A 72,089-nucleotide genomic window follows, 5' to 3' on the forward strand; every position below is an offset into this window, starting at 1 on the left:
AAGGATCCACATGTGACCTCCTCCATGGGGGAGGGACGGCGGAGAAGGGGTGGAAGGGAGACTCCGGATAGGCCAAGATATGACAAAATAACGATGTATAAATTACCAAGGGCACATGAGGGAGGGGGGAGCGGGGAAGGAGGGGCAAAAAAAAGAGGACCTGATGCAAAGGGCTTAAGTGGAGAGCAAATGCTTTGAGAATGATTGGGGCAGGGACTGTATGGATGTTCTTTATACAATTGATGTATGTATATGTATGGATTGTGATAAGAGTTGTATGAGTTCCTAATAAAATGTAAAAAAGGAAGAGGAGGAAAAAAAAGAAAATGATTAGGGCAAAGAATGTACAGATGTGCTTTATACAATTGATGTATGTATATGTATGGACTGTGATAAGAGTTGTATGAGCCCCTAATAAATTGTCTAAAAACAAAAAAAATCAACCTAATACATGTAGTATCTTATGTAATACATTATTTATTATTAAATAATCGTAATAATATATAATAATAGTATTATTATTTATGAAGTACATTGTTTAAATTGCTAATATTATCTCTCTCCTTCAAAACATGCATTAAAATTTTAATATCATTAATAATAAAAATTATTATTAAAATAATGTTTCTGTGAAAAAGAACATTATGTTTTCATATGGATAATCTTTATAGCTCTTGTTCTTACATTTAGGTCTTTGATTTGTCTTGAGTTGGCTTTTGTACATGGGGTGAGGTCTGACTTCATTCTTCTTCAGTTGGAAATCCAATTTGCCAGCACTATTTGTTGACGATACGCTCTCCTTCCCATAGTATGTTTTCTGACCCTTTGTCAAATATCAACATCTCTAGGTTGCGGACTTTATTTCTGGGTGCTGTATTCTGTTCCACTGGTCTATGTTTCTATCATTTTATGAGTATCAGTTTGTTTTAACGACTGTAGCTCTGCAGTAGGTTTTGAGATCAGGAAGTGACAGACCTCCTATTTTTGTTCTTTTTGAGAAATTCTTTGCTTATTCTGAGTTTCTTCTATCTCCAAAGAAAATAAGTAATTAGAATGAATAAATAAAGAAATTGAGATACATATCAGAATTGTATTGTATTTTTATATGTATTTCTAAATACTGTTGTGTTTTATCTGTCAAACCTGTCATTCTTTTATAATTTCAATAGAATAATAAATATTCCAATATGTTTTCTGGTTTAATCCCATAGAATTAGTAAATTTTAAACTAAATGTATAGTAACCACATTACACAATATGGTTTATTCAATTTTAAATTTAATTGTTACAACCTCAGAATCTGTAGTCTAGAAGAGGTGGGGAACTTATTAATTTTTTTCAAACCATTTAATTAAGGTCTAATCTAAATCATTCAGTAGTTCAGTCATTCCAAGCAGTGCTGTGCAAGCGCTGCTGCAATCATTTTCAAAGCACTTTCTAACTTCTTGTCCTTCCTGAAATCAGCTCCCTGTCCCCGCTGCCCCCGCCGTGCTCCCCAGGAACTCTAGTATATTTATTGTCTGCATAGATTCACCCATCCTGGGTTTCCTATACTAAAACACATACCAACAATAACAAAATACAATATACTCCTCAACTGGAAAAAAACAAATCAGAAAATATTAAAAATCATATCATGCTCAAGGTGTATAAAAAGGGAGATCAAAGGTAAGGTTTTAACCATTCCAGTCGGATTTATCAATTCAATCTACTATAATTGCCTGTCCAATATTCTCTGTCTAACGACCAGGTCATTCCCATTCATCACTCATGGTCAGAGGTAAATAACCAGAGGTTTGTTCCATATGTAGATCCCGTAACTGTATTTTGGGTTTCCACTGTCATCCATAGCCTCTGCAAACCAGAATATCAAAATTTAAGCTCTTATCACACCCCTTCTTTGGATATGGACTATATAATTTCCAGTCATTGGATCATGGGTGTTGGTGTGATTGTTCCACTCGGGTTTGTTGACATGTCACCTAGCTGGTTGCTCATTTGAAAACACACCTTTAACACCCCAGACACTATTCTTTCTGATCGCCGGGCACCATCGCGTTTCCTCTCTACACTGTGCTGTAGCACATATCTCCCAAGCTTACTTTGTGTGAGTACAAATGGAGCAGGGTCACATCACAAGAACGAATTGTTCTTAGATTGGAGTTTGGATTAAGTGAAAGCTTGGTTTTCTATCTCCCTCTGGTTCACTTTAGAGCCATCTTAGTTTATATTTGATGGAAGAGAATCTTATTGGTCATCTGCTGAAGCATTAGATCCTTCAGTTTATAGCGTCACTGATTTAGCCCACAGTGTGGTAGCTAAAATGAGCCCTAATGGTGTAGTGGTATGTGTTTGGCTGCAATCCACATGGTCGGCAGTTTGAAACCCCCAGCAGCTCTGCTGAGGAACAACTGGCCTTTCTACTCCTGTCGACAGTTACCATCTTGGAAACCCACAAAGAGAGTTGCTATGAGTTAGCATTGACTTAGTGGCAGTGAGTGTGTTTTCTTTTTGGTAATTTATTTAAAATCCTCCTGAGACAAGGAGATTAATCAAGTGTAGGCTAACGATACATCAAAATACATTGATTATATATTTGTACAGATTAAGTCCTTATGTGACTGGACACTATTTACACAAGCAATGGACATAGATGGTCAAGCAAATCAAAGTAATATTCACTGCTGTCATGCACAGCTCTGCCAGACTAATTCATATCTTCATCAATCAAGTGGGACATTGGAGTAGGATGTAAGGCAATGTTAGTTGCCTGCTGACAGATCAATACTCATGGTACAGCTCTTCTGTGCTTTTTCACACGCCACGTCATTTTGCAGTGTGTGTGAGGTAGAGCCACTTCAGGAGTTTTCCATCTCGCACCCCTCTGACAGGGTCTTCGCAGAGTGTTGTTGCCACGAAGATCCAGGTGCCAGGTTCCAGTATTCTATGGCTTCTTGCATGGGTTCCCAGAGGCTTCATGAAAACGCAGACACAGATGCTTTAGTCCCAGGCATATGATCCCCTTGGAGGTCTGTAAAAGTATTGTTCATCCTCCTCCCCACCTCCCCCCGCCTAGGAGATTGGTGCTCCTCTGTTTTCTACCAACAGAAATGTCCTTGTCTTCTCCGGGGTGATTATGCTCCCTTCCGCTTCTTGACTTGATTTACCCCTCAGCATTGCTTATCACTCCAGTAGAAGTGCCTGCGGGTGTGGGAGGAACCTCAGCATATCTTTCATGGCGGCCACTTTTCCCCACTCGTGAACATCTGAATGTGGGTAGGGACTCATTACATAATACAAACTAAGAAGCATACTTAGCTTTGTCTATTCTGCTCATATTTCGTGCATAACTTTGTCAAAACAGTAGTCAAATTACTGTTTTTAGTTACATTATTAAAAATTTACCCCAGCTTTATACCAGGTCTCTTTAAAAACTACATCATGATTTTGGTAATAATTATGTAACTCAAGAAAGGTATGATTAATAGCATCCTTATTATTTCTGAATTACATTAAAACATGAATATTTTTGCTACTTCAGTTGGTATGTGTTTGGGTATATAAGCAGGACAAGTTGACACTTTTGCTGCTCTTCTAAGGGCAATGCATCTATAAAATTTATATCAACAGGTATGACATGGCTGAAGGAATATAACCAAAATCCACTTGTGCTGCAGTTTACATGCCTATTGTCATTTATTCAGAGAACACCAATTAATCCTAGTTAAATTGTTTAATACACAAGGAATTTAAAACTTGGAATATAGCAATCGAATAACCTCATTTCCCAGGAGCATCATTTAGATATAAATAATCTCAACTGTTAAATAAATCTAAACTCATACATAGTCCAAGTTCATAATGGTTATAACACAGATAAGACCAATTTAATAGTTTGTTATTAAAGTAAGTAGCCAGATAGGGTTCATCCATATTTTGTGTTTTGCTCTGGTTTTCACTAACTTCATATTGAGCTGCATTACAAATGTGTTTTTGACCAACACAAAACTGTAAGAATTTCATTCCACGTGGGTGGGCCATGGATGTTGCGAAAGAGGAAAGTTTATCACAAACGAGGAGGATTTGCCTTACTTGGTGTGTACGGATTCCTGTTCTGCCGACTCCGTGAGCTTTGCAAGGATAGCAAGCTGGAGCCTGACAGTGTTCCTGAGCCCACGTTTCCCCAAATACCACTGGAACACTGTCATCGGGAACACTGAAAATAAGCTCTTGTTGCTCCAGTCATTGTCAGCTCATGATCAGGAATTTTATTATTCACATGAATTATGCTTCATAATTTTGTTCCTACTTTTCTCAATCCTGTACTGATACAGAAGATACATTTACATATGAGGGGTTATTTTGGATCTTGATCTATAGGACCATGACATGTACATGGGCAATAGTCCACATACACGCCTATGTGTTCATTGTATCGAGGAAGCAGTTCCCATGCATTCCATACTATTTTCTTATACATTGAAACCAACGATAGCCGGAACTCAATAGGACTCACTTATTTTCCCAGTTCTCCCAAGTTTTCCATCTCTGACAAGGTGCTATCTCACCAGTTTTCCATTGTTCTTCTTAATAAAAAACTTTTCATTTACCTCACTGTTTCAGCAACCCTATAAGCAAAAAGCTTAAGCAGTTTCTGGCTTTCCAGGTTTTCCTGAATATTTCTTTAAAAATGGTTTAAAATTTGCATAGTCCATTGATTAAAATAAGAACTTTTAGTGATAAAATGGGATGTGTGTGTTTGTTTGATTTTAGACAACTGCCATACCATATATTAAATTTTTGCCTATTATGTTTTAATTAAATCTTCTATAAACATAGATTAAAGTCTTAATCTCTGCTTTCTGTAAACATGACACTGTTTCTAAATATAAGCCAATCCAGATTCAGTGCCATTGGGTTCATTTCAACTTGCTAGCATGGAGTAGAAGTGGGGCAGAAATCTTTATTAGATCAGACAGTGTTACCTAATTAACCCCGTGAGCTCTCTGTGGCCATCGCAATGAGTTATTGAACCTAGCCCTCAAGTGGAGTTGGTGGAAAGTAGAGTATTGTGAGAGGAAAGGTTGGTGTCATGTGAAGGTTAAGAAGTAGGTTGTGCAGAGACCTGTTTGACCCCTGCCTTGAGGCAATTGGCCTCGCTGACCCAACATGGCCACCTCATGTGTTACATTAAAATTGCCTTACGGTCTTACCTGAAACGCTTGGTGGCACTGGTTGAATTTTACAAATGGACCACCTTGTCTACATCTATATTCATTATACAACTAATAATCTACGATGAGAGGTATTTCAGGGATTGGACTAAAATAAACCTACACCAGGTGGAAGGCAACTATAGATATATCAGTCTGCATCTTACCCACCAGCAAAGGGGAGAAGAAGGATCAAATCTCTAAAATGTTTGCAAAGCTTCTCTATGAGAGTTGCTCCCTCCATTCATTGCATCCTCAGCAACTTCATAGGTAACTCGTGAGTATGGCAGATCTAATGAGTAGGTGATTTAAAAGGACTGATTAATTATGTTCGGAGTCATGACTGGATAAAGGCCAGCACCCAGAGATTCCTGACAGATAAGGGAGACGCATGGTGGTGTTTTGTAGCATATATTGTCTTTGCACTGTTCTGTGGTGCCCTGTCCAAGGAGTTCTGCAGGGACCATGGGGACCTTGACTGCGGGCAGAATGGTCAGGAATTGCAGCCCACCAGCTGAATAACAAAGGGCAATTCTTTCACCTAAGGTCTGCCTAGCAAGTAGGAGATTAAGTGATTAAATCCCACATCTGACAAATCAGGAAGCTCAGTTTATTGACATATTCTATGTTCACCTGCTTTAAGCAGACTTCAAATAATGGTGAATTGTGCAGAAAAGGAAGAGGAGGAGGAGGAAGAGGAAGACAAGGCACCTTGTTGTCATATTGGGTTGTGAGTTGGGAGCCCACTGTCCACTCATCAGGAGGAATATGACATGTCTGCTCCAGTCAAGATCCACAGCTTACAATACTCAGAGGGGCAATTCAACTCTGTAATATTGGGTTGCTTTGAGTTGCATTCATTACATGCAAGCTGGTTTGGCTTAACCAAAAAATAACTCAACTTCTTTCATATGTAATGAACACAAAAGGAGATCAATGCAGAATCTTAACTTTTATTGAGGGGGATAGGGAGGCAAGAGGAGATGAGATATTTCTGTCTTAAGGAAGAGTTTGTTCTTGTAGGAAAATAAGGACTTGCCAGTCATCCTCCAGGAGATGAGAGAACAAGTGGGTAAAATGGAGAGGGATTTAATCAATATGGTGATTGGAAGATGAGGAAGATTAATTAGCATTTTTAAATTTTAGAAAATACTATTGAAACAAGGTTGTTAGTATAGTAGGTATAGCTATCTATATCTATCTGTCTATATCTATCTATCTATCTATATTACACAGTAACATAGCAAGGCTATATGCTAGAGAGGATACTAGAAAATTAAGGAACACATACCTGAATTGTGTGTGCATGCATCTTCAAAGGTTTTCAAATCATGCAGAGGTTAAGTTTTATGAATAAAAATATCATCATGGTGCATTGGCCATTACAGTGGGCCCTAAATGTTTAATTATTCTTCCCTCTGCACGTCTGTGAGCTCACCGGAGGTAATGATCCCCCCAATTCTCTATCCTAAGCAAGCGCCAAAGATACTGCCTATGAAAATTTGTATTGAATAAATGATGTACTCATTAAAATAATGAATAAATGTTGTAATAATTAAAAGTCTCTGATCATCACATTTTCTCATGTCTATATATTGTGTCTGAAGATAAATCTCTGTTTAATAGGCCTTCTCTATGCGCTTCACTAAAATAAACACATCCCATCGTCCCTGACACTCTGAGAAAATGAAAATTATATTTTAGATGCAACCTGCAATTTTGGTTTAGATTCAGCACTAATTCATTTCTGACCCAGACCACCGTCCTTTACATATAAAAACGAGCTCTGGGCTTCAGCATTTCTTCTCTAGGTCACTCTCTTTCCCTGGACCCTGGACCCCAAATAGAGCATTTCCCTCCACCCCGTCTCGCTTCCTCTGCAATCTGTCTTATTCAGGTGTTTTGCTTATCCTGGAAAGAGAAAATATTTTAAAAAACACAGTCTAAGAATGCTACTAAACGTCCATAAAACCTTTTTCAAAATAGAATCGTTATATTGATTATTTTAGGGCCAGAGATGTGCCATGGTTTGGATCTCGGCCCCTTTGGAAGTTGCATTTACTCTTTTAGGCTGTTAAGGCCCTAGTCAAGAATCAGTGGAGTCACTTAGTCAATAACCGAATGCTTGACTTCTAAAACAGTTAATAGACCTTTCCAGGGGCACTTCCTTATAAAAAAGGCACAGTTTAAGCACTTGGCAACTCAGACCTAATAGTACTTAAAAATGAACATCTTTCAAAAGGACGGGCCCCGTGCTCCTCCAGGGAGACCCGACTTCTTTGTGTATCATCTCACACTCAGGCCCAGAAGAAGCAGCCTCTCTTTTGAAATGTCAATGGAATGAAACGCTGTCATAGAATAATGATCTCTTGTTTTCATTTAAATGCCCAGGGAAAATGAAGATGTTCATTTTCAAAGCAGAAAACATTGATCCACTGGGTATGTCCCATTAAAATGACTTTATTTTATTGCATCAAAGAGCTGATACAAATTCAGTCATTTAGTCGGATAGATGTGGGTCCCAGAGAATGGCATTTGTATATTTCAATGCTGCTAAACAGATAAACATCATTGCATTTGCTATGTTTTATTTGCGAGCAAAAGAGAATTAAGTTTCTTTATTAATATTCTGAGGTTGATATTGACAATTTAGGAATGACATTTACTAATTTCCCCCCCTTGATTTCTTTCAGGTAAACCTTTCATATGTTCTAATCATCATTCAGTTAGATAATGAAAGATTATATGCACAGTATAGAGAATATACATTTCCATACACTAAGAAATAGACTATGACAAAATATCTGAAGATTTCTGACCTATCATTGTTTAAACAAAGCAAACAATCAAACAGCCTCGGTGCATGTCCAAGAACATAATTCTTTATTGGAAAAAAATACACCTTTGTCTTTGTCCCTCAGAGCAACTTGTAGTTTGGGACTGCTGCCCTCGAGGTTAGCCGACCCAGGGAGAGTTCACTACGCCACTTTTAGCTCAGTGAGAAAAAATGGTGGGGAATATGCCTGTTTTTTGATAGTTAATATTATAAACTGAACAACAAAATAAAAAGATGGTCGAAGTTCCTGAGTGAAGTGGGAAAACAGAGCAACTTAAATATTCAGATTTTGTGCGTGTACATACATACTAATCTGATCACAGATGATGTGCAGATGGCCATGATTTGCATTGTGAAGAGTCACAAATTCCTCAGAACAGGTTTGGTATTTGCCCTGTGGTGTATACAGTGCTTCACACTTTTGTTTCTTAGCAGCTCACTTGTGATGCCAGTGAACAAACTTCAAGTAAGCTTCCGTATCATTATTTCCTTCCTTCAGGATCTGACTTTCATGTGTAATGCCATTTGTATGGCTAGGAAATAAAAGTGTTGTTTTTTTTCAATTAGACTATAGAAATAAAAGTAGAGTCAAGTAAAATCCTTTGTTTATGTTTTTAAACATTTGGCACGATTCTTTTCAAAATGAAATCATCAATATACAATATTTCTAAAATAAAATCTTCAAACAATAGTAAGACTTGGTGAGAGAAGAGTTGTAAATAGATCACAGGGTTTGCCCCCTTTGCTTGTTAAGTGTTTAGCCTGAGTTTTCCATTACTTGCCAGTCTATTTTAAGATGGAATTATACTCCATTCTAATTATGTAGAGGCCCTCACGTTATGCTTCCATATCAATTTATCTAATTTACACTCTAGTATTTCTGGTCCTTTCTACTGATTTTGCTTTTTTGTTCAGGCAGTGACTTTACACGGAACCCAAAACTCTAGGAAGCCTAATGTTGCTTAACCTAAAGTGGCATGTGCAGGAACCATGTAGTGGGGAAGTTACTCAGGGGTTGAATTAGTGGACTGCACTGGCAAGACAGGCATTGTCATACAAATATAAAATAGAATGTCCTCAAATGGACACTCGTTATAAGATAGTAAGTAAATCAAGAAGGTGGGTAGAGTAGTTGGGATAGAATGCAAAGTAAGGCTTACTAGACATGGAGCCAGAGTTCAAGTGGCCTCAGATTAAGACTCACTTTCTACGGACAAGCTGGGAGCATGCAATGGGCAACCTTCTAGAGTCTGTCGCCTGTACATGCAGTGTGAATGAAAGGACCCTACCTCGACAAAGGTCCTCCTTCTGTACAGTTCAGCCTTTCATGGCTTCCGTAGATGGTTTCCCTCTCTTTCCTCGAGCATTCTTACAAACAACAACTAGACATTTACTTATTATTCACCTCACTTCATTGGTTAGACACAGCGCTATGTCCCATCAACATACATCTTCAATAGGCTTGCACATTTGTGAACGTGTATGAGTGTCCACAGATGCATACATATAGTATATGAGAGTCTGTTTATGACACATTTGCCCTTTTATTCACACGGTGAAAAAAATCAATTCATAGCCAAGGCTATTATCTCCCCCAATCTTTGAGCAAAGGATGACTTGCTCTCTCATTTTCTACTCACCTAACCTTTTGAGACAATGTACCATTTTCCAAGTATAATTTTACATCTTTTAAAGTACACATGGCAACAACCACAATAAAAATATCTTGTGCTTATCCCCGGTGTGCTGTGCTGAGGCCCCTTAATTAATTTGACCTTCTGTTTCTCCTCTGGCCTGATCTGCCATCGCTTTCACTGCCCCACCTCATCATCTCTTGCATTTGTGCCAGCTTACACTTGGTAAAGGGAACTTGACATTGAGAGCTTGTCTTTATATATTATTGAATATGTTATTTTAGAAAAAAATATCTATTTTAAACACAATACAATTTTATTTAGAATCACTTTTAAAGTCACAATCAGTATAGAAAATACATTTTATTGCACTATTTGACCAAGACCAATTAATAAAACATTTCATTCCTTTTCCACCTGTTTTTATGCATTCCACCAAGTGCTATTTTCTCCAATCTACTCGGTTATCTTGGATACATAAGAGCAAAAATCTACCTTGATTGACTCATTGGCTTCATGAGAAAAACAAATCAATTTGGACATACTTAAACACTCTAATTTGTAACAAAAGTTACAATCAGTACTGCTAATATTTTCTTGATTATATTTCTAAATGAAAAGTAAAATGAAGATATATATTGGCACTTTTAGCTAAATAAATCAATACAATTCTAAATCATTCTGCTTTATTTTAAAGTGCCTTAAAAACAAAACATCGTGACTAATTTATGAACTCTTAGTTCCATTTAATATTATTATTTAACCTTTGAAATGTTTTATAACTTCAAAAAGCAAAAAGAATTCTATAATCTCAGAATAACTGTCTTTTCACATAGTGAAATATATCCAGAAGAGTCTAAATTCTTCTTAATTTACTGAACACACTTCCTCATATGACCCTTTCTACTTGTCCATTACTTTTGCTATTTTAAGTCAAAAAGTCTATTTCGCTTCGAAATACTGAGACCAACAAAGCAACAAAGGATTTGTTAGTAGTTTGTATGCGTAGTGTAAAGGAAAACGTGCATTCCCAGGACACAGGGATATTTTAAAGATAAGCCACACAGACAGGAACCAATTGCCAACCATGTGATTCTTCATCTAGTAACCTTACTTTACGGAGACCGTATGAGAATCAACAAAGGTCTGTGCTTCAAGATTTACCTGGCTACTTTACCTCAAACCACCAGCTTACTCTATAGTCCTGCTGCTAAGTAAAAGGCTGGAGGTTCGAGTCCATCCAAAAGCACTGCAGAAGAAAGGTCTGACACTCTCCTTCCAAAACCTCGAGGAGCCACTTCATTAGATATTAATTAGATGTGTTGAGAAAGGACATTGTTGTATTATTCTTGGTGTTTGGGAGACAGTGATAAATCTTTCGTAATTGAGTTCCTTTACTAACACTAAGCATAATGTTAGCTGCCAGAACTTCATAGACACAATCAGTTTGAGGAAGTTTTATCTAGTTCAATTTGTTGAGTAACGTCTCCTACCCCAATGCAGTATTGTTCAAACTTCCTCTTTGTGCTTTTTCTATCAAATGATTATATTTCTACGTATTTTACTCACTGTAAAATGATAAAATATATGCAATTTATTTTTAACTAAAGGAAGAGTGAAAGTATATAACAATACTATATGTAATCATACTAGTGCTCTTTATATTTTTGTGTGTTTGAATTATACTCTGGTGTCACATGGTGTCAAGGAATGAAGAAAGAACTTCATTTAATATTTCTTTTTTTTTTTAGCTTTTTTTTAATGTGCAATTAATTCCTTTTTTTAAGCACTTTATTGGGGCTCATACAATTCTTATCACAATTCATACATATACATACATCAATTGTATAAAGCACATCTGTACAGTCTTTGCCCTAATCATTTTTTTCTCTTTTCTTTTTTTACATTTTATTAGGGACTCATACAACTCTTATCACCATCCATACATATACATACATCAATTGTATAAAGCACATCCATACATTCCCTGCCCCAATCATTCTCAAGGCATTTGCTCTCCACTTAAGCCCCTTGCATCAGGTCCTCTTTTTTTCCCCCCTCCCTCCCCTTTCCCCTCTCCCTCATGTGCCCTTGGTAATTTATATATCGTTATTTTGTCATATCTTGCCCTATCCGGAGTCTCCCTTCCCCCCTTCTCTGCTGTCCCTCTCCCAGGGAAGAGGTCACATGTGGATCCTTGTAATCAGTTCCCCCTTTCCAACCCACTCACCCTCCACTCTCCTAGCATCGTCCCTCACACGCTTGGTCCTGAAGGTATCATCCACCCTGGATTCCCTGTACCTCCAGCCCTCATATGTACCAGTGTACAGCCTCTGTCCTATCCAGCCCTGCAAGGTAGAATTCGGATCATGGTAGTTGGGGGGAGGAAGCATCCAGGATCTGGGGGAAAGCTGTGTTCTTCTCATTTAATATTTCTTGTGAAGCAGGCCTGACAAGTTATTTATTTATCTGGGAATGAATTTATTTTGGCTCAATTTGGTGACGGAACTTTTGCTGACTTTGGGATTTTTGGTTGAATTGTCCGCTCATTTGTTTTACTCTTAGTCATTAGAATACATCAATCTACTGCCTTTGGGTCTCCATTGTTTCTTAATAAGAACTTGAACTTGTGGCTAGAGAATCAAATTTGACGTATAGTGAACCCTATGGGATAGAGTAGGATTGTCCTTATGGTTTTCCAAGATGATTCATCTCGACAGGAATAAAGAACCTCATCACAGAGTGTGATTGTGCTTTTGAACCGCAGACCTTTCGGATCACAGTTCAAATTCTTTTGAGATCTCAACTATCATTCCAATTGGGATTTCCTAGTAGATGGTGAGTGGTTTTAGTCACACTGCTTTCATTTGTTATTTTCGCTTTTGCACGTGTAAGTACGACATACTAGGGTGTTGTATTCATTCACTAGGGGCCAGTATAACAAAACAAAACAAACACAGCAGCTTAAAAGAACAGGAATACAGTCTGTAACATTCTATAACCTACAAGTCTGCTTTCAGGGAATCATTTGTGTCATCTTCCCATCGAAGGCTCTAGAATAAGGATCATCTTTTCCAATATCTGGTTATCCTTAACAATACTTGGTGTTCCTTGATTTTCAGATACATCCTACCAATCTCTGCCTTATCATCACACAGACATTTCCCCATTTCCATTAGGGTCTCTTTCCCCCTGTCATCAGGACAACATTCACGATGGATGGAATGGCACAGTAGATATCAGGTCCTAGTGACCTATAGGACAGGGTAGAACTACCCCGGGGTGTTATGAGATGACCCCTCCTTCCAGAAGCAGACAGCTCCATCTTCCTCCCAATACATATCCTACTCAATGATCACTGGCGTAACTGATGTGTTCAAAGATACAATTTCTGAAGAACATCATCATAGGTTCTGTTGGTTAATTCTCCAGCATATCTTGTAATGTGGGCACAATTCAAACCATGTTAGCCATTCATCTCTTTGGGGTTTGTTCATTTATCTTGGCAGTATAGATTAGGACATTTGTTAAGTTTGGTGTGCCTTGCCCTATTGTTTCTTTTAATATATTTAATACATACTCTGTTCCCTCTATTTCTGCTGCTATAGCTATGTATGCATAGGTGGCTGCATTTAGTCTTGTCACATATTTTATACCATTTATATAAATATTATCATTTTTCTCTTTTCCCAGTTTGTGTTATATCAATCTTTAAGTTTATATCTTTAAGTTTCCCAAGTTTGATTTCTGTCTGTGTAAGTCTGTTTTCTAGCTGTGATTTAATTTTCATTGTTGATATTACAGTTTCAAACCCCAAATCCCTATTTGCATCTTTAAGAATTTATAATAATTTTTAAATAATACTTTGTATTCTGCGAGACATTGCCATTTTCCCTTAACTAGTTTTTAACGCATGTTCTCCTTTAATTATTTGAATGCATTATAACCATACAGTAATATAACAACTGTTTCAACTCATATATCCGTTTGCTGCCCTGCGGTGGCTTGTGTGTTGCTGTGATGCTGGAAGCTGTGCCACTGGTGTGTCAAAGACCAGCACGGTCACCTATGGAGAACAGGATTCAAACTAAAATGGACTCGTGAGAAGAGAATGTAGCTTACTTCTGAAAAAATACTCACTGAAAACGTTATGAATTACAATGGAACATTGCTTGATATGGCGCAGGAGGGTGAGCTTTCACCTTTGCAGGTATTTAAGGTACCACTGGGAGAAAGAGTTCCCCTCCAAGTCCATCTTAGTGACAGAGATGGAACAGAGCTTTTAGGGAGGGTTTTTTTTCTCTGTCCATATATGTATGCCATATATTTAGTAACCATTTCTGTTGTTAATATTTGCATACGTCTTTTTTCTTGTGGTGTTCTGTTATGAGAGCTTCAGAATTATTTCTATCACCAATGAAATATTTCCAGTCTATTGACCCAATGAGAAGGAATTGCTGAAAACATCCATTAATAACAAGAACATGGAATGTACAAAGCATGAATTTGGGGAATTTAGAATTAATTAAAGGGAAATACAAGACATAAAGATCAATATCATAAGCACGACTAAGCTGAAATTGACTGGAATTAGCTCTTTTGAATTGGACAATTAATGATTTCTTATTCTGGGAGCGACAAAGAGAAATGGCATAATATTCATTGTTAAGAAAGAGTATTTCCAGATCTATTTTAAAGTACAATGATGTCTTTGATAGGGCACCACCATATGCTTGCAAGGGAAATCTTTTAATATGTGTATCATTCAAATTGCCTAAGAGTCGCTAAGGTCAAAGAGAGAGAAATGAAAAATTCTGCCAAATTCCCCAGTCTTTGTTTGATCAAGCATTCCACCGAAATGCACTGACTGGTCATAGGAATGTGCAAAGTGGAAATAAATCTGAAGGGTCAATAGTGAGAGAAATGATTCTGAAGCTCTCATGACAGAACTTCACAAGAACAATAATGTGTGCAAATACTCCTTTTAACAACAGAAATGGTTACTAAATATATAGCATACACCGGAATGAAACTGACAAAAGCTATGGAAAGAGAAACTCAGCCTCGCTACCCTACAAGAGCAAGACTTCACTGTGAAACAGACCATCAATTGCTCATAAGCAAGTTTAGTTGGAAGAAGAGAAAAATTAAACCAAGTCCATGAGAGCCCAAATAAGACCTGGCCTATGCCCCGCTTGAATGTAGAGACCCCTCAAGAACAGATTTGTTGAATTGACCAGTGATGAGTGAAGCTGAGTGGCATTGTGAAGTGACATGGGAATGCCAGGCAGGAAGAAAGGAAAAGGCCATTACAAGGCAGGTGGGGAGTAGGCGACCAGAAACAAGGATCAGAAGATAATCTAAAATTTGCTCTTGAACATACAGAAGCAAAAGTGAATGAAATAACGATTAACTTAAAATGACCAAAAGTTTTCAAAGGGCACTCGAGAAAACAAAGTATTCTAACAGAATGTACAAAGCCCTAGAGATAGAAAGCCCAAAGAGCAGACCAGGCCCAGCATTGATCAACTTGAAAGAACTGAAGTAAAAAACTCAACCTTCACGTTGGCAAAGTGGCTTACACATTGGATTTTTAACCACAAGGCCAGCTGTTTAAAACTACCAGTCACTCTGCAGAAGGGGGGCTTTCTGTTTACATGAAGATGTACAGTCTCCCTAACAGTTCAGCAGGTCTACTCTGCAGCCGTGTGTAACCCTAGACTGGAAGCTGGAGGGATTAATTTCTTCTTGACTGTACCTTTCAAAAGTAATTCACTTGGGAGAGGGAACTGATTATGGCTCTTCAAATGTCATCATTTTGTTACCTGTAGTTACAGTAAGCACAATTTTTGAGTGCATGTTTCTTCATTTGCTATATACTCCAAAGTGATTAACATGAAAATGTTTATAAATATACAGGTTTCTTGTGAGGGAATCTTTTGTCAACTTCTGACTGCACGTCACAGCCTGTTGCATTTACCTGAGCGTGCTGTGGGCACACTGCCCTTTGCGTGTGTGAGGAGATGCTGAAAGAAATAATTACATTGTGAGAAGTTCCGTAAGAACTGAAAAGTTGTGCATGCCAGGGATGAGAGAAAGTTGCAGAAGATGAAGATCAGGAATACGAGACCAAAGTCAGCATGCTAATATACAAGGCACTGAGAAAAACAAAAGCAGAAAACTTCAAAAAGCAAGTTAATGAAATAATATTTCTAATACTATTTAAAATAACTACTTTGTTTATATTATTAAGATAATTATAAATATTAAGTAAAATATGTGCTAAAATCATTGCCCATATCTCATGAGCACTATTAAGCCATTTAAAAAATTCCGGGGAATTCTGCTTTAAATATCAAATTATCTTGAGGAGTTAAAATGTGTTTCCCATAGCTTCAGAGAAATATAAACTTCCTCTGGCCTCACTCTTTGTGCATATTAAACACCAGTTTAGAATATTCCTTAGTTGATAGTTCATTCTTCCTGAAATATTGCCTCTAGAGAAATTCCTTAATGACAACCACTCCTCTAAGCACTTTATTACAACCGCTTATCAATTAATTAATGAACAGAGGGATATCTTTAATGAAGCTTCTCACCTTTTTGGGAAGGCCAAATTAAAATCAGAAATCCCCTCTAGTGTGAAATAACAATTTTCCACTTTAAGCTAAATGATGTTATCAAAACCAAAGTACCAACTGGTGTGTTTCTGTACTGGACACCTTTCCCAGGTCTTCCATTTCCAAACCATACGGCATACTATGTATATCTTTCGGCCAGATGCTTTCTCTATTAATGCCTAGGATTAAACATAAACCATAGATAGGCAACCTGATAAAGTAAATGCATTCCTCTGCCATTGTTAGGTAAAGATAGAAAAGAATTAACTTAATAAAGTACTTTAACTTACAGATGTGAAAGTGAGCTCTTCCAGGCAAGGAATGATCAAACTTACAAATGAGAGAATTTTGGTTTCTAAATAGAATATTCTTCCAATGTAGTCATGTCTCTTGGCTTTCTATAAAACTCAATTACTCACTTAACCTGGATATTAGCCATTCAATGAATGTGAGCAATATGAATTCCAGCTAATTTAAATCCAAAATCACTCTTCAGAGATAATATCTTACTTGTATAAAGGTTTAAAGAACAAACAAACAAACAACAAAGACACTTCACTTTTGTGGAATCTACTTCTATCCCAGTCAGGCACAGTAGAACTTCTGCCCAGAATTTCTAGATCTGCAGCGGACAACCTCATTATATTCCTGTCCAGCAGGATTGAATCGCCCACCTTCCCACTAGTAGAACAGTGCTTAACCCACTGCATCATCGGAGCTCTGTATTATTTGTGTAATACTGGTCTAGTTAGTATGGCTTTCAGCACGCCTCCAAATGCAATTTCTCTTTGCTTTAAACAAGCACATATAACAGTCACCTACACAGTTGCTTGGAAAGCCTGGCGGTGCTATTGGGTAAGCATTGTGCTGCTAAACCACAAAGCTGAGGGTTCAAATCCACCAGCCTCTGTGCAGCAGAAAGATGAGCTATTTGAGAGAGATGCCATTATCTGCTCCCTGAAAGATTAACAGCCTCCGACACCCTACATGGGAGATAAGCAATGAGTGTTTCTGTGTGTTTGTTTCGTTGGTAGTTTGCATTTAATCCCTGGGAGTTACTCAGGGGACACAAACCATTAGGCATTTGGCTGCCAACTGACTGATGGGGACTTTGAAGCCACACTGCAGAGGGCATGGAGGAAAGAGCTAACAGGGTGCTTTCCGAAGGTCACAGTCATGAAAATCCTCTAAAAGGTAACTCAACCGCACAACACTTGGGTTTGTCATGGGTCAAAATGGATCGGTTTTTGTTGCTATTGCTGTGCTATGTGGTGCCTAAAATGCATCAGGGACTATTCTAAGCGATTCACTAATAATGATTCATTTAGTCTGCTTAACAATAATGTATTATAGGAATCATCATTATTCCACTTAACCAATGACTTTACTGCGACAAAGAGGTGGTTTCTCCCAAGAAACCCCAAGGCAGGTGAATGACAGGATCAGAAGTTCAGACATGGACTACGTGTCAGTGTCCATTATGCTCTGCTAGTTTTCCAAAACATCTTCTGAATGTTGTCCACATGATTCTATTCTGTACCATTATCATAAAAAATTTGAGTTTTGTGTGGTGTGGTGTAATCTACTCGTTAAATAAATCATTTAGTGATGCGTTCTGATACTCTCTCAATATTTATTACCAAGAGCTGCAAAGGAATTTCCAATGTTAATCTTGTTACTCATTCCAGTTTCAAACATGTACATTTTTTCCCTAAGACCAATAAAAGATTGGCGGTCCTTGAGTGTCAAGTAGGAGAGTCTAGGGAGTATTCCAAAGAAACTGGCAGTCATCAAGTACACTTTTTAATCACAGGAATATAGCATGATCCATTCATAAATTTTAATAAAGTTTAAAATGTAAGAAAATATATGTAATTAAAATAATCTACACTAAAATCAAATATAAAACTGTATTGGGGAGATACTTTCAAAGCTATGAAAAGCCAAGAGCAGTCTACATATTATAGATGTTTATTTCTCACTTATAAGGAACCCCAGTGAGAGAGTATGTTAAATATTGTGCTACTCATCACAGGGTTGGTGGTTGGTACCCACCAGCCTTACCGCTTGGAAAAGATGAGGCTGCTTTTAAAGATCTGTGGTTTGAAAACCAGAAGGAGGGGGTCCACTCTGGCCTATTCTCAGGTGGAAGAATCAGTTCAACAAACAAGAGTTTGAGATTTGAAGTATTTTGATAAACTTGAAAATTTTTCTGGCAAGATATTTTTGTATGATTTATGACAGTTTGTTAAATATGTATAACAATAAAGTTTATTTTTTTCTTTCTGGGTCTATCTTTTATGGCACCTTTTTAATAATACCAGAAGTATCGTTTTAATTATATTTATTTATAAGAATTTGTCATTTTTTTAGGAAATCAAGAGAGATAAATTAAAGAAAAAGAGGAGATGGATCTTTCAAAGTTCCAGGATAAAATAGATTCTGGCAAAGCATTCTGAAGAAGCCTCAAAATTTCCATTTGTTTGTATGTGTGGATTTAAAGGAGGTGATGTTGGAAACAAAATAATATACCTTTAACTTAATTGACTATTAATACAGAAATTCTGCCTTTTTAGTCATCTCACAGAATTGAAATACTTCAAAGCCGAGGCTAAAGAGAGTTTATCTTAGTCTATCAAGTTTATTTTTGAGTGTTTCCACATTTCATTTAGGTAATCATTTCTATATCCTGCATGTTTCATTCAAGTTGTGCCTGTTTTAGCCCTAAACTTATTTATGACCTTTCTTTAGTGGATGCGCTATGATGGCAATGTAATATAAAATAAAATAAATGTGCTTATTTTATCTTACTTATTTTATCTTTTTGTTCATATATTGTTAACTGAGGACCTTCTTATTCTTTCCTATATAGACTTGGTTTCTCATGAAATATTTCAATATTTACTTCATAGAGTAGTTAGGAGAATTAAATATAGGTTAGCTGAATATGGAAATATGTGCCTATAAATCATAATTAGCCTATTAGAGAAATATACGTAAATTCTATAACATTCTACAATTACTCAAGGATGTATTTCTCTATGCTGTTAGCTAGCCAACTAGCAAATCCAGGATTTACTATATTCTCAGTCTGCATAATTTTGGAATAGACAGATTAATAAAAGTTGATCTTGGCCACAAAACACAAAGTCTAATGTGAAGATATAAACATAAATGATTACAATAATTTAGTAAATGTAATAATGTGGCAAAAATGATTTGTTCCAAGAAATCATCATATGTAAGGCAAGTACGTGTTTCCTTCCTAACTTTCTATGCTCCATACTTTATTTTCACAAATACATTCTGTTACACATTTATTAATGAAGTATAACCTTTACTGTTTGATTTTCCCTGTTTGAAAACTAGTTCTTTTATCTTAAGCGACATGAAAAAGGCATGCAGACAATTGTGATTTGGATATGAAAATAAACATCTGACTCTTTCCATGAGTTTACTGGCATTTAAATACATTTTTACATAGTTCTATTTATGATAACTACAAATTCTCAACTGAAATTAATGGAGTTCATTTGACAATAAATGCTCCACTGAAATAAATTGGTGTTAGTTGCTATTCACCCCTATTGAGATGAATGTTATGTGTAATGTATGGGTTATATAGGTAGGGAAGGAAGTAGACGATGAGATCAGTAAGTCAAGTCTGCATGCTTGGCTAGAACACAGTCTCCAAATAGAGGACAGAACAGTTGATCTTAGGCCATGAACAAAAGCTATTTTAATTTATTGCAATTAAAATGAATGGGATTCAATCTAACACATTTATGAGGATGCGATAACTATCGAATCACATTCATTTCAGTGGGGTTTGTTAGTCATCCAATTCTATTCATTTCCATGGGGATCCATTATTTATCGAATCACATTTATTTAAATGGGGATTCATTAGCTAAAAAATCTAATTAGTTTCCATGTGCATGCATTAGCTATCATGTCATCCTTCCTTTCAAAGACAATTCTCTAGTTATCAAATCCCATGCATTTATGTTTGGATTGGATTCTAGAGTTTGAAAAAGCTGTTACTCTTAATTAAATGGTTGCAATAAACTGCTATCATTGTTATACTGTTGCATATTTAATAGTATTTTCTAAATATCTAAAGATTTAGTCACCCCTGTTTTTCGATGGCTAAATGAAATGATCTAAGCAACAACAACAACAACAAAACAAAGAAACAAGCATTGAACAGACGTCCACATGAACAATTCAATCTTTGAAAATATGAGAGTGCTGTTACTTTTCAAGTCAGTCTGTGTCATTTTTTAAATTCCTGAAGCCTGGACATTAGGTGAAGTTTCCATGTACAGAGATTTAAAAATGAAAGTGGGTAAAAAGCATAACAAATGACTAGCAGTCCATACGGATGAAATTCTTAGATTTATGTGTTCTATACACAAAGCTAACACAGAAGTATATGCCATTATAACCATAACTGGCTGGGTTCCATTGTCCTTTGTTAGAAACAATTCCAACTTCTCAATTATTATTTAAAAAGCCACTTTTTGGAAAACCTAGTGTCTTTAATGCCAACATTATATAAACTACTAAGGTGAACAGAGCATTGGATACCAACCATCATATGGATACCAACCATCATAAAGTAAATTAAACAATAAATTTACTTTAAACAAATATATGCAACCTTATTAAATTGCTGTGATGCATCTCTAATTTATGAAAATAATCATATCCTTAACATTATCTTTCAAGAAATAAAATGGTTTAATATACTTTAACTTATGAAAATTTGAGAGAATCATATAACACAATAGTATAATTCCTTATACTGTATAAAGAATACTACAAGAAAATACTATATAAAGAATATTTTAATACTGTCTTGAAACAAGGAACCTTTTGATTTACATAGTGTTCACTACTTTGAGACAATTGTTTGGTGATATAGCTCTTTCTCAATTTCACTACTATAGTCAGGAGTCAGATGGCCATCAACAGCTTATTTCACTGACCCTCAAGTTTGCCAATCCCATACTTAAAACACAGGACTACCAGAGCTTCGTAACCCTGGGCATTCCAAGCTTAAACCTACCATCACTGGGTTGACTCGCTCATAGCGACCCCACTGTAGCCCCCTCTTGCTCCCATGCAGGGGCTGACATGCGTGAGCCCCCAAATGTGTGGTTAGCAGCCCAACCCTTTCTTGACTGAACCACAAGAGCTCCTTGAATACTGGACATGGAAGTTATGTTTTGTTTTATTTTAAACTTCACCCTCCTTAGAAGAAGACAGTTACATTTTTATAATTAAAAGGTCCTTAGAAGTGACTTTCCTAAGACCTATAGACTTCAAAGTAAAGGACCTAGAAATTCCGAATGTAATATTAAAAGTATTACCAATACCAATTACATCAGATTGAACCGAGATTCCTGGTGACTGTGTATCAGGATAGCACTATAGTTCATACTGTTGTCAATGACCAATTTTTCAGGCAGAGCACGTTAACCCTTTGTGCCACCCATGCATTCCTTTTTGAGTATTTCTAGGGTAAAATAACAACAGAGGTTCCAATATTTAAAAGATAGTCGTAACTTATCCCCATGTTACCTGATTTTATTACACAAACTATACTCACACACAATAGCTAGCTTTACTTCCAATAGGCCTTATTTATTTTTACTATTATGAATTAAATGAAGGGTTATAGAGTGAATCATCAGTTTTACACTCAACATTTTTTATGTATTTTGCTTCAGTTCATCCTTGCAGTCCCCTCAATGTCCCATAGCTTATCCCACATCTTCCCTGTGTTTCTAGTTTCCATTCTCCCTCCTTTCTTAGCCATGGGAATTTTACTCTTAAGTAAATAGTGTCATCTTAAATGGATAACACACCATTTATGACCATTGACTACTTTAAATGGTCAGCACACCATTTAAGACCAATTGAAGAGTTTTGCTAGCAAATATGCTTTGAGACACACTAAGGACCCAGGCTGTTGACAGATACCTGAGAGGTTCCAAGGTGCTTCTTTCTCCTTTAGCCTCATCTGCTGTCGCTGTCTATACTCCTCTACCTGGGGCCATTGTGGATCAAACAACACATGAGACCTTCTCTTCTATTACATTTGCCAAATAAGAATACACAATAGTTTTCTTTGGACTTTTTCTTTCTTTCATTTTTAAACTATTTTATTTATCTACCTATATATCTATTTATTTAATGGTATTCTTAACATATAGTTCACATATCATATAATTCAAGAGTATAATTACATAAAAAGAGTTGTGCAATTCTCACCACATTTAGATTTAGCACATTTTCTTCATTCTTGTACACAACATTATTGGCCCCTCACTTCCACCTGTCTCCCTGTCATACCCCCAGGAATCTTTGATCCAATTACTATTGCTGCAGATTTACCTATCCTGGATTTCATAAACAAGAAAACATAAAAAAATTAACCCAACAATGACAACAACAAAGCAAAACAGATAAAAAACAATTGAAAAGAAGAGAGAAAATATTAAAAATTAGAAAAAATTTAAATGGATCATAAAAGAGATAAAATGAAAAAAATTAAAATTTTCATTTTGCAATTATGTCCAATGCATTCTGCATGATAGAAAGGCTTATTCACATCCTTAGTCTATGATCAGGACAAATTCACCAGGGCTTTAATCCATGTCTATTTCCCCTTCACTATTTTTTTTAACTTCAATACCTTTTAATTTGGTAAAATGGGAAATCAAATGATAAGATATTTCTTTTATAGGGGAGAGTGGTCTCCCACTACCACAAATTATGCTCAATGGGGAAATGGCAGGGGTCAGCACCTCCAGAGTGCAATGGGTGAGCCTCGTCCTGGGAAAACCACCTTCATGATCACAGTATCTCCCCTGCCACGTAAGTATTGATAAGACATTTCATTTTCACCAAACTCTGTCTGCTAAAATGGACTGCCTGGTGATGGGACTATTCACATTCCTCAACGATGATCAGAGGGGATTCATCAGAAACTTAATCCATATGTTGACCCTGCCAATGAGGGCTGGGCTTCCCCTGTTACCCACAGCATGCTGCAAAGTGTTGTTCACTAGTTAAGCTCTGCCACTATTCATCCCTTTGGATTGGGATGATATTATTTACAATCCTTGGATCACACAGGCAAGTGTGTTTCTTCCATGTACACTTAGTTGTCACCTCACTCACAGGGCCTCTTGTTGGAAACCAAATCTTTAAGGTCCCAGATGCCATTTTTCTGAGAATTGGGAACCATAATATTAGGATTGTCTTTGGTATGATTTTGATAAACTTAAAATAAAAGTACTACTCTTTCTGTGAACTCATTTATTCACTCAAAATCCATTATGACTTTAAATATGTAATTAAGTCCATTTATAAGTACTTTGTGCATATAAGTAAAATTATTATCTATATAAAAATGGTAAACTTTTCTGAAAAAAGGTGATGCAGGTATGCAGATTGTAGATGAAAAAAGTAATTTAAATAAAAGCATATTGACTGGGAATATACCACATTTATTTAATCACATTCATTTCTATTTAATAGTCAATAAATATAAAAACATGTTAATATTCAAACATTGTTTCTACCATCCACTTCTCATCTCTCAGTTTGTAATACTATGGTGTTATGCATATTGCTATGATGTCAGAAGCTATGATACCAGGATTTCAACTACCAGTAGCATCATGACTGGTGGGTAGGTGCAAGAAGATCTTACAAACTTAAACAGATTAGGAAGAATGACCTGTCAATCCACGTCTAAAAAAACTGGACAGGAAACCTAAAAATAGTAGTGAGGCATTGTATGCCATGTATTGCCAGAAGATGAGAGCCTCAGGTTAAATGGCACTGAAAACATGACAGGGACAGAGCTGCCTCACAAAATCAGCCGCAACTTGAATTATGTGAATGAAGCAAAGCTTTCACGACCCTCATTTGCTGATGGGGAGTGAGTCAAAATTACAAGAAATGTAAACATTCATTAATAATTAGGATGTGGAATGGAAACAGATTAAATCTAAGAAGTCATTAAAATGTAATTGAAAATCATATGAATGACGTTGAACTTATAAACATAAGGACTAAACATTGTGGAGTAAAAATGGGCTGCTATTGTTCATGAAGCAGACAATAACAGTTGAAGAAGAATGGTGTCAAATTCATTGTCAAAAGAACTTTTCAAGTGTGTTATCCTAAAGACCACATTTTTCAAGGATAGAACACTATGTATATGTGCAGAAGGAAGACACATTTGTACAATTTTACTAAAATTTCCCACCAACCAGTAATACCAAAAATGAATAAATTAATCAAAATAATTAATTAAAATAAGTAATCAAAATGCACTGATAATTACTGGTTATTAGAATGAAAATTTTGAAAATAAAGATGAATCAGATGCTAGAAAATATGACCTTAGTGATATAATTTAATGATAGACCAACTATTTGTCCATCAGAAATATTTTATATATCCAACGACATAAGAGGTGACTATATCCACAGACCAGGATGGGATGAAACTCCCAGGAGGCACATTCACTACATCTATGGTGATGTAGCCGACAATGGAAGAGCACACTATCAATTGGCCGTTACTCAGAGTCAAGCTCAGCCCACAGCTGAAGAAAATGAAAATAAGTTCATGAGAATGAAAATACAACTGTGGCCTATCCCACCCGATTTTAGAGACCCTCTCAGTAATACTGCCGAGTGATGCTAATTCATGCTGGCTCTATAGCACAGGAGTGAAATGTCTCTGTGCGTTAGAAAACCTGTAACTGTTTATGAAAGGACAAAGCCGTATCTTTCTCTGGTGGGGACGCTAGTAGTTTCGAACTGCCGACCTTGAGGTTTGTAGTACAATGTGTGAATTGAACACAAATAACTGAAGTCTAGATAAATTATATGGTGACACAAAGGACATATCATTATAAAAACCTGGACATCACTAAAAGGAGAGGGAAATAGGAAATCCCGATATGAATGTATGAAGGTCTTGTAATCAGAAGTGAAACATTATCTAGTTTATTGGCTAAAACAACTCAAGGAGTTTTTCAAACAGTTATGAATCATCAAAACATGAACTGGACATAGGATGAATCTAGTAATATTAGAAGTCATCAAAAATGAAGTGGAATACATGAAGTTTGGCAAAATCCTAAGGAATGGAGAGCTGACATGGACTGGCATCGGCCATTTTGATTAGGAAGATAACATAGTTTCTTATGCCAGAAATGCCAAATTCAGCAGAAATCATAGCACATTCATGATCAACAGGAACATTTCAAGATCTATCCTGAAGTGTAGTGCTGTCTGTGATAGAATATCTACACACCCACAAGTGAGACCAATTTTATTCAAATCTCCACAAGTATTAAAGCCAATGAAGAAGAAACTGGATAATTCTACCTTTTTCTGCTGTCTGAAATTGATCACACATGTACTCAATTGCTTGTGCTTGGAATGCCAAAATGGTGAAAAAGGAAGAATGACCAGCAGTTGGAAAATATGATATAAGTGATACTGTACACTATTTCTCGAGTCCTGGTGGCATCATGTTTTCACCACGTGCATTTCTGTATCAGTTCTATTTAATTTGTAACTCAGAAATGGCAAGGTTTTATGACTCACAGTACTTTGGTGTCAAGAGACCTGGCGGGGTAATGTTTATGAGTCAGGTTGCTAACTGAAAAGTCAGCTGTGTAAAACCACTAGCCACTCTTCAGGAGAAAGATGAGCCTTCCTATTGCAGCCGAGAGTTCAAGCCTCAGAACCTCGCAGGTGCAGTTCTACCCTGATTTTTAGGCTCACCGTACATCAGTGTTGACTTGGCATGGTAGTGAATAGATTGCATGCCAATCACTTATTCCTTGCAAACACATTTCTTTTCAATAGCATACACTGAGACTATGCATATAGACTTTTTCACACTGAATACGCCTGAATCAAATTGGCTACATGCAGTTATGAGAGGAGATCACTGAGGAGCTCAATATCAACAGCCCAAATAAGGTGAGTGACCTCAGACCACTAACAGACCATCAATTACTCAAAAGCAAACTCGTGTTGAAGCTGAAGAAAATCAAAACAAGTTCATAAGAACCAAAATACAGCTGTGTATATGTAACATCTGAATTTAGAGACCATCTAAAAATAGATACAACTGATTGAAAACAAATTACAAAAGACCAAAAGAGTGTGAGACTACATCAAGAACACATTACTTGAAAAATAAAAATTATTACAGGGGCTGTGCAGTGACAGTGAACTATTTAATATGGCTCTTCTAGCCATGGTTTCTAACTCCTACCCAAAGACTTTTCCTCCATATGTCTGGAAAGAAGGTGGGGGAAGATAAAGATAGGAGTCCCTCTTAGTAACTGTGAACAGGATTCCCCTGAATGTCACCTTGCTATGTATAAAATGGACCCTTGGAAGCAGGAGGGATCTCACTACTAGCAAGAGACAGAAGTGGAGTATGTCCTCTGACCTGAGATACCTGTGCAGTGAACTTCCTGGATGGAGATGACAGCTAGGACTTAAGAGGAGCAGCAGTAGAACCAGGAGCCAGAGCGTGGACTTGAGTGAGGACTTCCCATTCCACTGAACAAGCCAAGCAGAGTGTTTTTGTCTAGGAGTCTGGCTTGCAGAGTGGGGTGTCTGTGGACACTTAATTGGGGAAGCTGGATTTAATGACCCATGGAAGCGGAGCAGAGTGCATTTGGGCTGAAGAGTACCAGAGTAGGGTTTTCTGGCACTTAGTACAGGAAGCTGGGTTTGTTGATCCACAGAACTTGAGTTGAATACCTTTAGACTGTGATTTATAGCAGGGTGGCATGCTTATTTGGGCATTTGTTAGCAGGCAACACAGAGAAAAAGAGGGAAAAGACCAAAAATAATGTAATAAGAGACTCTGAAATGTGCTTTTGATGTAGAGTATCTAAAGAGACTGGAAGAAATGCTGATATAAACACAGTGAACACAAATTTTAAAAAGCAGGTCAAGATGACAAAGGAAAACATTTTCCTGAAATGTGCAGACTTGGGGTTACAGAAGCAAAATAGAAGAACATATTCAGCATAGCCCTAGCTAAAGTAACTGAGGGGGGAAATCAAACCTGGAGTTGAAATATTGGAGGATTCTATGAACATAATATAGGGTAATGCAGGACCCCCCAACCACCCTCAAAAAAGCTCTGAAAAGCATATTTTTGCCAAATAAACTGGCTGATAGTCATTTTAAGGGATGGATTAAGATAAGGAATTGATGGCATTAACTAAAGAATTACAGGATTCATTGTAAACACTAGTGCAATACAAGGTTAATTGATAGAGTGTTAATTGAACTATTCCATATAGGAGAAAAAGCACTGGGTGCACTCAGTAGTTTATGCCAAGAAATGTGGACAGTTACCTGACAAACTGACTGGAAGAAATTCATATGTGTGCTCTCTCCAAGTACAGGTGTCAAACAGAAGGTGAAAATTAACTCATCAATATCACAAGCAAGTCAGATTCTGCTGAGCATAATTCAAAACCAGTTCCAGGATTACTTTGAAATTGAGCTGCCTGAAATTCAAGCTAGATTTAGAGGAGAACTTAGAAAGAGGGGCATGGTTGCTAAAGCAAGATAGCTCTTGGCTGAAAACAGAGTATACCAGAACAATGTGTACTGTGTCTTACTGATTTTGTGAAAACATTCGACTTTGAGGGTCATAACAATCTCTGGATAACATTGAGTTGAATGGAAATTTCAGGTCATTGCATTGTGTCCTGAGGAATGTCTACAGAGAAAAAGAGACAGTCTCCCCAAACAGAACATGGGGGTATTAAATGATTTTAAAGTAGCAAAGTTTGGTGTCAGGGTTGTATGACCTGACCATACTTACTCATTCTGTAAGCTGAGCGAATCATCTGAGAATATGTAGTATATGGAGAAGGGTCTGACATCAGGGTGGGAAGAAGGTTCATTAACAACCCAAGACATGTTAATAATAACCTACATAGATGACAAACTTTCTATCTGAAACCAAAGACGAATTGAAGAATATAGCAATGATTTCAAAAAATAGCACCTTCAGTGTGGATTAAAATGCAAACATTAAAAAGAACTCTGGATAGGGCAAGATATGACAAAATAACGATGTATAAATTACCAAGGACACATGAGGGAGGGGGGAAAGGGGAGGGAGGGGAAAAAAAGAGGACCTGATGCAAGGGGCTTAAACGGAGAGCAAATGCTTTGAGAATTATTGGGGCAGGGAATGTATGGATGTGCTTTATACAATTGATGTATGTATATGTATGGATTGGGATAAGAGTTGTATGAGTCCCTAATAAAATGTAAAAAAAGAAAAGAGGAGAAAAAATGATTAGGGCAAAGACTGTACAAATGTGCTTTATACAATTGATGTATGTATATGTATGAACTGTGATAAGAGTTGTATGAGCCCCAATAAATTGTTAAAAAAACAAAAAAAATCAAAAATAAAACACTCACAATTAGGAACATAAGAATCACAATAAATGGTAAAGAGTGCAGTTGTCAAAGATTTCACTTCACATGGACCCACAATGACTGCTCCAGGAAACAGCTTGAAAAATCAAATAGCCAAATCAGAACTGATGAAGTTTATTTTGTTGGTGTTAGTGAGGGGTAATTAATATTATGAACTGCCAGTACAAGAAAGAAGTTTGTCTTTGAAGTATTATAGTCAGAGTACTCCTATGAAGTAAGGATGAGGAGACTTATTCTCATGTGTTTTAGGCATGCTTTCAGGATAAACCAATCTGGGGAAAAAGACGTCATTCTTGGTACAGTGCAAAGACAACAAAAAAGAGATCCATTGAAACAGTGGCTATAAAAATGCACTCCAATACTACAATAATTAGTGTTGCAGAAGACTAGGCAGTATTTCATCATTTTTACATTGGGCTTTTAAGGGGGGAAATGAGCGCAAAGTCACCTGACAAGAACAACTAAACCTTGGGAAATGTATTGAATGATTGAAGAGCATCAATGAAAGATAGAAGGAATAGATAAATTCACTGTACCCCCAAATATATGTATCTTTGAACCAATTCTCAAGGTAGCAAAGCATCAAGAACTAATGGTTTTGAAGAAAGAATTCCAAGGTGCATTGAAGACATTAATGAAATACAGAATTTGAGGACTTAATAAGGCATTAATTGAACTGTTTTAACAAATTGATGCCATTCTGGAAGCACTCAGTAAGCTAAGAAACCTGGACATACACCAAGAGGGGCTCATTTAAATGGAACAAGCCAATACTGAGGGGTTGGTTTAAATTCAGGACAGATATGCCTCAAGGTTGTATCCTTTTATCTTTCGTCAAACTTATCCAATACTTCTAGTGAGCAAATAATCAGTGAATCCAGATTATATGAAGAAGAATGTGGCATCAGGATTGGAGAAAGGCTTATTAACAACCTGTGATATGCAGATGACACACCTTGCTTGCTAAAAGTGAGGAGAGCTTAAAGCAATTGCTAGTGGAGATCAAGGATTGCATCCTTCGCTATAGATTACAAGTCAATGTCAGAAGACCAAAATCTTCACAACAGCATGATAAATGGATAAAAGATTGAGGTTGTGAAGGATTTCATCTTGCTTGTATTCCCAATCAATATTCATGGAAGCAGCAGTTAAGAATTTGAAAGATGTATTGGATCAGGTAAGTCTGCTGCTTAAGGACCTCTTTAGAGTATTGAAGAGCAAGGGTGATGTTATTTTGAGGACAAAGGCATGCTTGACCCAAGTTAGAGTATTTTCATTTGCTTCATATGCATTGAATACGAATGACCTGAGAAGAATCAATGGATTTGAAGTGTGGTGCTGGAATACTGAGTGTCATGGACAAATTGATCTGTTGGGAGGATCAAAGGACCTCGATTGAGAGTAACAAAGGATGAATTGATGTGTCTTAGAAAAAGTGCAGGTAGGGTGCTCCTCAGAGGCAAAGGAAGGGAGATTCCGTCTTACAGACTTTGGACATATTGTCAGGAGATATTACTCCTGGAGAAGAACATCATGTCTGATCAAGTGGAGGGGTGGTGGAAAGAGGAGGGCTCACAAGGAGGTGCACTGGCACAGTGGCTGCCACAGTGGTTGAAGCTTGGGAACAACTGTGAGGCTGATACAGCCCTGAGCAGAGTTTCCTTCTGTTCGGCAGAGGGTCACTATGGGTTGGAAGAGGCTTTATAGAACTTAACACCAAAATAACAAATAACTCACTTTGTAGACTATGCCTGATCCAAATCATGTTATTTTATATTGCCTCACATGTATGAGAAAGCTGGACAGAGAATAAGACCTTAGCATAAACAATATCTCTGAATTACAGTGTTGACTAATAATTTTGAAAATACTATGGATTACCATAGAAAGTTCAAATTCATCTTGGAAGTAGCACTGGGATACTCCTTAGAAATGAGGGTGCTGAGACTTCATATTACAACCTGTGGGCGTGTAAAATAAAAGGCCCGCAAAAGCAAGAGGAGTCCATGGATAAAATAGACATAAACAGAGCTTGCGGCAATGGTGCCAGAGGAGCAAAGCAGGTGAAGATGGAGCAAAACCAGTCAATGTTTTCTTCTGCTGTAGTAGGATTGTTGTGAGTCAGCGCTGACTGGGCGACACCTCACAACTACAGATCATGGGAAAGGCCACTGAGTCTCTCTGTTGTGGATGGCATAGACGGAGCCCCTTAAAAACACCATAGCAAAAAATACAAGCGAGGATATGGAAGGATAAAAAAAGCCACATTTTCCAGTGAAAACTCCAATTTTCAAACCTCGGCATTGTCACTTTCACCTCTGTCCATGAGGCCGAAGCGGAACCCAGGTGGCGTCCTGGTTACTCTTTGGGCTGCTAACTACAAAGGCAGCAGTTTGAACCTGCTAGCTGCTCTCTACACACGTGCCCACCAAGAGCTAGAGTCTCAGAGACTCAGAGAGGTGGCTCCACTCCATCCTGTGGTCTGTAGAGTAGAACTCACATGAGGGCAGATCATTTGGTTTTTTGGGTTACTGTGTTTGCTTTCTTTCTTTTTTAGTATGAGATAAGCATCGTTTATCAAGGCTGGTTTTTACAATGTTAAAAAAATAAAAGGGAACTCCTCCCTCCCGGAGTTATGCTTAGATGACATAGCATGTATAGTGTCCATGCAGAGGTTCTGTGTCAGAAAGACCTGATGGTCGGCTTCCATAAAGTGTCTAGCCCAGAAAACCTGGGCAAAATGGCATACAGGGTTGTTATGTTTTGCTGGTGATGCAGCAATTAAGCTCTTAGATCAGCAGTTCTTGACCTGTGGCCATGACCTCTTTGGGGGGTCAAATGACCCTTTCACAGGGGTTTCCCAATTTATCACAGTAGCAAAATTACAGTTATGAAGTAGCAATGAAAATAATTTTATGGTTGGAGATCACCACAACATGACAAAATATATGAGAAGCTGTATTAAAAGGTCACAACATTAGAAACATTGAGAACCACTGTCTTAGATGCTAATCTGCAAGCCTACAGTTGCAACCCTAGAGCCACCCTTGTGTTAGTCTGGGCAGACTAAGAAACAAATTCATGGTCATTCATATGTATATAAGAAAGAGGTTTATATACAATAGCAATTGAATATTGAGAAAACATCCCAGCCTAGTCCAGATCAAGTCCATGAGTCTGATATTAGTCTATATGTCTGATACCAGTCTAAAAAGTCCTCAGAAGCCAGTGTATGGGAAGTCTTGGGGATCCAGTGGCATTAGAAGCACCTCAGTGCTGACAGGGGTCTTAAAGTGGCTCCTCCAGTTCCCAGAGTATGGGGGTCTATCAGCATAATGCCATGTGTCTGGTCAGGGAGTGAGCAGAGAGAGAGTCTCCTGCCTCCAAGAAGGAATACAGGAATTCCCAGAATCCTCAGGGGAAGGCCATGCCCACACAGAAGCCTCATTGGTTATCCAGTGATTGACAGGCTAAACTCCACCCCTACACTCTTCTCAAATTGACACCAGCTTATGTAACTACCACAACTCTATAAGACAGAGAAGATAGTTTGTTTCTGCCAAAATTGACAACTTTGGATCCCTTATGGGGCAGTTCTAGTCTTCCCTATAGGGTTTCTGTTAAAAGATAGGAGACTAGATAGCAATGGCGCTTTGTGTGTCAAAGGTTGACCTGGTGAAGTTTAACAGCTACACCCTGAAAATGCTGAATAAGGGACAGTTTCCTCCCTCTGAGCCATTGTATTATCACAATGTAAACGCTTCACAATATAAAAAGGAACACTCTTCGTATGAACTAGGACTGAGCGTAAACAAATCTCTCGAATGTATCTTCTATGCCATAGAAACGACTTTCACTGGGGTTCTTATTGGCACACTCCAATCTGGTATAAACAGTGCAATTGTAACCTCCCAGGGAATTTTCCCTCCATTTATGCAAATCTCCACTGTGAGCCTGTGTGCACCATTCCTTCAATCTTAAACTCCAAATTCGAACGCCAGGCCAAGAGGAGATAATTTCTGTCATTCTGTTATTTGAAAAGTGACAGACCCCACTCTGTCCTGAGGTTTCTGTCATCACTAAAATTGGGTCATTTTGTAGAATTAGAATGCTTACTTTTTAAAAAACTAGGGACCTCCAGCAATTGTCAGTAGTTCCTTCCAGTTGATAAGGAATCCATTGCAGTCCATACCTATAAATAGAAAAACCGCCAACTAAGTATGCTATATGTTTGTTTTCCTGTTGAATAACAGAACAAGGACATTGGAGAAAAATAAGTGACAGCCTGAGATCTCAGATCCAAACTGTTTATAGAAGAAAGTTCTGAGGTATCATATATTCACAAGAGTAATTTATCCTTGGCAGGATGCGTATGTTCTAGCTACATCTGAAGTTATGGAAGACACAAACCAAAATAGACCAACGGTTTCTAATCTCCATGTATGTTTTGGTTATGAACTCAGTAACAATTTTGATTGGGTTATTTTAGGAAGGGGTGTTAGTGTCAGAATTAAGATGTGTTTAGTTACATATTAAGTGAACCAACCCATTGATCGCTAGTTGATGTTGACGTAGAGCGATCCAATAGAGCAGAGATGAGTTACTCCAAAGCTGCAGTCCTTACTGTGCAGACTGCCACCCCTTTCACCCGGGAAGTAACCGCTGGGCTCATGCTGCAAACCTTTCATTTAGCAGCTGCTGAGTGCTTTAGAAATTGTGACATCAATGCTCCTTATGTGATATCAAGTAACAAGAGATAAAACAATAGTCACCCCGACTCAACCACAGGATGATACTATGAGTGGTACAGTAGGGGTGGTAGTCATATAATCTGTTGTCAACTTGAGACTTAAGAGTGAAGGGGTGCAGTTGAGCCTTTCAATCAGGTCGCAGCTTGATGACCTCATTTAGAGGCACTGAGGAGATAGATAGCTTACTTGGGGCAGGATGCAGGTTCACTCCCTGCCAGACATTCTTGCAGACAAGGTACATGGAACTACACTAAAGACCTGGAGCTGAAGGAGCCATGTGGAGAGCCCTGCCAGGGCTGGGATGCTTCCACTGTCACAGGATCCACAAGACTTTCCACCCACTGGCCTGTGGTCTTCCTGCACTCTGTGTCATTGCATGTGTTGTGTGAACCTGAAGAGGAATTTATAGATCGGTATTTGATATATGGCTAATTTTGGACTTATGGGACTTGATCTGGCCTGGCTTGGCATGTTTTCTCAATACTCAATTGCCCTGGTATATAAAGCTCTTTCTTATCCACACATGAGTGTCTCTGGATTTTTTCCTCTAATCTACCTGGACTGAAACAGTAGAGCATGCTGGTTTCTCAACAGTAGTTTGCCAGGCCTTCCGCCAAGGTGCCTCTGGGTACACAGGGACCTTCAACCTTTCAGTCAGGATTCAGGTATATTAATTACTGTATTCCCCATAAACTCTCCACTGGCTATTACATTCTGGAGAATGTGGGTTTTAATTTTAAACTAAAACAAAGCAGTTCACTTACCTATAAACAGTTATTAACTACTCACTATTTAATAAGATAAATAACTATTTCATGGTCCAGGAATTGAATGACTTTCTAATACAGGATTATCCCTTGCAGAAAATGTTAAACTACATACTCTTATAAAAAAGCAAGGGTTATGATATTATAATTTTATTATATAGGCATTTTATGTAAGGGTGTTTTTCATAATGGAATTACAGCATTACACACACACACACACACACACACACACACACACACTGATAGATGGAGATAAAAGAATAGATCTTAATGTCAGGGTTGGAATATTCCTGGCTTCCAATGGTAACTCTTATTTCAAAAGAACCTTGGTCGACATCTAAATTCTCAAAGACAAAACCATATGAACTATAATTTTATATGTTTTAATTAGCAATGTTTAATGCCTCATACTGCAGTGATGGCTTTTTTATGCCGGAACACCTCCCCCTTTTTTCTTTTCCTCCTGAGAAGGGATACTACATATCATATGGCTGATTCTTGGCAGTTTAATTTCAACCACCCTGGCTTTTGAAAAGCACCCTGCACACCTTAGAGTGGCTATTTTGCTATCACAGTCACAGCCTTTGGAGAGATGCTGCAGTACACACTATGCATTTTAGATTAGAATCTAACCTCAACCCCCTCCTCCTCTAAATCATTTAGCCTTCTGGGGACTTCATTGTCTCTATTAATGGAAGGAAGCCATGTAAGCGTTTGTGCAGTCATTGTATTTTTAGTCTAACCGATACACTGGCTCTGCTACAAGGACATTTGGTTATGTGTCCTGTCACACCTTCTTTCCAGTATTACTTATTATTCATTAAATGAGAGCAAATATTTTCCATCTAATAGGGTGATAAAATAAAACACTTCTATTTGGTGGCTACATTGCCTCAGCATACTTGCCTCAGAAATAATCTTCCTTACCTAGCGTTGCTGTCAAATACCTGATGATTAACAAGGTACTCAGAAAAAGGCATTTTGTCTTTAGAAAAGATAATTTCTTAAAACCAGAAATCAACACTGAAAGGTTATAAAATCACTTTTAAGAATTGTCTTGACACCGATTTGGCTTTCTTAGTAAAAGCAAATTCTTACTTATTTTTGAATGTTATTTTTAAACTTAAAAAATATTGAAGACATTTTATAATTGTAATTTTAGAGGGATTTGCATTTATCACTCAAAACATCAATGCATGGCACTAAATTAAATCCTTTCCTAACAGTAAGTCTCTATAGTATCACATCTCTCCCACTAAACAGACACAATCTTTTTCTCAGCTATTTTTTCCCATGAAAGTATAGAGGAGGCAGTTTGAAAAATAATTCCAGTGTATAAAAGGTTCATTTGGAATTTTATCATTTTATTCAACTGAATATTTGCTATATTCATTCATAAAAATTATACAACACTTCTGAAGATGTGTTATTCCTGTCGTTTGCTTCAAGCATTATTTACCAAGTAATAAAGTAGTTTCTTAAAAGATTGCTTTCTATAATCACTTCTTCAAACAAGAAGAATGACTGTGTGTGTGTGTTTGTGTTGTGTGTGTGTGCTGTGTGTGTGTGCTGTGTGTGTGTTGTGTGCGTTGTGCGTGTATGCTGTGTGTGCTGTGTGTGTGTTGTGTGTGTGCTGTGTGTGTGCTGTGTGTGTGTTGTGTGTGTGCTGTGTGTGTTGTGTGTGTGCTGTGTGTGCTGTGTGTGTGTGCTGTGTGTGTGCTGTGTGTGTGCTGTGTGTGTGTTGTGTGTGTGCTGTGTGTGTGCTGTGTGTGTGCTGTGTGTGCTGTGTGTGTGTGCTGTGTGTGTGCTCTGTGTGTGTGCTGTGTGTGTGTTGCGTGTGTGCTGTGTGTGTTGTGTGTGTGCTGTGTGTGTGTTGTGTGTGCTGTGTGTGTTGTGTGTGTGCTGTGTGTGTGCTGTGTGTGTGTGCTGTGTGTGTGTGCTGTGTGTGTGCTGTGTGTATGTGCTGTGTGCTGTGTTTTGTGTGTGTTGTGTGTATGCTGTGTATGTGTGTTGTGTGCGTGCTGTGTGTGTGCTGTGTGTGTGTGTCTGCTTTCTGAAAATGCCACTTTTCAAACCCGGCTTTATAATTAAGCAAACATATTAAATACATGCCAAGTCATAGCATATTTTTCATATATTTTCTACACTTTCCTGTACTTGTGAGTTTTATTTTTTCTTAAAAATAACGGTAAAAGCGTCGTGCCTCCGGAGGTTGAATTTTCTCAGACTTTATATGGCATCCAGACTAAAGAGCTGATGGCATGGAATCACATTTTTTGAGCTGGAATGGCCGTTCACCTTAAGAAGAATAACCCAAAAGGGGCATGGGGAAAGAGAAGTTAGGAGAAGCACAGAATTTCTCAGTCTATACTGTTAGAATTGGTGAAAATTACTAATTTAGGAAAATACATGCTTGCAGCAGGTCCTGGAATGATGAGATGGAAATTAAAGGTCCATGTTAAGAACGCTAGCAAAACAAAGGTGACTTTACAATGTTATGTCCAGCAGAGCAGAACTTGGCCTTCAAAGAGTCCAAACTCAAGTCCTTAAATAGTATGGTAGTTTTATTGAGTAGACATGCAGGATGCCCAATATAATTAGATAATAGGCCCTCGAGGATTTACAAGACTTAGGAGTTTTGCAAGAGCCAAAGACCTAAGCAACCTGGGTCCTAAGCTATGTAGCCCTGACATGAACAAATCCCACATCTGGAAGCGGTTTGGGGATTTTTCTTTGACCCTCGGGAGCCACTGTACCCCAACAGCCTTCAGCTTTCACAGGCTTCTTCCACTTTTTACATCGTATTACGTGGTTTTTTCTCTTTTCTTGCTCTCTCACTCAAAATTCTGTCCCTCCTTTATCCTCTTTTTTTCTCTTTTAAAAGCAAATGCTAACGTATTTTCAGCACCAAAACCATATTTCCAGTTTTTCAAACGCTCCATTTTAAGGAGTGGTGCCCTGCTCATTTATTTCTAATAGTTCAAAAAGAAAGTTTACATATTAATACAACTGTCCTCAATACAACGGGGTACTTTTCAAAAGTATCCACGATGAATTCTTAATTTAGAAAGGGAAATATAAATTGATCTATGTGATTCAACATATTATAAGGAATTTGAGAGACAGAAAATTCAAGAGCGGACCAAAAGGTGCTGTGTACTCTGATCGGCAGCTCAAGGCATTGTTTTGATTTATTATATTTCCCTCCAGTTCAATCTCATCTTGTAGCTTTTCTTGTCTCCCACGGGCCCATTTCTCTTGGTTTGCTTTGTCTCAGTCTAAATCTGGAAATCTCCTTTCTTCATTTTCCCCCATTCTTCCCTCTTGAAAGGTTTCAGGATGTGAGCACTTTCCAGTCATTTAATTTCTTAAACAAATAAAAGAGAGCTGCATGCATAGATTAATACATTTTAATAGCCCCTACTGGCACAGGGCATTTTCTTGGTATTGTTTGGAATTGCTATTATCTTAAAAGAGTTTTATTTGTATCAATATCTATTGTGACATCCAGTTAAAATGACAAAGACGCCCATGCTGGGCAAACTGAAGAAACCCTTTAGTTCCAAGAAGAAAGGGCTGAGACTGGCTGTCCAGATTCCACCCCCTCCCCTTTAAATTCTGTTCCTATTCTATTGGTGCTATAGTTCCTCTTCAATAATTTTCTTGTACCATTAAGAGAACATGGTGTTTAGTGTACAGATAACTTTGTCACAATGCGAGCTGTAAAGTTATGTGAGATTTGGTGTGCTGCTGCCATCTATGGACAAAAACGAGCACTGCAATTTAACTTCGACCGCTTGTCAGCGATATGGTCAGATGGATGCATATTTCCTTTCATAAACCTCTGAGGAATAACTGTATGCTTAGGGGGTTACTCCTTACACCTTTGGCTGCTAACTGTAAGGTCAGAAGTTCTTGGGCAAGAGAAAGGTAGGACTTTCTACTCTTGGAAAAAGTTACTGTCTCCAAACCCCACTAAGGCAGTTCTTGCCCGTCTGATAGGATCACTGTGAATTCAGTCCATAGCTTTGAGTTAGAGTTAAGAGTTAGAGTTCCCTCCATTAGATTTTGGCTCTATGTCCTAAATCATAGTCCCAGGATAAAATGGTCTGATCTCAGAGAATCAATGCCACCATGCATTTGATTATTTTAGGTGTTTGTTTAGAATTGCATTTCTGAGATAAAAGCGGATTTCAAGAATTTAGAGACGATATCCATGATCTTTCCCTTCCATTTTCCCACAAAGTTTTTGAAGCTCCCTTCTAGTTCTTAAATCTTAGCCAGAAAATGACCATATCTCATTTAGAAAAACTCAGTAAGTAGATGATTGATAATATATCATTGATAATTTCATTATCTAGGTACGGCCATTCCAACAAACTAACATGAGTGGGTTTCTTAACAGGCAGACATTTATTCTTTCAGATTAGCAGGCACTCTGTCTGAATTCAGGGCAGGAGCTCTAGGGAGAGGCCTTTTCTCTGTGTTGGTTCTCAGCGGATGTTTTGTCGCTTGGTAGCCGGGGGATTTCATGTGAGCTGACAGCTACCTTCCCTCATCTTAGTTTGTTCCTTTAGGTCAGTGGTTCTCAACCTTCCTAACGCCATGACCCTTTAATACAGTTCCTCATGCTGTGGTGACCCCCAACCATAAAATTATATTCGTTGCTATGTCATCACTGTAATTTTGCTACTGTTGTGAATTGGGTGACATCTGTGAAATGGTTGTTCAACCCCCAAAAGGGCGGAGACCCACAGGATGATAAACACTCTAATCTGATCTTTGAATCTCAAGGGAGATTGCCTTAAAATACACCCTACACCAAGACTACTAATCACAACTATGAGAACCCATTCCCAATTGGGACTACAATTCCAGGTTTAAGAGTTAGGATTTAAAAAAAAAAAAAGAAGAAGAATTGAGGTTTACAACACTTTAGTGGTGGGGGTGGTATTGCAAAGTTCAATAACAATATTTGATATTCTCTACACAATATAAAGGGGCCTTTGTGCCAGAGGGGCTACAAGTTGGGCTGCTAACCTAAAGGTCATAGGTTCAAAATAAATAGCCCTTTCAAGGGAAAAAGATAAAGGTTTCTGCTCCCAAAAGAGCTAGAATCACTGCTTGCCTGTCAGTTTGGAGTAGTGTGGTGAGTTTTGTTTCTGTGATGCTGAAAGGTAGGTCACTGGTATTTCAAATGCATTGTTGAGGTCTTCTGCATGAGTATTTCAACTCAATGTTAAGAAGACCTAAGTCCTCCCAGTAGGTAGCATCATGATAAATGGAGAAAAAATTGGCATTGTTAAGGATTTTGTCTTACTCAGATCTATAATCAATGCTCATGGAAGAGATCAGAAGGTATAGTCCACTGGGTCAACCCACTGAATCCGCCCTCTTTAGAGCATTGATACTTTGTCTTACATATGTTGAACATGTCAGCAGACCCATCACTGGAGAAGGACATCTGCCTGGGTAAAGTACCAGGCATCACAAAAGAGGAAGGTTCTCCAAGAGATGCATTAACGCGGTGGTTACAACAATGGGCTCAAGCATTGGAAGGACAATTGTGAAGCACAGGATCAGGCGAACGTTCCTTCTGTCCTGCAGAGGGCCACTGAGGGTCAGAGCAAGACTCCATGGCACCTTAACAACAACAACAACAACCAAGCAGTGAGCACCTTGCAAACTCATAGGCTCAGTTCTACCCTGTCCTATAAGGTTGCTTTGAACCAACATGGATGGATGGCAGTGTGATCTTCATACTCATTGTAAAAATTCCCTACGGAGTGCTTCCTTCAAAAGAGAAGTTCTCATGGAATCGAGCTTAAAAATACAAAAACTCACTACCCTCAAGCCGAGTCTCACTCAGGGGCCCCACAGAACAGGCCAGAAAGGTCCCTAGGGGTTCCTGAATATGTAAACCCATAAAGGAATAAAAGGCCTTATTTCTGTCTCTCTCTCTCTCTCTCTCTCTCTCTCTCTCTCTCTCTCTCTCTCTCTCTCTCTCTCTCTCTCTCTCTCTCTCTCTCTCAGCCACTTATAGCTTCAAACTCTTGACCGTAGTGGTCAACAGCCAAGTGCGTACTCAATGTGCCATTAGGTCACTCCTGCAGCCACTGTAATTTTGAATAACAAATAACCTGCCATGTATCTAAGTTGTCAACATGGCATTGCAAGCTTGTCGTTGTGGCCAGGGACCTTGGGTCCGTTCTGACGCTCAGCAACCCCACGTACAGCAGAGAGGAGCACTGGTAGGCAACACAAAGTAATTAGAAAGTCAATTTTTTCTTTTGCAAGAAACAAAAGCAATGGACGACTCCGATTCCTTGTTACGAAGATTTCCTTATTCCATTTCTAAAGTGCACCATCAAGTGATGTAGCATCAATCAAAATAACATTCTCTCATATAAAATGCCCTAGAGGGGGGAGCATTTGTAGTAACTTTTTCTTCTGGTGGGAAAATTCAAATCAGAGCTCGATTTTGAAATAATGTGTAGGTATATGTTCATTTCTAAGTTATGCTCGCAGGTGAGAGATTTATCATGGGATTGGTTAATTTGGTCAGTAAACTCAAAGTGGCTCTTTGGATGTGCCATTGAGCCAACGAATCAATGAATTGTCAGCTCACCTCTCTGTGCAATTAGGTTGTACTTGATTCTTTCTGTAAAAGCACTGATCTTAATCAAAAGCACAGTACATTTTAGCTGTTATTCAGACAAGACACATATTAACACACCAAGTTTTTTAGTTTTATTCATCTTTCATGAGAAATGTTATACTATGAAATGGCTTATGGAAGCTATATTCTATTTTCTGCACAAATGACATGAAATGAAACCTGAATCGGTTCTTTTTACAGCATATGGCATAACGAAGAGTTCTGATCCAAGGATTTTCACTGTTTTTTGCTCTGCTCCTGAAAACTGCTATCTTTTTAAAAGCACCATTGCTGATTTAATCGATTGACACCATTAAAGAAAGGACCATAATAAACTTCCTTGGACCTTGTCATTTAAGTGTTGCTGTAGGTAGTGCGGTGCCTGCTAATGAAGCTTGCATGTAGCACCCTTTCAGTTCAGCACGAATTGAGAGATCGAGTACAGGCAGTCCTCAGGTTACAAATTAGTTCCATGACTAATTGTGTATCTAACATTTGCAGGTGGATCTGAATCGGTGCATGCAGCACTGATTGAGTCTCATTTTAGTGCAAAAGGAGGGTTAAAGCCTTTTCGGTTATTTAAATACTGTACTTGAAGGAAGTGAAGATCATTGTGTTGGACATTATATTGAGAATAGGTATGGGTTCAATTGTTTCAATGTCAAGGCAAAATTATTATTTTAGCTGACATCCTGTTGGTTCTAACCCATAAGAAGCTCATTCACAATAGAACTGAACCTTGCCCCGCCCAGGGCCACTGCACAATTATTTCTCGGTGTGAGCCTGTAGTTTTGGCCATCGTGCAAATCCATCTCATTTACTTGACCCGACATGATCTCCTTCTCCAGGAACTGGTCTCTCCTGACAACATGTTCAAAGCATATAAGACAAAATCCTGCCATTCTTGCTTCTAGGAGCACTCTGGCTGGATGTCTTCCCAGACAGATGGGTTTGGGTTTGTTTTTTTTGCAGTTCGTGGTAATTTCAATATTTTTCTCCAGCACCACAATTCAAATGTGCTAAATCTTCTTCAGGATTCTTTATTAAATGTCAAACATCCACATGCATGTGATGCAATGGGGAATACCATGGCTTGGGTCAGGCCATCTTAGTCCTCACAGTAACATCCTTCCTTTTCAATTGTCTAAGGAGTCGTGTGAAGCAGGCTTCCTCACTGCAGTATATCTTTTGATCTCTTGACTAGTTTCCATGAGCATTGAAATTGGATCCAAGCAAAACAAAATCCTTGAGAATTTCAACATTTTATCCATTTATCATGAGGTCTCCTATTGGTCCAGTTGTGAACACGTTGTTCTTCACATTGAGTCATACTCCATCCCGAAGCTTACAACCCTTGTTCTTCGTCAGCAAGTGCTTCACGGCCTCCTTGCTTTCAGCAAGCAAGTTGATGTCATTTGCATATTGAAGGTTCTTAATAAATCTTCCTTCCTTCAATACTTATGCCACATTCTTCTTCATTTAATCCAGCGCTCTGAGTATTTACTCAGCATATAGATGGAATAACTGTGGTGAAGTGATGCAACACAGACACACACCTCTCCTGAATTTAAACTAAGGAGTCTCCCCTTGTGTCTTTTACCCAACTGCCTCTTGACCTATGAACAAGCTCCCAAGGGAGCACAATGATATTCTTGAATACCCATTCTTCTCAAGTTTATAAATAGTTTGTTAGGATCCAGAAAGTCGAATGCCTTGGCCTAGTCAAGAAAGCACAAGTAAACATCTTTCAGATATTCTCTACTTTCCACCAAAATCCTTCTGCCATCTGCAGTGATATCCCTTGTTCCATGTCCTCAACTGAATCCAGCCTGAACCTCTGGAAGCTCCCTGTCAATATACTGTTGCAACTGTTGTTGGATAATCATAAGCAAATGATGTGTCCATGTGATAACAATTATATTGTTCTATGCTTTCAGCATTCTGTTGGGTACCTTTCTTTGGAATGGTAGAAATATGAATCTCTGCCATGCAGTTGTCCAAGTAGCTGTCTTCAAATGTCTCAACAGAGAAGGACGTGCTTCCAGTGCTTCATCGACTCTTTGAAACATTTTGATTGGTATTTCATCAATCCTGGAGCCTTGTGTATAACTTGAACTTTTTCCTTTGGCACCACTGATTCTTGCTCTACCTCCTGATATGGTGGAACATGGACTAGTTATTTTTGGTACAGAGACTGTGCATTCTTAACATCTTCTCTTAATGCTTCTTAGATCATTCAATATTTAAGAGATATAAATTAAAATATAATGGAGAGTATTAATCAGGAAAATATAGCAAGATTAGATCATGAGTCATTGTATGCCATGGTAAAGATTTAAGTTTATCATGTTGTAATGAAAAGTAGAAAGATATGGGAGTAAAAAGATAAGAGAAATGATACCATGATTAGAATCTACTCATGCAGGCTGTCTGACTGGGATGTGCAGGGTAGTTTAGGTCCAACTTTTGGATGGAGTTGGGATGATTAGTACCAAGGTTGAGGATGGCTTCGGGATGCATAAGTAAAGTTGAAGATTTGGGAGACATAAGTAAAAGGGAAGCATTCAAGGTAGTGTATGTTGGTGGTCATCCTCAGGCCTGCTAATAAAATCTATGTGCAAGCTGAAGAAAAGCTGAGAGTTTTGTCTGCCAGGAACATTTGTTCCTGAACAAGTATACCCTACCTACAATCAACACTATGGTAAAGAAACAGAATTGGTCATAAGTAATAATGAATTCAATTTATTCTTTTTATTGTTGAGTTATATTACTTGAGATGGATGTAGTACTCCTTGTTTATTAATTTATCCAAATAAGAACTTGCAGGCTGTTTCTAGATGTAGGCTATTACAAATAAGGTCCAAATTTAAATAAAGGTTTTTGTGTTAACATTACCCGTCATCTCTCTGGGTAAATGCATAAGGGCATAATGATTGAGTTGCATGATATTTCCTTGTTAAGTTGTAATAAATTGGCAAACTATTTTCCAGGTGGACTGTACCGTTTTGTCTTCCCAGTGGCTACCCATAGCTATCCTATCTCTTAGCAGCTTTGCCACCTTTTGGAATTTTCAGCTTTTAATTTAATTTTAGTCATTCTGATAGGTATATAGTGGTATATTGCTATGATTTTAATTTGCATTTCACTAATGGAAATTCATGTTGAACATCTTCTCAGATGTCTGTCACCTGTTTGTCTCCTTCACAGTAAAACCTCAGCCCAAGACAGTTAGCTTTTTGACATTGCATACAAGGTAGCAGGCGATTTCAATAAACCAAAGGGAAGACGATGGAAACCACTACTAGATAGTGTGCTTAGAGGGAGGTTGAAGAGATCAGTTCATGAGTTTTTAAAGATGGATCTTTGGAGATGAAGATGTGGAGAAGAGTAAATGTACAGATGCCACCCACGTTTCTGATTTGGCAATTTATTGCGAATTCAATTGGCCAGTTTGCTTGGTTGAGAGAAAAAAATCTGTGTAAGCAATAGCTAATTTTTAATAACCTTGATGTTCACATAAATATATATTGTTATTATGAGCTCCAAAGATTATTAATGAAGTCTTTGTGCACAACAGTTAAGCATTCTGCTGTGAGGAGAAAACATCGCGTTGTAGAAGAAAATATCTGGTGGTCAGCGTCCCTAAAGATTTTGGCCCAGCAAACGATATGAGGCAGTTTTACCCTGCTCTATGGAATCATTATGATTTACACTTGACTCGATGGCCATGTCAACAACAACAACAGCCCCCATTGGAGCCTGTCATTAACTGTGTTCATTTTGTTAGATCATTTCCACTCGTCTGTAAATGGCAATAGCCATGACGTTGGCTGCATTATTGTTCAATGCTGGCTTTAGATAGGCAGTAAATCATTGAATAAAGTACAAAAGGAGATCACGAATGCAGGAACTTTGAAAATATAATTCAGAGTAGATTTCTTTATCTCTTTGGATCAAAGAATAGAACTTTAAGTAATATGCCACTTGATAAATTATATTACTTACTAAATAAATGTATAACCCTTCTCTAAATATATAACCCACAACTTAAATAATGACTGTTGCCACATATAAAATAGTAAATGAACCGGAGAATTTTCCTTTACAAATGTGCATACATATCCTCAAGCAAGCAGAATCTGGGGCGACATGGCCTAGGAGACTGCTGCGATACAGCACCTCAGATGGGGAACTTAGGGGCTACTTCAGAAGGAAGGCAGAATACCACAGTTTACTCAAACCAGCTCTGCCAATGGACAGGGCTTCATTCTCGAGTCACAGGCAAAGAAGTTGAGTGACTGGATTACACGTGCAAGATAAACTAAATGTTCACAGGTAAATGTCCCACACAGTCTGCACATTAATGTCAACCAGAGGACACCAAGTAAGTGAGTGTGCTCACGCGGAACGAGATTGGGTTGAAGGTTAACGGCTGCCTGCATAGTTGTACGCACTGTGTTTACATAAACACCAATTCCTTTATACGGAATTGTATTGGTGAGACAAACACTTGGAGTTACCAACAATCAGGCCAACTTTTAGGCTAAAAAAGTGGACAGAGGTTCAGGTTTGAATAAACAATGAGCACACCAAATTCTCTATATTGTTTTTCTCTCCTTCCTCCTTCTTCTTCTTTGCGACATATATTTACTTTGTTTGTAAAATATATTTCAGATCAACATCAAAACTGATAAAACTCTAAAATATGGCAGGTGCTTGGGTGACAAAGCATGGACTGAAGCATAGCAGGAAGAAGTTAACAGAAGACAGTGCAATGGGAAGTAGCTAGACATTGCGGACGAGTGTGGTCCTTATCATAGTGAATAACTCAAATCTGTGATCATTATTTGAAGAAGACTAGTTACTGTTGCTTTGTGCAAAATATCATGCACGGTTATTAGAATATGCGAAGCAAGAATTTAAAGGGCAAAAAGTAGAAAAGACAAAGACAATCCCAAGTATAGTAACAATGATCTTTAATAGCTGGTGACCCTTTCAGTTTTTAGGCTGCTGGGTAAATAGAATCCTCAACAAAATGCATTACAGTTCCACACATTCCAGAAACATGACTTAAAAGTTTGGAAGATTTTATAGCATATCAAATAAGTTGCAAGATGCAGAGATTTCCCTAGTTTTCACTGACACTTATTTTGAGTTTGTTTTATACGGTGGTTAATATATAACTTCCCTGTTATGTGGAATTTTGTGAAAATGGTGGGCTTTTCAGCTTATTTGATTTTACGTATAAAGGCCCACCCCCAACCAAAAGTTCAGCTAATGACTTTAGGATGGCTGTCCTGATTTGCATGAGGATATTGATATGCCAAGTGTTTCACGGATACTGATCTGTCAGTCAAACCCTTTATCTTGAATATCATATCTAACTTCCACAGTGTAGAAAGCTGTCCATTTATCTAAGACAGTCCCAGGCAGGCAGGAATGTGCTGTCTTGGACTCCATTCTTTTCTTAATATATAACCCATGTCTCATGAATTGTCAGGTAATTTGAAAGGAAAAGTATCACTGCACATCTTTCTCATTCAAATTACATTGTCCATCTTCCTTCTCTTAGTCTCTGCCTGTATTTCTTGGAACTCTTTCAGCATATAAAATTAACCAGGCACAAAAATTGGGAAGTTACCTAGTTATTGATATATGAAACTAAATTCTCAGTCCAATTTCTTTTCATAGCCTGGCATATTATAAAAGTACATAAGCAACTGAAGTATCCATTAGTGTACCTTTGAGGAGCCGGAGATTTATCAGAGAAATGTTCAGATTGCATCTCACCAAGGCAGGGCAGAAGGGAGACTTCTGTTGGCGTGCTCCAGAGGCAGTCTCAATGAGATGGGGCCTGAGAGGAGTAGCCTTGGAAGACAAGGTTGGTTTTTGAGAGGAGGTGGAGCAAACACATGTTTAATTGTTTGAAGAGCCCAATTATGAGAGCCACCTTCTATGAAGCATGCTAACTAACATAAGTGCTTAGTGGGCAAAGGTGGAGTTGTGTGTGCAACACGCATACACTTTTATGCTTTTTCATGGAAAATGGCTACCGAAAAAAATGTAAAAAAATCTGAATGAGATAAAGATATTAGATATGCATTTCTAAAGCTGTTTAGGGAAGCCCTTGATTTAAATCTGAATGTGATTTGGGTTTAACAGCCCTTGGAAAATTCTAAGTAGAAACTTTCCTTGGGAAAGACAGTCTATAATTTAATCCAATGTTTTGAGATTTGTGTGACTGCTGAAATGAGCTCTAGGAGCATGGTAGGATAAGTCTGGACTGTGAACCACAAGGTCAGGGGGGGAAATGAGTCTGTCTTCTCCCCTACAGATTTATAGTTGGGGAAAACCAGTACAGGATCACTAGGAGCTGTAACACACTCAGTAGCAGTGGGTTATGATTTTTATTGTTTTATCTTTTTTTTAGTCACCAATAATGATTTAATAAGCATTTTATGGTAAGTAGGGAAAAACAAGAATTATTTGGACATTTTTATTTGGGCCTTCTGAAATTCTGTGGGGATATGATGTATATTGGAAAACCAAACCCAACACAGTATGGAATTTGAGTGAATGAAGAAGGTTACTTCTCAGTTCACTCAAGGCTGAGTTGTTTTACAGGCAGTTTCAGGATGATTAAGAGAACCACAAGATAGTTTAAAATGTGTGAGGATAAAAGCATGAAATAGAAAGTTGATAGAATTCATGACTACATCTTTGTAAATCTTTTGCCAGTGCAATTTTAAATATTTGCATTTCTTTCAAAATGTAGTCTGAAAGGGACAGATTCTTCATTTAGGTAGGATAACCTCAGTTCAAATATAAAATGTGAGGGCCATGGATCCAGAAATGGTTTAATTAATAAAAATCCATTAAAAGTTTATGTAAGAATTATAGAAAAAATTAAGGATTTGCTTAGTAGAAACTATAGCAGCAAGTATTTTCAAACAGTCCCAAATACATGTGACAGAATCTTTTAGTCTGTTTCAATGAATTGATTAAGCTTGAAAATATTTCCAAATAAGCAATTTAGAATGTCTGGAAAACATGGTGTAACATGTTTAATTGAAAACATTTGTTTACCAGGTTGGTATTGCGCAAATTGTTCTGTAAATGTCATAGATTATGCGAATCATTTACTTTGGATATTCTATCAGGTTCTTAAAAGATGTCAGTTCTTAAATTATTTTTCTGTTTAAATATCAACATGTTTTACAATGTTATATTTTAGAGAAAGGACTATCACCAAATAGAAGATTAATGATAAAATAAAAGAAAGAAGGGACTAAAGCTAGGGAAAGAAAAGGAAGTGCATCGTGGCATCTTATGGAAAGGGCAACAATGAGCTCTAGTGGTGAGATGCTGTCATGTCAAGTGTGGGTGAAATTCATCCACAGTAGGCAGTCTTTCCTTCCTCTACTCAGTTAAGGTTTCTCAGTCCTCAAAATGAAGATTAATTTGTGGAAGTAAGCATTCCTCTAAGTCAGAAACTCATTACCATCCACATAATATTAACTACCTGGGTAGGCTATCCATAATTTATATATTGCATATAATTAATCTATCATAACTTTTGCAAAACAACAGACATCAAAAAGATTATACTATTAACAGTCATATTTTTTGCTTGAGGTGACATAGCTTATACTGCATCTGATCAAGTTATTCTTACATTAAAATTGGATTTTAAAAGACTGTTGATTTACATACTATGTACCCGATAAGATATGGTACCCTCTCGCCCCTCTGCTCCACCATCTGCTTCCTTCACCAACACAGGCATGATTTTAAAACAGGAAGACGACTTCCTTTCTTTAAACTCATGCAAAATAACTCGTATTTTCTGAATCTTCAGTTCAGGCTAGTGGTGTAATTTAGTAAGTACAGATCTGAAACCACTTCAAAGAAAGCTTTATTTTTAAAATATAATTCCACAACTTTCTACAAAAGGCTTCATTTTTTCATTGTTATTTCTACAATGTTTTCCACAGAATATTTATTTGATTTTCAAAATATGTCAGGGGCTGTGCTTGTTGGTGTGAGGTGTATATTTAAAAGATTGATTTTCCCCCCTGAATATCAGTCATCACTTTATTAATATTACTTCATTAATATTCTCCATTTTGCTTAAGAAATTTACTTCCAATGTTCTGATCTAGAATTTGGACTGAATGATTCCTCTTCAAATCCAGAGTAGCTCACTGCTACTTTTTATTCTTTTGGAAACTTCATCACAGTGGCTATAAAAGCATTTCTAGTGCAACCACTGTATATAATTTAAACTGTATCGAACGTTGCTATTTTTAAGCTGCCACAACATGTATTATTCTCCTTAAGTCTCTCAGAATAATTCCTGGAGGTAAGACAAGAATTTCTATTCTGCTCTTCAAGTTTTCATTGTGAAATATACATTTTTACACAAATATACAAAATTAACATATTTCGCTCTGAAATCTGTTAAGGGATGTTTAAGACAAAGGACGTGTCACTGATCTCAAACAGCTCAGGAAAGAAAATTATGCAGGCCTTAGTCCTTTACCCAGTGTGGCCGCACATGCTTGTCTGAGGCAGAGAAAGGTGGAGGAGAACTTACCGCAAGAAAAATATATGTTCATATTTCTTAGCAACACTTCTGATTGTAATATCGAGGTAATCAGAGGATCTGATCAAATTTAAATAGAAGACATTTTGAGCGTGGACAGTTCTACCATATGGGCTAACAGCATGGGGCATCAGACAACCACTTCCCACTGGACAAGGATGGAGGGAGCTGTTTAATACCTGCTAAATACATCAATTAAAACTCCTTACTACTTGTAGGGAAAAAATGCCATTTAAGAATCACGTTATTTAGCATCTGTTACACTGCCTTCCCTGAAGAATTAGAGAACCACATCGCTCACTTCAGTCGATTCTGGAGAGAGGAAATGACATGTTTTACACAATAGGCATAGTTTATGTCAAAAATACCCTGGGCTATTTTATTTTAAATTGACCTCCAGTTAGATTTGAAATCAGCAAACTTATAAAACTTTGTATAATCAGAGTTTTCTAAATATAAAAAAAACACACTGATAGCTTCCCTGTGGGTTCTTTATCTAACTTATCTAGATAGAATATTCTGAGGATCTTTCTAGCTGTACACCTATCTACTATCTATCGGTCTGTCTTCTCTTTTTTCTCTGTATCTCATTTTCTACTTTTGAAGTCCGGAGGGGCTAATCCTTCAATAGAGTATTTTATAATTAATTATTTTTTACTCACAAAATTCCAATTTAATTGTCCTTACATTTCTTTTATTCCAAGGAAAACTATGGTTAAAAATTACTAACTATAACTTCAGCTTTTTGTGACCCTAAATTCGCCATGAGTTCCTTAATTGATATTTCATCACTTTTGGTAGCTACTACTGTCAAAGGAGATAGGTGGTAAGTTCTAAAGCTTGTCAAAAAATCTTTATTTCTAAATTTTTAACCACCAGACTGCTGTGCATATCATGAGGATCTTTCAAAAATGCCTTTGCCTGTCAAATGTAGACACATACTGACATTTCAAGGACCAGAGTTGTATTTAATGCATGTGAATATTTTTATAAAACATTTGCAGTGTCCTTCAAGAAGAAGAATATAAATGGAGCATTCAAATTATTTTTTAGCATAGAAATGTATAAATTCCATAAAACACACACCGATAAATTGTTTTCTTCTGTTGTGCAGCATTGGATCAACTGCTAATCATTGTGCTCTTTGGGTGATAGCAGAAAACTCCTTCACAGGGTTTCTTGGCTGTAATCTTTCTGGCAAGAACTGTGTTGGTATAGTAAGTAAGTGCTCAGCTATTAACGCATAGGTCAGAGGTTTGAACCTACCGGAAGTTCAATAGGAGGACAATGGGACAGTCCTCTCCTGTAACAATTTATAACCTTGGAGATTGAATGGGACAGGTCTGCATTGTCTTACAGCATCTCTATGCATGTTGATCTGCACAATGATAGTGCATTTTTGTACTTGTTGTTTAATTAATTTTATGCAAGCAGATTGCGAAATCTTTCTCATACAGAGCTGCTCCTTGGATTTAAACAGCCTACTTTAGAGTTAGCAGCAATGAGCTAAAAATTTGAATCACCTGGGATCCTTAATAAATCATTATAAAGATAAAATTATATTCAGAAAAAATAAAGAGAAAATATACATAGCTATATAACAATATAGGTGAGGGGATTACAGATCCAACAAATTTTCATTCACTTAGATGATCCAAAATCTAAGATTAGCCCAAACCAAAAATCAATGTATTCTTACAAAATAAAACCATTAACCAAGGGCAGTTAGTATTTGGAGACCAAACTATCCTCTCCTTAGGTAACACAGCAATTTGATCTGAAATGAGGTAAGCTAATTAACATAAATGTTTATAAAAATTCTCACAATTGTACCAATAGGCAATATGGTGATAATTGGAGGAAAGGTTGAAGGATTATGTCTTCCTTGGATCCACCATCTACACTCACAGAAGCAGCAGTGAAAAGATCCAAAGACACACTGCAGTGGGGACATCTGCTGCAGCACACCCTTTGAGAGAATGGAGAAGCAAGGGTGCTGCTTTGACAACTAAGGTGTGCCTGGCCCAAGCCATGGGATTTTCTATTGCATCATGTGTATATTGGGCATTGACTAAGGAAGACTGACGAAGAATCAATGTATTGATTGTGGGGCTAGAGAAGACGATTTAAAGTATCATGGACTTTTAAAAGAGCAAACTGATCTGTCTTGGAAAAAGTCCAGCCAGAGTTCTCCTTAGAGGCAAGGATGGGGAGACATCATCTTACAAACTTTGGACACGCTGTCAGGAAAGTCCAGGCTCCGGAGAAGGAAATCATGCTTGGTATGGTAGAAGGGCAGCGACAAAGAGGAAACCCATCAATGAGAAACATCAATACAGTGGCTGCAACATTCAAGTTACAGGATGGCACAGGATCTTTTGGGGGAACAATTGTGAGGATGGCACAGTATCTTCTAGTGGTTCGTTTTGCATATGGTCACTATGGGTTGTAGCTGACTCAATGGCACCTCACAACAATAACAAGGACAGCAATTTCCCTGGTCTACAGATTGATCATGGGTTACCAGCATGGACCTATCTCCTCAGTGTTCTGCATGGTAAGGAATGAAAGTCAGCTGCTGTCTTCCTTTAGGAACAGTAATAAATCTTCAAGCAGGCATGTCCAAACACAGGCCAAGGCACAGAGAAAGATCTTCACTATCTTGCTATGACAATACGTGCCAGTGAGAAGCAGTAGCAGAGAAACAGTGACAACAGAACCAGGATACGAGCAGCAGATGGCATGGAATAACCCATGGAGTATGGAACAAGAAATTTGAGTGCTTTGCGGGAGGAGGCTCTTGGTGGAATGAAATGCCACTACACACGTATGTGCAGCATTAAAGAGCTTTGTCACACTTACACGGACAGGGCTGCGTGGATGAGAAGACAAAGGCCAGAAAGAGGTGTTGACTTTCATGACATGGAGGGAGCAAAGCATTTAGGACTTTCATAAGAGAAAGCCACCAACATCCATTAATAATCAGAACGTGGAATGGATGAAGTATGAATATGGAAAAATTAGAAGCCATAAAAATAGAAGTCTAAAAAATCAATATCCTTGGCCATTTTAAATCAGAAAATCCTATGACTTGCTCCCACAGGAATTAAGAATACGAGAATGAAGGCACTGCATTCATCTAGAAGTGAACCGGGACGCCCTGTTAACACAACCATTGTCTAAATTTACCCATCAATCACTAAAACAACTGATGAAGAATTAAAGAATTCTACTTACATCCTCACTCGGAACTTCATTAAATGCTGGCAACTGGAATGCAACAGTTTTTAACAAATAGGGGGAATCAGTAGTTGGACGATGTGCCTTAATCACAGAAGCAATGCTGGAAGTCACATGATCGTAATTTTCAAGAACAAATGATTCATCATAGCAAATAAATTTTCTCAATATCATAAACAGCTACTCTATCTGTGAACACAGCCAGATGGAATACACAGAAATCAAATTGTCTATATATGTCGGAAGCTCCATATAATCAGGCAAGCCCAGGCCAGGGGTTGAGTATGGAACAGACCATTAATTTCCCATGTGTAACTTCAGGCTGGAGCTGAAAAGAACTTTGAAAAGTTCATGCAGACCCAAATATGACCTTGAGTATATTGAAACAGAATTTTTATTTCATTGGAGTTCAACTTTAAAAAACTAGTTTAACTGACATGTAATTCACATACCATACACTTCAAAGGTTTTAATATATTAAAAAGAGATGTGCAAATACCACTAGAACAGTTTCTCCATTTTAGTACTCTTCATTATTAGCTCCTCATTTCCTCCCAATGTGCATTGCCAGTACCCTAACACATTATTATAGTTACCATCTCTATAGATTGACCTAACTTGAATTTCATACAAAGAAAAACATACCAAAAAAACAACAATACCTCAAGTCATCAGAAAGCAGAACATAGTGAAAATGAGAACGAATTTAAAATTGGTCTAAAGAGAAAAAAAATGGTAAAATGTTACCATTTAACCTAACATTGTCTGCATGAACTCAATCCCTGATGTACCCAGTCTGAGGGCAAAGCTCTCCCCAGCCCTGGGCAATGATCCTAGAGAATTCAATGGAGGCTTAATCCCCACAGGGACTCTGCAAATAGACTTTAGGTTTTCACTGTCATCAAAACTGCTTGCTCAGAATGTAGACTCCTATATATTCCCTTCCCCTGTTCTTGGATTTTATGGTTTGCAGTCTGCATCATACAAGCTGCTGTGCTACTTCCATGTAGCTCGGCTAGCCCTGACGTAGATGACAGGCTCTTTTGTTTGTTTGCTAGTTTGTTTTTATAGACACATTTTTAATGCCCTGGATACTCTTCTTTCTAACAGACAGGCACTATCTGATTTTTTTCACCGCACTTTGCTATAGCACTCATTTATATCGTCACTGATCCCTGATCAAAATTAGTATTGAAAAGGGATACAGCAAAATAACTTAAGTTCTTAGAGCAGACCTTATAGTTAAGTAGGAGCTCAAAATCCATCCATATATCAAAGATATGTATATATATGTTTGTATGTGTGCGTGTATATGTATATTAGTTACATGTATTATATATTATCATTTCTGTTACATTGGCTTTATGTATTCTTTCCATCTCCTTCGGTGCTTCCTGAAATGTTCTATATTTTGAACAGGGATAGATGATAGGTAGGTAGATAGATAGATTAATAGATAGATAGATATAGTTAGATGTATATATATCCAGTGTCCACTTTATTGGAAGAATTATAAGATGATTGATCCCAAGGGTTTATTAGAAAGTAAATTTCTAGAAAAGAACAATGACAATATATATACTAATATGTCTGGTACAATTGATGTATGGATTATAACCAGAGTTGTAAGAACCCACAATTAAATGATCTTTAAAAAAAAAGAAATATTATAGGTAACTTCCATGGGGTGTTCATTCCAATAAGAGTGTCGTTAAACTAGCTAGTGGTATATCACCTGAATTTATAAAACATTTCAAAAGAGATTTGATGCAGTGTGCCCTAATGATGGAAGAAATGAGAAGTTACAGGACGACATCAAAACATCATGTTAGAAGAAAGTAAATGGTCATTAAAAGATAAACAGGAAGAAAAGGCCATAGTCAATGTCAGAAGAGATTCTTAAACTTGCTCTTAAAGGTAAAAACCCTGATGGCATAGTGTGTTACAAGTTGGCTGCCAACGGCAATTTCAGAAGTTCAGAATCACCAGGAGAAGGATGAGACCAATTTGTTCCCAAGAGTTATAGTCTCAGAAACCCACTGAGATGGTAGATCCATGTCTACCCTGTCCTGTGGGTCTCTAAGAGTCACAATTGAAGTGAGGACAAGTGAGTTTGAGTTTTTTTTTTGTACTTAAAGCAAATGGGTAAAGAGATGACAAAAACTTGAAATGACAAGTGGAGAAGGAAGGGAAAGTAAAGCAGTGTAATAGCCGGACAGTTGATAGTGTAGATAGTTGAAATTAGACAAGAACAAGGGAGAACATGCTGAGCGTATTTCAAGCTGCCAGAACGGAAGAAAATCCAAACTACTCTGCTGTAATAGGGGAAGATTCGACCGGCAAACATATAGGAACCATGCAGGAAGCATCAAAGAGGATGGAAGGAATACACCGAGGTACTGTCGCAAAAAATAATTGGTTAATATCAAACATTTCAATAGGAAGAATAGTATCAAGAACTGATGGCATTGAAAGAAGTCACCCAAACTTCACGGAAAGCATTGGGCTAAAACAATGCTTCTACAATAAGCTGACCATCAATTGAAACATTTGAATATGCTAATGAAGCAAGCACTCACTCGTTAATGCCAACAAATTTGAAAGACAGCAACCTGGCCAAATACCTGAAAGAGAACCATATCCAATATCAATAATACTGCATGCCTGTGGTAGTTACATAATCTTGTGTCAATTTGGTCACTTGAGAAGATTAAGAGTGAAGGGGTGGAGCCTAGTCTGTCTATCAGGTCATAGCCAATGAGGCCTCTTTGTGGGATGTCCTTCTCCTGAGAATTCTGGGAAATCCAGTACTTCCTCCTTGGAGACAGGAGACCATCTCAGGCACAGTTCACTCCCTGGGAGACATTGCAGCTGACCAGACACAGAGAACTACACTAGTGCCCTGAGCTAGAGAAGCCACATGAACCTAATGTGATGCAGTGCTGGGGCCTGGAGAAGCCATGTTGTAACCACTGCAAGTGCTGAGATTCTTACACCGTTACTGGACCCAGAAGACTCCCATCCCACTGGCCTGTGGTCTTCCTGCATTCAACATCATTGCATGTGTTTCATGAGTCAGAAGAGGACTTTATAGGTTGGTATCAGACATATGGGTTAATATGGGACTTATGGACTTGATCTGGAACTGGACTAGGATGTTTCCTCAATATATAACTGCTCTTGTATATACATCCCTTTCTTATTCACATATGAGTGACTATGGATTGCTTCTCTAATCTACCCAGACTAACACAATGCCTACTTTGCTGAATCATATCCAGCAGTACATCAACAAGTAACTGCTAGAAATTATAACCAGATTTAGATAATGATGGAATGGCAGATATCACTGTATACGTCAGATGGACCTTGACTGAAAACAGTGAATACCAAGAAGATGTTCATTTGTTTTTTTAGTGTATATGCACAAAACTCGCCTATATGTTCCATAACCAACTATGAGTAACATTGAGAACATGGATGTCATGACACGTCCTTGTCCTTGTGAGGAACTTGTATCAGGAAGAGATCTTTCAAACCGAAAAAGGGAATACTGCATTTTTAAAAATCATGGAAGGTTTTTATTATGGTTGTATTCCTGCACAATTCCTAGTCAAAATGTATGTTGAACAAATACTCCAAGAAGCTGGACTATTAAAAATAATGTAGAATCGTAGAAGATCCTAATATTTTTGTGGTAAATGGCAATGGAGATGGACATATCCGGCCTCTGTGGGAATGAAACTGACCAGTGCTCTCTGTTACCCCTGCCCTATTTGCATAGTCCCACTGCCCAATCCCCTCTATTATTGCTAGCCACACTCCATTTGCGTACTCCCACCCCATCATTTGGTGGGAATTAGAGACTTAGATAGAAGAACCATATTTAAAATTTTTATTCTACCCCAGTTTCCATAAAAAAGAAAACACTTAGAAGAATTTAGCAATGCTGCTGATATAGGATCAACATTAAAAATCAGTTTTGCTCATCTCAACTAACAAAGAGTACACCAAAAAAGAGATCCACAAAATAATGCCATTTACAATCGACCTCAAATTGACTACTAAAAGACACCAACAGAAACCTCTATAAATGGATGTGAAGATTTATACAGTGAAAATGTCAACCCTATCTAAAACAATCTACACATTCAATGCAATTCTAATATAAATCTCAGCAACATTCTTTACTGAAATGTATAAATTATTGACCAACTTCAGGGGAAAAGAAAGAAACTACAATATTGAAGTAAATGCACTGAAGAAAGTGAATAAAATAGAATTGAAGTGGGACCTAGGTGTAATACACACCCCTCAAAAGAAAAACTCTATCAAATAACTAAATAATAAATCCCAAACCATATAATTCTTGGGAGACAAGATAGAAAGAAAAATATTGGAGCCTATTAATTTTGGTAAAAATTGATAAATATTGAAAAATGCATAAATAAAAGCATATAAAATAGATAAATGACACTTCTTAGAAATTAAATTTTTTAACGTTAAAAAATTAGTCACAAAATAAATCTTAAGAAATTATTTTGATTACATAAGAATCTAATCTCTAAAGTCTGTAGAACAATGGAATAACCCAACAACAAAAAGCATACAACCCTGTCATCACATGGACAAACGACATGAACAGAACCTTCGCCATAGAGGTTATCTAAGCAGAGAGCCCCTGCTTTGCACAGCAGATTTGCCTAATGAGGTAGGTAAATTAAAGCTACAAGGAGTGACTACCTTACTGCCACTAAAATGATACTGATGAAAATAAAACAAAACATATAAAAGTGAATACTGGCAAGGGTGTGGGGGGAAGAAAAACCCTATCTATTTTTGTTGGCACTATAAAATGCTACAACCAATGTGGAAAGAAATATGGAATTTTCTCAAAATAATTAGGAAATTGACTCCCTATGATTTCACCATCTCATGCATAGGCATCCCTACCACCAAATTTATTGTCCTGTGTTAGTCTGGGTTGACTAGAGAAACAAATTCATAGACACTCATATGTGCATTAAAAAGAGCTTAATCTAAAAGAGTGTATATTAAGAGAACATCCCAACACAGTCCAATTCAAGTCCACGAGTCCGATATTAGTCCATATGTCCAATACCAGTCTATAAATTCCTCTTCAGACTCTCTCAAAACATACAATGACACCAAATGTAGGAAGATCACAGGCCAATGGATGGAAAGTCTTGTGGGTCCAGTGGTGGTGGAAGCATCTCAGCAGGGGCATGGGTCTCTATGTGGCTCCTCAGCTCCTGGTTCTGTCTCGCTCCATGTGGCTTTTCGACAGGAATGTCTCACAGGGAGTGTGTGTACCCTACCTCCAGAGAGCTGTTTATCTCCTTAGCACCTCTAAATGAGACCATCAAGTAGTGATCTGATTGACAGGGTAAATTCCACCCCTTCACTCTTAATCGTCTCAAGTTGGCACCAGGTTATGTAACTACCACCATCATTGAGTAGATTCTGACTCATCGTTATCCAGTACAGGGTTTCTGAGACTTAAATCTTCATGGGAGCAGACAGTTTCATACCCAGGAGTGACTCGTGGGATTGGACTGCCAACTGTGTGGTTAACAGCACAATGCTTATCACATTGCTCCCAGGGCTCCTTGGTATGTATATTAAACTCAAAACTCAGAACACCCCATTGGCAAAACTGCTCCTCTGGTTTTCTGAGGCTTTTAAATCTTTACAGAAGGAAGCACCTCATCTTTCTCTGCACCGAGAGTGACTGATGGGTGAGAATTACCAACTTTGTTGTTAATATACCAGGAGAGCTCCTTAGTACACATGTTAGAGACCTGAAAATAATGACATGAACTCATGTATGCTGGCCTATGGTTGCTGCTTTTTCATTCACAATAGCAAATAAATGCAAACAATCAATGTGCCAGTCAATGAATGAATGAGTAGGAAACCTGGAATATGTGTGCTATGGGATACTATGAGAGTATAACGAAGAATGATGGGTCCACAGAACCATCCATGTAGCATGGTGGATCTAGAGAGGCTCACAGTGCTAAGTGAAATAAGTCAAGCACATGACATCAAATACTGCATGCTTCATCTTTTCCAAGACGACAAGGATGGTAAATACAGAGAAACTCTTTATCAAACATAATGAGGAAGAGAGATCAGAAAGCATGATTTATATAGTAGAGATAGTTATTTTCATGAGGTAAAGTGTGTCCCAAGTTGTGGATACACTGATACAACGCAAGGACAATGATAATGCAGATGGGAGCACATACGGCTGGGTATAAGCTAACTCAAATATAGCTAGGCCCCAAATAGGTGAAATCAAAAATACCTCTCATAAACCCAAATTAAGCCAACTGCCCATCAAGTCGATTCCCAGCCATCACAATCCTAAAGAACAGACGACATCTGCTCCTTTGGGCCCCCAACGCTGTAACTCTTTATGTACGCAGAAGTGAAGCAGCTGGCGGAGTCAAAGTGCTTCCCAGAGTGGGCAGCTTCATGTGAAATCCAGTCTGCCAACCAGCTCCTCTGATGTTTCTGTAGGCACACACCAATACAAATGTGTGGGTGTGGACACATACCTACTGGAGACACAAACATGTATACTACTCATACGTAATCACATATCTTCTAACATGGCTTTTGCGCCTCTTCCCATCGAGATTTACAGTCTCAGAAACCATGTATGGGGCTGGTGTGTGTCCGTTTCAAGGAAAGATATGTGCCTAGAAGCAGTCTCAAGGGAGAACTCAGTCCACTGACACAACATAGTGTCAATCTCAGTAATATAAGCAACATCTGGGCTCTTAAAGGTTTGTGAGAAGCCATCTAGATCACAATGATGGGTTTCAACCCCACAGCAGCAACACAGTAAAGAGGTGATAAAAACTAAAGTTGAAAAACAAATCTATGAGAACCACAACCTCATCCGCCCTGAGACCAGACACCGACGGAGGACCTCAACTACCACTGACCATGCTGACCGGGGACAAAGTATGTCAGTGGAGGGAAATGTGAAGCAGAACACAACGTTTTATTTCAGAAAGAAAGGGGGGGGGGCTTGTTTTTAAAAACAAAGATGAGAAGCTAAGAAGACAGAACAACAGGTAAAAGATATTTGACCATGGGACAATGATTCTGTACTAAAGCATATGAGATGTATGGTTAATTTTCTGATGTTAATATCATTGTTTTCATTTCCTACAGCATGTTGGGTCTCTATTGCCAGCTTCATACTCAAATTGATATTTCCAGTTGAGGAAATGGTCCAGACTGAAATCACAAGCAGTTTTCTCGTAGGATCTGATTGGCTTAAAGTGGTGGGTCAACGAAGACTTGTAATAAAACTTCCAGGAATGTTGACCCAGCATAGTCCGAGAATGTCAGTGGCAGATGGCTTAGGGAGCATGCCTGAGCTATTGCTCCCCAAGGCTTTGAGACAGGTGTCTGGTCATAAGTGTTGAACAAAAATAATTCCACACTGCATACATAGCACAGCAATTAAGCTTTTTGGTTTATTCTTAGCAAAGAATTCTCAAACAGAATTATCCTCAGTTTCTGCTGGAGGTCATTGTAAGTATGCACTATGTTTTAAAGTGAAAGGCAGAGATAATTCATCCGAGATGTTATTACTCTTGATAATGCCAAAGTTTGCACGTTAGCGGACTAAACAGATATTCCACATCTGTGACTGATCTTTAGTAGAATGCAGATTTATGTCTTTATGACGCTGCTAGGAAATAGTTGAAAAATTGATTTTGAGGCAGAACTAAAATACTTAATAAGTAATTTATCACTCACTGTCTTCAGGAAATTTATAGAACTTGTGAAAGTCTGTGGTTTTCCATTCTATTAAAATAAACAAATATGTTTTTTCAAAGGGATGTTAAATTAAAAAAAGAAGCTTTTAGGAGAATACTTATCGCATACTAATAATTAGTAAATATTAGGTTGGACATCCTCAAAACACAAGCCACTGTCCTCAAGTCTAATCTAACTCATAGGGAGCCTATAGCGATGAGTAGGTTATGGGTGTACATACCTATATGCTAATTTCATGTGCCTTAGAGTTTCCTCATCTAATTTTTTGGCTATCCTACTTACATGTCGTTTTATAAATATTATGTAGCTTTATGATCGCCATCTCTATTATGAACAGCTAAAGAACAAAAGAAGTATTAATAACATATAACATATTACACATTATATTTGCCAACATTGGTGGATTTGAACTGTTGACCTTGCAGTTAGAAGATGGACAAGTAACCATTATGCTACCAGGGCTCCTAATGCCATGAAATAGCTCTAGTGTAATCTCTGATTTAGACCTGTGATACAACAATACGTTTCTAAACACATAAAACTACTATTCTGTTTCAATGTTTCATACGGGACCAAAACAAGAGTTACACTGTATTTATAAGTACTTCCTAATTGTATAAAGAAAATTCATATTGTTGGAGGTAACTTAATTGGTAAAGTCTCTGAATGACAGGGACCGTAGCAGAGCTTAATGGCGCTGCGTAAATATCACCGCAGGCTGGGCAGTAGCTTAGTCACACATCCTTTGGGCGCAGAGGGACAGTGAACGGCCTCCTCCTTTCCCCAGTTTATTATGTTTGTATCACGGAGTCTTCAGGACTATCATCTCTGCACAACCCAAACAAGTATTAAACAATCAGCTACACTGTTGACGCCATGAAGATAGAGAACAGCATCATCTAGTTTCAGGCACTTTTCAATGCCACCTGCAAACAGTTTGTCATTTTTATACTGATCATCGTAACAGAAAAATACAATATAGCTCTCTAGGCAGAAATGCTCTTCCAAAGTGCACAGACCTGTGTACCCGGTGACAACAGAGATGATAAATATGAATCAAGCCTGGGCAAACAATCCCCCGGCTTCACTGCACCGGTGAATACAGTACGTGGGCATTAACAAAAGGCCATGCACTCTGGAAAATGAAATCTAAATGATCCATTTCTTATTGTTCGCTCCATCCTCCATAGGTCATACGAATATTAGTCGAGCAACCAAATGGGAAGTTCTACATGGCGTTTAAAGAAACTGTACTTGGCACAGAAAGGCTACGAAGATACAGCTGACTCGTACTTAAGTCTCCTTGATATGCATTGAAGCGAATGTTCATATTTGAAATAAGGTGAAAAATACCGATTTTTTGGTTAATTAGGAAAGATAGGACACCTCAAATCTAACTTGGAACTTTTATTCTTGTCTTCTGAATACCCTTAGTCTTGTCAGTATTCAAATATTTCATTATGGAGAAATAATTAATAGCTATAAATTTATCACCATATGTGACTGTTTCTCATGCTAAATTTTTATATTATTATAAATTTGAGTAGCTGTAAACATTTTATCAAAATATTATAGAGTATATAAACTATTAAAAATAACCATTAGAATTCTTAAATTTTAATTAGTGTGTTTGCAATATTATACAATTCCAAGACACAATCTGCCAATAATTCACTCATTCTATTGCCAATTTTTATTTCTAAATATAAATATTCTTTTTATTTAGAAAAAATCCCTCTTTTTATACTTTAGCTGTACATAACAGATATGGCATTAGATTTTCACAGGTGGCTATAAATAACTGACAATGTACAACAGTTTTGGGGGGGCCAAATAAGCAAACCTTATTCTTATAGAAGATATATCATGCTATGCCAAACACATGTAAACTAAAAATTGCATCTTACATATCATAAGAAAACATATTGAGATGTAATTATGCAATGCTTTATCTTTTCATTATTTAATTTCTTTCCCCATATTACACTCATGAATCTATGATTCCTAAAAAAGAAAAAAATACTCAAGATTTTAAAACTTGTGAATATGACAGATTTCAATCAAGGACTTGTTTGTCCGAAGTTGGAAAGAGGAAAAAATGAGCATCTTTGCAAACTGTTACAGGGAAAATTAAGATGAAAACTGTGAAGAGGAGAAAAGCCTGGGCTTAACAAGCAGCCGTGTGCTTGGCTTTAACTTTCAGTCTTGTCTGTGACCACAGGTCACCCATTTGATCTTATATTCAGTGTCCTTATTTTAATGTAACCATTTTATAAATTGTAAAATTCTGCAATTTTTAGCTCTTAAAAGGAAATGTGTAAGAAAGCTACACGGATCAAAACTCATTTAAGAAAACACTTCACTAAGTACGTTGTAAAAACCCACAGAAGTTTCCAGTATTCCTGCGGTCAAAACTCCTTTGCACATAATGCCCAAACATTAGTTACCTTCTTCACCCAGCTGGTATTTGGACTGGGGGTAGAAGAGTAATACTGAGTAGAAATTCTTAGCCATTTGGTTAAAGCACCTTCACGTGACTCAAGATAATGTCATTGATCTTAAATAGTATTCATTGCACTCATAATATTCATAGTACTTACAGAGTCTTCATTAACACATACCCATATGAGAGGGGGGGGAACAGTAAATAACATTTTTTAAAAGGGCTTAACTTTTGAATCTTTTATTTTAAAATTATGTATCATGAAATGCAAAATTGAATATTTGTGCTGCACATTCAAGTATAAATGACTATCTTGAGCAAAAGGCATGCATACTCAAGACTTAAGCTAGCCACTTATTCAAAAGGTGTTTTTGTTTGGAAAACAAAAAAACAGTGATATCAACTGATTCTATGAGTATTTCAACTTGGGAATTTAACAGGCGCTTTCTTAAACATTAATAAAGCAAGCTTGTTCTCTTTGAAAAACATAAGATTAAGTTTGCCAAAGATAAAATTTAAGATTTGATGTACAAATGAGAATTTGGGGAACACAATGGGCTTAATATTTTTCTGTTAATTAGATATTTTACATGATACTGGTAGTTATATTCTTAAATATAATGTTTATATTAAAATGTGTCAATATTGGCAAATATATATAATTCAATAAGCCAATAGTGTCCAAAGGACAGTTTTGGGTTCTCAGTCATTACTGTTCAATATTTTATATCTGTGTTTGAGATATTCTCTAAATTTAGGTGGGATATATCACGGTCTCTCTTTTTTTTGGCTCCTGTGGACTTTGAACTTTTTTTCTTGTTTCAACCAGAGCTTAATTATGAACTATTGAGCCTCTTTTCCATAATCAACCCCTGGTCTTGTGTTGGCTTGTGATCTTGAGCTCCATCATTGAGTTCCTTATTGTTGCTTCCGTGGCTATTGCTATTAGGTCTAGGCAAAACCAAAACCTTGAAAATATCAATATTTCCACATTTATCAGAATGTTGACATATGTATAGTTGAAAGGATTACTTTTTTATGTTGAGAGGAGAAGAGTCTTCTCTCAAGTGTCCTCATGGCATTGATAAATAGCAAGGATTGACAACAAACCCATTTAGATGTTTTAACCAATAGCTGGACCATTGTAAGCTCTCAATCACGGTGATACTTAAGTTTATATGTCACTGTGGCTGTCCCTCGGTTCTCAGTGGTTTGGCAGAGTCATAACGAGTTAGTTGGAAATGAGGTCATTTGACAGTTATACAACGATCCATTTTGTGATCCAGTGTAATTACCTCCATGAAGTGATTTGAGGCAGGCAACAACAGACCCTGTATCCAAGCTACGTGGATGCTATAGTAAAACTCACTGCCTCTTGTGCTTGCTCTGGATTCCGCACCCAGCTTACCATCGCACGACCTCCAGTTCTTGAGCCAATAGCTTCCCCCATTGCTCGCAGACCTTGGGATTCAGCATCCTCTCCAGTCTTTAAGCCAGGGACTTGCTGTCTTATCTGTTAACCTTGGCCACATCAGCCCCTGCAGCTGTGTGAACGAGGAGAAGCCTCTGATCTATGTCTGACACATAGCCTTCAAACTTCCTAGCCTCTGTGACCTTGAGTCACTTCTTTGAGCCACGTCTTTCTAAAAATACACCTTTTACAGATGAGCTTCACAAGTTTACTTTAGAGAAGCCAGCTTCAGGCACTCGGTTATGTACAAAAAAAAAAAAAAGCAAGACAGCATTTTTTTTTTTTGGATAACTGAATGTAAAAATGCTCAAACATTACCCTTATCTCATAGGCAAGTAAAAATTTGCAGAAGATAACTTAAAAATGACTGCAGCAGTACATCAGCAAGGGGAGACCTGGAATTCAGCTGGATTCTGTAAAGGCTATCGCGTGAGGAATATCATCCCCAGTGCCAGCAAGATCTTGGCTGACAGACAGTTCAAGAAAATGTACTTGCGTTTTATTGAATATGCTAACTTACTCAACAGTGAGGATCACAACAATGAGCCACATTGACTGAAATGATGATTCTTTCCATTAGCAGTATGCCGTGAAAGTTGACCCGTGTCTTTTCCTGGCTTGATAGCTCATTTCTTTTTATCACTGCATCATGCTCCCTTATGTGATCCTGGAGAATAAACCACTTAGTCTATTCACACATTAAAAAACAGCTTGCTTTCTTCTGCATTTTGGTTCTGTTCAAAAAAGCTGCTATTAACATTCATATGAAGGTTTATATATAGACACGTGTATGCATCTTGTTGGGACAAATTTATCAAGGAATGTGATTCTTCATAGTAAGACAACATCAAGCTTTGAAAGGAAACGTTTTCAAATTTTAAAAAGGTACTTTTTTTGCCATAATACTTACCTACCAACAATAAGTCAGAAGTTTTGTACTCATCAACATATGCTGATTTCAATGTTTACATTTTGACTATTCTAATTACCATGTAGTAGATGCATTGCGGTTTTGGTTTGCAAGTTCGCAATGACAAACTAGGAGACCTAAGAATGTTTGTCTTTCTGCCATATATATGTTTCCCCTTCCTAACTTTTGTGCCAGTGGGCAACAAACTTAAAAACCACTAACCCTAAATGCCTGGCTCTGAAGTGTGTGTTAGCTCATGAAACAATTATCTTTAGGTGTTGGCATTTCATACTAAAATTTAGAATGAATGTGACGTGGGCTAGAAAGTGATGAACAACTACTAGCTTAAAGGCTTACAGTTCAATATATAACTCAGAATATTTGACCTGATAATCTGCTTCAGAAAAGTCACAGGCTTGAACCCCTATGCACAACAATTCTATGCAGACACATGTGAATTCGAATGGAAGGAGCAGTGACAAACAAAAGTACAAACAGACTTGCTGCCTAAGAGTCTGAGTAGTGCAAATGGTTTGCAACCAATTGCCAGCCAATAGTCTGGTGGTCGAAACTCACTGAGAAACAGTAAGGAATAATTAGCCTTCCCACTACTTCCATAGAGACTGCAACCAAGTACACTCCATGAAGAAGCTCTACCCTGGGGTTGCCATGATTTAAGGGTTCATTCCACAATAGTCCACAACAAAGACCTGTGGCAGTCACCTCAGGGAATGGAGTTTGGGGGTTCTTCCTGTGAGGTCCTCAAAGGAAATTTGATTTTTTTAGCCCATTTCACCTGTTGCTCCCCACCCATACTAATTAATCCACTTGTGAAGGTTTGGTCTTCTTTACGGTGAGTCATAATCCACCCTGAAGGCAGCACTCCGAGATTTTTGTCAGCAAGCGCTTCAAGTCTTTCTCACTTTCAGAAAGCAAGGCGTGTCTTCTGCAAATTGTAGGTTATTAATAAGCCTTCCTCCAATCCCACTGCCACACTCTTCTTCATATAAAGCGGATTCTCTGATGATTTCGTCGGCATACAGATAAGCACGTATGGTGAGAGGACCCAACCCTGTGACACACCTTTCCCCATTTTAACCATGCAACACCCCCGTGTTCTAGTCTCACAACTACCTCTGGATCCATGTACAGGTTCTGGAATTCCCATTCTTCCCAAACATTAAGCACATATGAATTCGGCCCACCCTGCCGATTTCCTTTGCACAGTCAACACAACCGAACTAATATATTTTCTGGTATCCTCTGCTTTGAGCCAAGATCCATCTGACATCAGCAATGATATTCATTGTTCCATGACTTCTGCATCTTGTCTGAACTTCTGGCAGTTTCCTGTCAATGTAATGCTGCAATCATTTTTGAATAACCTTAAGTAACATTTTACCTGTAACGTTCTATGGTGAGAGCATTCTATTAGGGCACTCTAATTGGAATGGGCACAAATATGAATCTTTTTTTCCAGTCAGTCGGGCAGCTGTCTTCAATTTCCTGGTGTAGACAGTGGCTGTTTCCAATACTTCATTAGCTTATTAAAACATCATGATTGTGATTCAATTCATTTATTGTAGCCATGTTTTTGGCTAATGCATTTGGTGTAGTTTGAAATTCTTCTTCAGCACCATTCGTTCTTGCTCATATGGTACCTCCTGAAATAGTGGATCGTGGACTAGTTCTTTCAGGCACAGTGATTTGGTCTGTGCCTTCTTTCCATCTTCTCTTGATGCTTCTTATAAGACTCATTCAAGGATACAAAATTCTGTGCATTCCACCTGGGGAAGTCTATATGTATTGTTATCTTTTGTGTTGTTGAAAAGAGATATTTCTTATGAAAGAGTCACTGGTGTTTGCAAAATTTTATCAAGCCTTCTCCAGCTTCCTATCATCATAATCATATTTTCCAACGACTCTCTCTTCCTTTGTGTTTCCAACTTTTGCTCTGCCATTGCTAGGAGTTATCAATTAATCTTGAGAGCATATTTGATCAATTTTTGACTGAACTTGTTGGTAGAATTCTTCAATTTTTCACCAATAGCTTTTGTGGTTAGTGCATAATTTTGAATAATAGTATTGATTGGACTTCTTTAAAGGCATACAGATATAATACTATCACAGAGAGCATTGTACTTCATGATGAATTTTGCAATGTCCTTTTTAACAATGAATTGTGGGAAACAGAACCAGGAAGAGAGTGTACTATATGTACTTGAGTATAAGCCAACCCGAATATCAGCCAAGGCACCTAATTTTACCACAAAAACTGCATTAAAATGTGCTGAAAAAACTCAGCTTATACATGAGTATGTATGGGGTGTGGACAATCTCTCAGTGCTAATGTGTTAAAGAGTCTGGGAGGCGGAAGCTTCAGTGGAGGGAGACCTTCAAGTTCCTAAGTTGTAGATGTGTTCCAGTCACATTCTCCTAAGTAAAAATCATTCCTTTCAATGTCCCCACAATAATGCCATTTGTGAAGTGCTGTTTGCAAGCACGTGGTCGCTTACTATACTCTTGAAGGTCCACTGCTTTAAGGCTACTTGCCTGAAGGTAAGCTCTACCCTCTTCTGATAAGGAGCATAAATTATTTCTCTGGAGAAGAGTTCAAAGATCCCTAAGGTCAAACCAGCCCTGAGATTGCCAAGCTCCCGAGGGAATACATCACTCCTTCATTTGGGCGTCAGTCTCCGTCTGATGAGGTGAACTCCTGCATGCCTTGTGTCATGTTTCTGTAACGTACCCCTCAATCACATAACTGCCCCCTTGGTCCCCACAATGAATGTCAAGCCATTTATTTTATTTCGAAATGAGGAATACCAGTTCATTTCAACTCACTAATGCCTAGGATATCAATCATTACATGTTCCATTTCTTTTTTAACCACTTCCAAATTTACTAGATTCTGACTTCCAAGTTCTGATCATTAGCTCAATTTTGTAACTGTTTCTTTTCACCTTGCCACATGCCTCATTTGAAAATGAAATTTCTAAAGGCCCCAGTACCACAGGCTTTACCAGACTCAAGTTACCATGGTCTACTACGCTCGAAGACAGTGGTTCTCAACCTATGGGCTGTGACCCCTTTGGGGGTGAAATGACCCTCTCACAGGGGTCACCCAAGACTATTGGAAAACACATTTTCCGATGTTCTTAGGAACTGAGACACCACTTTTTTATCCTTCTCCATGTGGGTCTGTCCACAGGCAGATATGCTGATCTGGTGATAGAAAGAAGCTATCTCAACCTTCACACTGACTTAGGCTTTTACATATACTGTCACAAAATGTAGCAATGTAGTTTACTGTGGTTATATTAAGACTGTTACCCATGCTACACCATGCTTCAAGACAAAATTTCATTTATTTGTCATTAGAAATAAACATTTCATAATATGTATTACATATTGTTTTTGTGATGAATCACTATACTTTAATTATGTTCAATTTGCAACAATGGAAATACATCCTGCATATCAGATGTTTACATTATGATTCATAACAGTAGCAAAATTACAGTTTTGAAGTAGCAATGAAAATAATGTTATGGTTGGGTGTCACCACAACATGAAAAACTATTAAAGCGTTGCAGCATCAGGAAGGTTGAGAACCACCGCTCTAAGAAATCTTCCTCAGTCACAATTGGAGTGCCACCAGACCTGAGGGCCTTAGCAAATTATTTCCTTAGCAATTATCAAATTTGTTCTGTGTGAGGTTGCATATAGACTCTTCTTTGTTTTCTAATGTCCTTTTATTGCCAAACTCATCCTTAAATTATATACTGATGGCATTGTGAATGCCCTTGATGTGCTTCTCCTACTACATCTCAAAGAATTACTGTGTTCTTTTCACTCTCAAACACTGAGGTGTGAGCAGTGATAACAACTGTATAGCTCAAACATCACAGCAGTGGTGAGGAAAACACCAGTTAGTGATTTGTTGTTTTGGGTATAAACCAATATGAGCCAGAGTCAACTAGAGTTACTTGACACGGTAAGTAACAAGGGTCCCTGATGACACAGTGTTTAAGTGTTTGGATGGTAACCAAATGGTTGGCAGTTTGAATTTACCAGCTGCTCTGAGGAAACCAGTCTATGAAGCACTAACTAAAAGACACACACACACACACACACACACACACATACTCTCTCTCTCTCTCTCTCTCTTTCTCTCTCACTCTCTCTCACACACACATGCACACACATAAGTTTATATATTATATCTACTTATATATAAATTTATATATATTAAGATACATATATATGCTTATAAATACTGGTGTAAATAAAAATATGTATACTTAAAAAATTGATCCTGCTGTGTCACCCTAGGCAAATTATATGACAGCTCTGACATTGTTTATTCATCAGTAGAAAAGAAAATGAAAACAATTTGAGGAATAAATAGATCATTAAACTGTGGTCTGAAAAATAGTGAAACTCAGTAGATGTTAATTATATAATTACCATTAGTATTCTTACACATAGGAAATGTGCAATTGTTAATGGTCAAAACAAACTCAATGATGATTTCCCTTGGAACCGGATGTTAAAAATCTGACAGAATGGGGCCATCTTCATTCTGAACATCAAAGTTACTTGAAATTTATTTTATTGTGCTATTTTTCCATGCCCACAAACTAATAAGGAGGTAGTTTAGCAATATCATTATTTTATACCTTTGATACTAATGTATCCTTATAACTATACAATCAAATTTGGGAAACTTAATAATCAGCTGTTCATCTCATCACCAAATAAGATCAATAATTTAGTAAAAGAACTGGAAAATATGCTATAGAATACAAAGCTAAGTTAAATTAATGGTGGATTTAGTCCCAAAAGGTAATCATTATTATTTTTATTAGTATAAAATATAGTTAAAACTTTTGAGATTAGAACATTCTCGTTAGCATTTTTACATAATATAGATCAGAATTAGAAAACATAAAAATAGGATTAAGTTAGAAGGACTTTATATTTATCAAAGGACATTATCCCTAGAATAAAACTTACAGAATAGATAACTTTCATAGAATGACAAATATGCTGTTGTTTTTGTTTGTATAGCCTATCATTAAAAATATTTGATTGTGAAGATGATAAATTAAGAATAGAAAATGTCTTAGCACAAATATTTATACATACACAGTATGTAAATATTGGGTAGGGCAAATTTTTAATTAACATTTTGTTAACTTAATTGAGTTTATAATTTATGCTGTTATCAATATTCACTCAGAGGAATCCATTAGCTCTGATTTGTTTCATTCCATGCCTCTGCCTACAGGTTCTTGTGCTGTCACTTTGATTCAGACTAATTTATCATGTGTATTTCCTCTAAGTATATTCGATTTAGCAATTTTAAATATTGTGAATAGTGTGAGATGGATAGAAATAACACTAGAGGTTCAATTAGTTAACTCTTCTGAACAGTCCTACGTCTCTTCTTACGGGAGCCGATCACTTTTCTACACATTTAGATTCGTCCTATTGTAAGGATTTTAATATCTCCAAAGATATCAAGCTCCAGGCATTAGTAATTTTTCTATTGCCATATTTTATAAACCACAGATTGTCATCATAAAGGTTGGAATTTTTTGAGGCTCCAACCATGACTTACACAGAGCTATTTATTCACATAGTACATGCTCCGTGGGGCGCTCTGATAGGCTTTATGCTAAGTACTGAGCAAACAGAGATAAAAGCAAAAATCCCTGCCCTGAGAAACTCAGTGTAGTGAACAGTAGAAAAATCATCATGCAATTAATTAAAGTGTGATCAGTACACTGATAAGAGTACAATAAAGTGCTGTAAAGGCAGCAGGCAATTTTCTAGATACATAACCGTTGGATATTTTTTCTTTCTTTCTTTCTTTCTTTCTTTCTTTCTTTCTTTCTTTCTTTCTTCCAAATGTTTAGAAAATACTCTCCAAGTAGAGAAAATGTGGAGAAACAGTTTTTCTAGTGTCAAAGTTTCTGATGAGACCCCATGGTTTCGTGAATTGTTTAATTTGGCTCTTCTACATCATGTTTCTAATTCCCATCAAATGACTGGCTGGGACCATGCCCACTGGGAGTCATTTGTCTTTTCCTGCAGTGCGTCAGTGGGTCAGAGAAGACTTTGAGACATGATGCATTTGTCAGTGATTTTTAGGAGGGTGAGTTGTGATTGGTAATAGGGTCATTGTGCTGGCCAAAACATGGAACTCTAACTGGGGAATTGGTGAAATCACTAACTGTCTTAGTCACAATCTCTTTAAAATTTAAGACAAAGAGAGTAGTTTCTGTGTTCCATTCAGCCAATCTCCACTCATTGTGATCATATATGACAAAAAGAAAATCTTCCTCATAAAAGACCTCACTTATGGAGGAAAATGATCACATAAGATTTACTGTGGAAGACCAAGTCTTTTTCTCACAGAGCAACTAATAGATTTGCACTGCGAACCTTTCGGCTGCCAGTAGAATGCTTATCTTATGAGCCCCTAGGGCCCTTTAGTAAAGGGTCAACCAAACAGGACATAACCCCCGTTAGATGGAGTGAAACAGTGGCTGCATCTATGAATTGAGACTTATCAGTGATCG

At 37.6% G+C, this 72,089-nt stretch overlaps 1 pseudogene; it reads right to left on the reverse strand.

Moving 5' to 3' along the window:
* Nucleotides 1-23,056: 23,056 nt before the first annotated feature.
* LOC142461837 (U1 spliceosomal RNA) lies at nt 23,057-23,196 on the reverse strand (annotated as a pseudogene).
* Between the last annotated feature and the right edge of the window lie 48,893 nt (nt 23,197-72,089).

Source organism: Tenrec ecaudatus, chromosome 11, assembly GCF_050624435.1.
Source record: "Tenrec ecaudatus isolate mTenEca1 chromosome 11, mTenEca1.hap1, whole genome shotgun sequence".
In the NCBI taxonomy this organism is placed as follows: Eukaryota; Metazoa; Chordata; class Mammalia; order Afrosoricida; family Tenrecidae; genus Tenrec; species Tenrec ecaudatus.